Source organism: Tiliqua scincoides, chromosome 6 (assembly GCF_035046505.1).
Source record: "Tiliqua scincoides isolate rTilSci1 chromosome 6, rTilSci1.hap2, whole genome shotgun sequence".
Taxonomy (NCBI): Eukaryota; Metazoa; Chordata; class Lepidosauria; order Squamata; family Scincidae; genus Tiliqua; species Tiliqua scincoides.
In genome coordinates, this window is record NC_089826.1 from 11,001,079 (window position 1) to 11,073,167 (window position 72,089).

General features: G+C 44.7%; 6 pseudogenes; 3 read left to right on the forward strand and 3 right to left on the reverse strand.

Moving 5' to 3' along the window:
- The first annotated feature begins 18,191 nt into the window (after positions 1-18,191).
- LOC136656705 (5S ribosomal RNA) lies at positions 18,192-18,311 on the forward strand (annotated as a pseudogene).
- Positions 18,312-21,406: 3,095 nt separating this feature from the next.
- LOC136656181 (5S ribosomal RNA) lies at positions 21,407-21,525 on the reverse strand (annotated as a pseudogene).
- A 1,290-nt stretch (positions 21,526-22,815) lies between these two features.
- Positions 22,816-22,935, forward strand: LOC136656547 (5S ribosomal RNA; annotated as a pseudogene).
- Positions 22,936-22,964: 29 nt separating this feature from the next.
- Positions 22,965-23,087, forward strand: LOC136656170 (5S ribosomal RNA; annotated as a pseudogene).
- A 2,009-nt stretch (positions 23,088-25,096) lies between these two features.
- LOC136656687 (5S ribosomal RNA) lies at positions 25,097-25,216 on the reverse strand (annotated as a pseudogene).
- Positions 25,217-31,726: 6,510 nt separating this feature from the next.
- LOC136656738 (5S ribosomal RNA) lies at positions 31,727-31,846 on the reverse strand (annotated as a pseudogene).
- Between the last annotated feature and the right edge of the window lie 40,243 nt (positions 31,847-72,089).

Sequence of the window (72,089 nt, forward strand, 5' to 3'; positions counted from 1 at the left end):
CTTGGATGGGAGACTGCCTGGGAATACCGGGTACTGTAGGCTTATACCATGATCTTGGAAGCTAAGCAGGGTCAGGCCTGGTTAGTACTTGGATGGGAGACCGCCTGGGAATGCCGGGTGCTGTAGGCTTATACCATGATCTTGGAAGCTAAGCAGGGTCAGGCCTGGTTAGTACTTGGATGGGAGACCGCTTGGGAATGCCGGGTGCTGTAGGCTTATACCATGATCTCGGAAGCTAAGCAGGGTCAGTCCTGGTTAGTACTTGGATGGGAGACCGCTTGGGAATACCGGGTGCTGTAGGCTTATACCAGAGTCTTTCGAGACTGAAGGTTGCCAACCAAAGCTTAAACAAAATGTGAATGCTTGGGAAACAAAATTATATGCAAATGTGAAATAAAATTATATGCAAACGTTTTCAGAGATCCCTGGAAATTTCCAGGGGATCCCCTTTCCAGGGATCCAGGCCCCCCTTTTGACCCTGGGCACAGGTACAATGTACTGCCCCTGCAACCCCCTCTCATGGGTCTTTCTGAGATCAGAAAATGTAAGATCCCTGGAAATGTTCAGGCCCCCTCCTGTGGCTCCTGGTCCCTCTTTTTTCATCCTGGGCCCATGTACAATTTACTCCCTGAACCCCCGTCTCGTAGGTCTTGGCTGGAGAAGAAGAAAAAGACTCACGCTGATGCTGCTACTGCTGCCTCAAGCCTCCCTCCCCATTTCACATATGGCCATTTTCCTAAGCAGCTTGGTGGGTGAGGAAGTGGCAGCAGTAAGATGATGTTCTCCCCCACCCTTCTTTCTCTGGCACTACTGAAGGAAGAGGTGGCTTTAGCTGGCCAAATCCTTTTCCAGTTCACTCACTCTACAGACATGAGCTGCCGTATGGCTTCTTATGATAACAGAACCCCTGCCTGGGATGCTGTCATAGTGGATGTTCAGTGGCATCCCAGGCATAAGGACACTGGGATGTGCTGTACCGAGAGCACGTGCCACCGCCATGAAAAGCCTGATTGATTTTGCTGGGAGAGTTAAGCTAGTATGTGGGCTTTCCTCTGTCCCAGGGGTCTCCAAACTTTTTGACCAGAGGGCCGCATCAAATATCTGGCACGGTGTTGACGGCCGGAAAAGAAAATTTAAATATGAAATTTATTTAAACAAATTAGAGATGGAACTTAGATGAGTGAATAAATGAATGAATGGGCTCATTCATTCAACCTCTCTGGCCTTTGAACACCCTTCAGACGCAACCAGAGCATAGTTCCAGTCATGTTTGGCCAAGTGGGCCTGAGGCTTTCAGGGGACAAGAGGCTGGCCGTGGGCCGGATAGAGGCTTGCTGTGGGCTGCATCTGGCCCCCGGGCCGGGGTTTGGAGACCCCTGCTCTATCCCATTAAAATCAATGGGACTTACAGTGATGAACTTTGAATGGATTGGACCTATTGTTTGCAGAGGGTTAGACTACGTGGCCTGAAAATACTTGGATATTGGTGGCCAATAAAAGATGAAAGGTTTTCACTTACAACATGAAGCACCGGTTTGTCTTGCAAGCAAAGCGCAACAGTTTCAGAGTCTCTTCCTACAAAAACTAGAGTGCAAAAATATTCTGGTGAATGCTGTCATATTAACACAAGATAACATAATACTGAGCGAGTCTAAAAGTCATCTGTAAAAGACAGGAACAGGATATTAAAAGCAAGAAAGTAGGGTGAGCAATCCCATAAATCTGTTTGACTCTGATTTGGAAAACATGCCTAATGGTGTACTATCATTCTGGGCATCTTCCAAAAGAGATATGCAATGTGTTTGACTAGCAGGCAGGTTGTACATAAATGTCTGTTGAAAGTGTGTTGTAAGATCATAAGAGGTATGCTACTATCCCAGAGTCCACCTCAACCAGCTTTCCATTTTCAATACTGCTGACAAATTTCACCATAGAATCAATGCAAAGTGATTCTATCTCCATCACTATGTGATGCAGTTGTGTGATGGGGTGTGTGTCATGGTGACCAGATGTCATAACCACAAAAGAGGACAAGGCACACCAAAATGTAGGATGTCCAACAAAACACTATATTACTTATGATTAAATTTAAAACTACATTACATATAATTTATTAATTACAAGAAGCCTATGCGCTGCCTGCAGGGGCCACTTAAAAGGAGGACATTTAAGTTCTTTTCCAGGACATGAGGCAAAAAGGAGGACATGTCCTGGAAAAGGAGGATATCTAGTCACCCTGGTATGTGTGTACGCTCTACTGCCTGTGTAGTTTTACTTATTTTAAATTTAGCTGTGGAATTTATTGTACAATTGTTCTTATTGTTTATTTCACACTTTGTACAATATTTGTTAGCCCTTTCCAGAAACTTTGTTTGTCCCATGGAACTGAAACGTTTCATTTAAGCAAAAGAAGAATGAGGAAAGATTAGGCGCCTTTGATGTTGAAATCTCACTAAACCATAATTCATAGAGTTCCCTGGTTAAACTGGCTTAAAATTAACTTAGGTTTGCAAGGAAATACGCCATTAATATTTGTTTGTTTTAAAAATTTATATCCTTTGAAACCGGAAGTTGTGTCCGAAAACCAGAAGTTGATTCTGGATGCTTCCACAAGGCATTGTCGGGGCCCACAGAAGCCAATGAAGTGGGTTGTGGGCTCGGCGCAATCCAGAAGTGGCCTCCAGAGGCTCCCAAAAGTGCTTTGCAGTAGAACATGGGCCATTGGGTCACAATGCACCGTGTTGGGTTGCAACCCATCAGTGGGTCATGACCCACAGTTTGAAAAATGCTTATGTTTACAATTAGCTAAAAATACAGGTTACTATACTATGGCACCCACTTTCTGGGCTCCTAATATTGCCAGTTATGGATATAGGGGGCACTCCTTTTTTTCTTGTCCCAGGTGCTAATTTCCATATTATTTCCGTAATAATTATTATGGCACTGCCTCTCCCAGTGGTTTCATTTAGATATTAGAAAGAATAGGGGGAACTACCAAACCCTGTGGCACCCCTTGATATAATATTATTATGCAGTAGAGAAAGATTCTTTTCTCCTATTAAACTGCATGTAGGGGACAATTATCACTATCTTTTGAATTGTCAGGACATCTCTAAAGCATCATTGCTTGGATGTAACCTGACTCCATACAGAGTTATTTCCAACCTACCACCATAACATGTAAATTATGACTGAACAAAAATGCCTTCCCTCTGCTCTGCCCTCTTTGATACTTTTCAAGGTGGGGCAAAATGGAGGCAAAATACGGGGAACTTAATAGCCCTGGTGGTGCTCCTCTATGTGACTGCATCCACCATCCCCCCCCCAATGTCCACTGCATGCTATAGTATCATCTCCAGGGTACTTATGGGACATAAGAACTGCAGCTGCTCCAGGAGGGGTTCACCAACTACTATGAAACTGGTGGAAGCTATAAAAATGGGAGAGCAGGGTTGATGGTTTTGGTGCAATTTTTGTCCTTCCACTTTCAGAAATTTTGTACTGTACATTTGTCTAGCGCCGTGGTTCCCAACTGGGGGTCACAACCCCCCACTGGGGGTGCTGAACCTCAACCTCTTACAGTAGTGAAAAGAGAAGATCACTGGACTAATGTCTCAAATATCGATGTACATTTGTGAATAGCTGACAATTAAACATCTCTAACTAGTAGCTTTACCTCTCTCTCTCTCTCTCTCTCTCTCTCTCTCTCTCTCTCATTTATTTTCCATCCATTTTGTCAAATGTGGTTGTTTATGAGTACAATATATTATTTATTTCAAAAGTTTATTTTAATAAGCAACTATATCACTTCTTAATGGCATCACTTCCAGCCCTGCTGTCACAATGATATCACTTCCTGCTTAATGATATCACTTCCTATCTTAGGGTAGTCCTGATGGCTTGCCTAAAAAGTGCATCCGGTGCTAAAAAGATTGGGAACCACTTGCCTAGCAGAACCTTTGCCTTGGCTCTTCCTGCAAAAGCAAACATTGGCAGATAGGTTGTCATTTTTTTTTCTTTTTACTTTCACAGGGAAAAATTGGAGTACCTTTACATTTCATTTGCATGAATTTCACTTCCAAGAGAGAAGCAATAAAACATGTGCCAGGTTGTAAAAGCCTTTGATGGTATCCAAAGTACCTAAAAACTATTCTTATTGGTAGGAATTTGGAAGTTTAAAAAGAGCACTTTACAGAATCCCATCTGTCCCAAAACCTGTGTTTTGTTTTTTAAAAATTGTGTGTAACATTTGTGACCTGCTTTTCCATCCCAGTTATGGAACTCTTACAGTGCCTAATCACCATCAAAATTTAAACAATTTTTATCTGGGGGGGGGGCCTTGACATGCACAACATCGATGTGGTTGTCACATGATCAGTCTCCGACTTATGGTGGCAGTTCATGAGATCTGCAACTGTAAACTCCGGATAAGACTGGGCTATAAGTGATACTATCTCCTGATTGCTGCTGGGGAGCTGAAGCTGTGAGAGACTGGCTTGCCTCAGGTCACCCAGTTGGTTAATCACAGAGGCAGGTTTTGAACCAGAGAAGTCTTGATTCACAAGAATCAAGGTGCACTGGGAGGGTGCACCCCAGCCCCTGCAGCCCCGTCAGAAGGGAAAGCGGAGTGATCATGCTCCGCTTCCAGTTTTGCGGAGTGGGGCGCGATCACTCCGCTTTCGCTTTTCCTGACCTGGGGAGCCCTGCTGAAGGTTGCGCAGGGCTCCCCATAACCCCGAGAGGCTGTAGGAGCCTTGGGCAAATGCACCTGTGGATCGCTCCGCTGCCCTCCCCCTGTCTCCTGGCTGCCCCCGCCCCTTAAGGGGGCAGAGGCCAGGACCCACAGGCTGGGGCGTCGCAACGCCCCAGTTTGAATACCACCAGAAAGGGAAAATCTGTGGCATTCAATTCTATTCACTGGTGTATCAAAGTAACTTGTGCAATCACTACTGCAATGCATATTCTCCCCTCCACCCTTTATCCAGAGTTTCTCACTTCTAAATTCCCTCCTGATAACACTCCTGTGTAACCTCATAAATTCTAACATCTTGGTCCCCCCTCAAGCCAGCCCCTCCACTCTTACTAAGCTAAACAAATATAGCTGGAGAGAGGCATATACGAAGGCATCCCTCCCCAGTCCTTGACAGTATGAAAAGATGAGTCCCTTTTAGACAACAGTTGTAAATAATTGAGTGACGAATATTCAGAGCATCTCTGTTATTATTATTTTTTTAAGCAGGCTTTTAGGGAGAAAATCTGTCGGTATGAAAAATATTCCTAGCAAACTTTGCACAGATAGAAAGATGAAAGTTATTATTAGGGCTATAAATTGGCCGTCTTCTCATTTACATGCAGGCAAATGTCCTTAATTTATTAATCTCATCTGCATAGAAAATTGCCACCCTTATTCTCACAAAGAACTCTTCCTTTCTGGAGGTTTTGCCAAAACAATGTTGCGGTCCAAAAAATGGCCAGCTATTAAACCTGAGGACAGTTTGCCTTTTTTGATTGGGTTCTTTGTTCTGATAAAATAAACCTGGCTTGTAAAGAAAGTTTTTTAAATAGGCAAAGATAACGTTTGAATCATTTTGTGCCCCTTGAGCTTCCCATTTTCCATTCAATGTATAGAACTGCCTGAGACTGAGTTGGACCATTGGTCCATCTTACCAAGCACTGACTATTCTGACTGGTCCTCAGGATTTCGGACATGGTCTTTTCTCATCATCTTCTACCAGATGCTGGAGATTGCAGCTTCTACCTGAAACATGTGTACTGTAAGACCAAGCTATTTATTTACATGCAATATTTTTAGTCCACATTTCTCAATAGACTAAAGGCGGTTTACATAGGCAGGCTGAACATAAATCAATTTTTCAATGAGATTTTTACAATGAGAATAATCGCACTGTAAGATTATTCCAGGAGATAATAGAACCTCCATTGCTCCAGGTGCTTCCTTTCACAATGGAGAACTCGTGCAAGGAAAGCGCCCTACAGGTAGACCACAGCTGCGCTACAAGGACATCTGCAAGAGGGATCTGAAGGCCTTAGGAGTGGACCTCAACAGATGGGAAACCTTGGCCTCTGAGTGTCCCGCTTGGAGGCAGGCTGTGCAGCATGGCCTTTCCCAGTTTGAAGAGACACTTGGCCAACAGACTGAGGCAAAGAAGGAAGGCCCATAGCCAGGGAGACAGACCAGGGACAGACTGCACTTGCTCCCGGTGTGGAAGGGATTGTCACTCCCGAATCAGCCTTTTCAGCCACACACGCTGTTCCAGAACCACCATTCAGAGTGCCATACCATAGTCTTTCAAGACTGAAGGTTGCCAACTAACTAACAACTATCCTGGCTTCCGACTCTTGTGCTTTCCAAGCTCTCGCAGACAACTGTTGCATCTGGTCACCCTACTCCATGGGGTTTCTTTCAGGTTGGTCTGCAGCCTGACTCGGTCTATAGCATACGAAACCTAATGGTTAATCCTGGCCGGGTCCCTTTCCTAACTCTCTTTCGACAGCTGCTGTTTTTGAGGTGCCTCCGTAGCAGCCTGCAATTAAAAATCACTCCAGCTGGAACAGATGACAAACATCATGGATTATGATCCCCCCTCCCTTTTCGCTTGGGTTTGAAACATGCTTTTTTCCTTGTTTTACTTTAATCACTCTTTGGAGAGAAGGCTGCTGCAGGCATCTCTCCGTCACGGTGTCCATCTGAGAAACAGTTAGCGGGGCCTTCTAGAGCCAAAGGAAGACAGCCGCACACGCGGGCTGCAGATGTTCAGGGTCGCAACTTGGGGGAAGGAATGGCAATTAATGTGCATATGGTCAATAATAAATCCATACAGTAGTGCTGGCTCATATTAATCACAGTATTAAAAATAATAGCGCGTTCCTTGTAAGGGGCGAGCGCAACCTCCTCTTGCATTTTGCAGGCTTAAAATAGCTGGAGCCTTTCAGAAGGTGCTGGGACTGGGATGGCGGAGGATTTATGATGCAGTTTGTGACAAGGGGCTCTGATAAAAATGGCTGAGACGGGCAAGATAAAACATCAACATCTGGGAAGACATATGTCACCATCACGAACAGAATGAATCTGACTGTGAATATCTGACAGGGAACAGCAGAGTTCCCTCTCATCTTGTTAAGGTCTGAGTTGTGCCAAGTCTAGGTGAAGCCTTTAGCCACTTTTGAATGTTCTTTGGGGTAACAGTGAATGTGGGAATGTGAGATCATGCCTGTTCTCCACATGCATTCAACCTCACACATTCAACTGCAGTTGACAAAGGTAAGGTAATGAGACCCAGTGTGATGCAGTCTTTAGAATGCTGGGTTAAGATTGGAGAGACCCAGCTTAAAATGCCAACTCAGCCATTAAGTTCACTGGTTGATGCTGGGCCAATCACAGTCTCTAGGCCTTGCCTAGAGTCATGGACTCTTCGCTCACAACAGGAGAGGAAACTGAGCGCTTTCCACATGCGCTGCCTCCGACGCATCCTCGGCATCACCTGGCAGGACAAAGTTCCAAACAACACAGTCCTGGAACGTGCTGGAATCCCTAGCATGTATTCACTGCTGAAACAGAGACGCCTGCGTTGGCTTGGTCATGTCGTGAGAATGGATGATGGCCGGATCCCAAAGGATCTCCTCTATGGAGAACTCGTGCAAGGAAAGCGCCCTACAGGTAGACCACAGCTGCGATACAAGGACATCTGCAAGAGGGATCTGAAGGCCTTAGGGATGGACCTCAACAAGTGGGAAACCCTGGCCTCTGAGCGGCCCGCTTGGAGGCAGGCTGTGCAGCATGGCCTTTCCCAGTTTGAAGAGACACTTTGCCAACAGTCTGAGGCTAAGAGGCAAAGAAGGAAGGCCCATAGCCAGGGAGACAGACCAGGGACAGACTGCACTTGCTCCCGGTGTGGAAGGGATTGTCACTCCCGGATTGGCCTTTTCAGCCACACTAGACGCTGTGCCAGAACCACCTTTCAGAGCGCGATACCATAGTCTTTCGAGACTGAAGGTTGCCAATACCTAGGCCTTGCCTACCTTGCATGGTTGTTGTGAGCATAAATGGAAGGATCCATGTCTTAAACTCGGAGCTCCTTGAAGGAAGAGTGAGAGATAAATGTTAATAGTAATGTTTGCATGGGGAAAACATCTGAACAGCCAAATATACCGTATGTAGATTCTTGGAGAGGTGGTCCAGTCCCCTCCCTGTTTTGGGATACCAGATCATACATATTGGAGCTTATGCAAATTCAAATGCCCACGCACAGGCTCCATACAGAAGATATGTTTGAAACCATGGAGGTCAGGGATGGGGACACTGCCAGCAACCATGACATTATTTGTACCCAAGGAGCTTTTATGTGCAGATTTCCAGCTGATGACTTAAAATGTATAGAGCAAAATTTATAAAATGTGTTCTGGGAGGTAACATTTTATCTCCAATAGCACAGTCAACAGGAACCCAAAGTCAGACATTCAGGACCTGAGAACTCATGGCACGCACTTCGACAGGAGGAGAGGTTGCTGCTACTATGTGAGCATTTGAACACAGAAAACATCCACAACTAATTCATGTGTGGGGATTCAGCGTGTGGTGGCCAATGGCACTCTTCAGAGGTTCGGCAGGAAAGGAAGAGAGAGGCAGGTGTGAAAGGGGCTACAGAACAAATATCTCTATGAGAATAACTTGACAATAACAGGGAAGAGAATCAAAATAAAGCAATGCAAATCCTCTGGACCAGCATTTCTCAAATTGTGTGTCAGGACCCACCAGGTGGGTTAAAAGAAAATTTCAGGGGGTTTGTGTCACCCGGCTCAGCCGCCATTGAAAATACAGGCCTGAGAACACAGGGTGAGCAGCTTGTGCGCAGGGTGAGCTCCCAGTGGGAGAGAGGCCTGGTGCTTTGCCCTGAATAGGTGGAAAACTGGGACGCTGGAAAGGGGGGAGAGCTGTGTGGTTGGAGAAGTAGCCAAGTTTGCCTTCTGCTTTGACTTCCAAGCTGGAATGTTTGAATTCTGAGCTATGCAAAATGGCAGCGCAAGCGCACTGTGTAATGGGACCTTTGGCCGATTATGGCTTAAATTGATGGTGTCACTTCCAGCCATGCCATCACTTCCAGGTTGATGAGATCACTTCTAGTGCATCCTGACAGATTGTCATTCTAAAAAGTGGGTCCCAGTGCTAAAAGGTTTGAGAATCAATGTGCTGGACCATTCATTCCCTACTAGGTCCTGGGCATGAACACTTGCTGTGAAGCAAGGAGAGCAGGAAAAAGAAGAAAGGAAGACCTCAGAAAGAAAAAGTGGGGGGATAATGGCACAAGCCTACAGGGGGCAAAGAAGGAGAAAGGACATGTGGAGATCATTTGAGTTTCCCAGAGAGACTTGGAATTTGGGAAGGAGGAGTCTGAAAGTGTCAGGAAGAAAAGAGTGGAAAGTTGGTGGATTGACCAAAGAAGAATGCTCTCCAGAGTTGATGATGTGTTCTTTAAATCAATACAGTCCTTCTCATGCCATTATTCCAAAATTATCTATTCCTCCCCAACAAAATTACCATGTTTCTTGTGAATGTGATCCCTTTATATTTTTTCTTGGTTAGCTTGTTCCAGGAACCAACGGCTAGTTCAACATAACCATCCCGAACCCTGCCTCATTTTTGTGCCTGTATTGGTTTTGCTTTGAACTAATACATTTAATACATTTGCATCTAAACTACAATACACAGAAGCAGTATATTTCCTTGAGATTTCCTGCATCTGCTTTTCTGCAGCTTTTCAGGGAACCTTCCTAGAATCAACTCTGCATTTCCTGTGACTTTGATACAAACTGAGCACAAAACAAAATAATCAGAACCTCAAACTTCTCGTTTTATTTTTACTATTTTTATGGCTAACTCCTGCACTCTTGTTCCTATCTTTTTGAAATTTAGCAGGGATCTTATCCATGAGCATCTCCACATTCAGTGTGAGTTTCATACAAATTGACCGTAAAGCTTGTGACAGGAGCAGCAGAAGCCATTTAAAATGGTCAGCCTTCAGACTCTTAGAATGAAAACCCTAGCGCCGATTTCAACAAAATGTAGCTGCTGTCATTCCTTTATGGAGGGCTTTGGTCCCCCATGCATTTCATTCGGTTTTTGAAATTCAGCTTTAAAAGTTCCAGTGAATTGACGTTTGCCCATTGAAATCAATGAGAAACAAAAAATAAATCCAAATTGAAATGAAGCAACCATACAAATGAGGACAACACAAAGCAAATTGCTGTTAGCAAGCCAATGAACTGAATCAGGCCAGCAAATGAAGCAAAATCCAAATGATTTTTGTTTTGCTCATCTCCTTTGTGCCGTTAACTTCATTCCCTCCAATAATAAGAAATGAGATAATATTAATGCATTCTTTATAGGTCGGTTTGTACTGATCAGCTCCTTGTGTCTTTTATTTCTCTTCCGGCTTCTTTTGCTCTGCACTGCATGGGATCAGCAACTACCTGAGATTTACTGTTTTGCCATTTGAACAAGGCAGCAGCTGTGAATGCTGTGATGACGCAGCGATCTACAGCAGACAGATTTTTATTCCTGCCTTCTGAGAATTCTTTTAAGCAACCATGCAGATGTCTATTGGACACGTCCAGGCTTTGAGCATAGTTTGGGATCCTGGTGAAGATACTCTGATTCACACCGAACGATAACTTTGTAGTGCCTTATTCAGGCATTCGCTCTCATGGACAACCAATGGGTGACGGCTTCCAGAAGTGTATTTGCTTAGCCTTTCCCTCTGTCTCCCCTGCAATCAACTTGTGTCTGCAGACACAAGTGTTGAACAAGGGGAGAGTTTCTCCCCATGACGGGAATCCTGGAAAGTGAGCACCTGAGGGCGCAATCCTAACCAACTTTCGAGCACTGACTTAGCCGCAATGCAGCCCCAGGTTAAGGTAACGAAGATGCCCTTACCTTGAGGAGGCCCCCTTGACTGCCTCCCCACTGCGGGATGCAGTGTACGCCACATTGGCACAGCTATGGCAGTGCTAGAAATTTGGTTAGGATTGCGCACTGAATGGGATAATGTGTTGTGCTTTAGCGAACAAGATATAACCTCCTGTTTTTAAGTCTTCAATGTTTAGAGCAGGAACAAAGAAAGCAGAAAATTGCAAAGGTGTACAAGAAGTCAATTTATTCTCCCCAATGCATTTCAAGTACAAATCTTCATCTTGGGAAGTGGTGTAGCTAATGATTGTGTAGCCCAGTGCCGAGCTTAAAATGATGCCCCAGAACTGACATCATTCGTGGGCTTTTAAAAAAGGGAAAATGGGGGGAAATCCACCTCCTTCCCCCAGCAGCCCACTGCCCACTTGCTCTGCCACCTTTCCCCAGGTTCCCCTCCTCCATATTAACACCTCATTGGTTCCTTGCTGTATCATAATAACGCCAAATTGGCTCTTGGAATAATCAATCTCATTGGTCAGTTTTGATTTAAGAAGGTCCAGTTTTTGTCATATAATGAGGTAGTATTTTTTATTTTTTGGTTATGTGGCTATAACGTTTGATAGAATAATTTTGACGCAGTTTGTTTCATTGAATTCTGCATTAAATTCCCCACTGAATGATATATAACATGATGGTATTATTTGCACATACCAAGGTTTTCACAGTTTTGGCCACTAGTGTCAAGCTTAGGTTGCAGCCTGAAGCTTGTTGCCTACTGCAATTGCTACTCCCTGATCTCCCTTAGCTATTCCACTATTCTTGGGCACCAAGAACTTAAGACATTGTGTTCACCCCCAAACTGTTGCAGAGCAGTTTGTATGCTTCCTAAGAAAAGCACAATTGATTACATGAAAAGGCCCTTCACTAAATTTCAATGGCTGGTGCAATCTGTTGTTATCCAGACCAAGAGGCATCATTTCCTTGGACAGTGCCTGATATTTGAAGTATGTGTGAAAGATGCTTCTACTTATGTAAAGATCCGGAGGTTTGGTTTTAAGGAAGACATTAGAGGAAGGAATTGAAACAAGATCTGGGCTTTGTGCCAAGTGTGACAGTCAATGTCAGTATGAGAAAGACACCTTCTAAAATGTTAATATGTGACAGCGTCCAGGGTCAAGCACATGAATAAATGTGAGAAAAGCTAATGTGAAAAACTGTGGAGGATCTGGACATAATATTTTCCAAGAGGAACAGGAAGTACAGATGCTTTCCACTTCCTGTCTTCATGCTTGTGTTTAATGTTCAAAGTAAACCTACATGCCTCTCACCATAGTGGGAGTGGCAACTTGCACTTTACACCATGTAGGAAATTCATAGGTCATACTTTGGATATTGCAGATAAGAACTGGTAATTGTGGCTGATATTTGAAGTATGTGTGAAAGATACTCCTACTTAAGTAAAGATCCTTCTGCATAAGAATATCCTATTGCTGGCATTCTTCAGTCTCGGAAGACTATGGTATCGCGCTCTGAATAGTGGTTTTGGAACAGAGTGTTCTCTCCAGTGCGCGAAGCCTGGGTAATACTTGTTGTAAGAGGTGACTAAACAGCCACCGGGTAGATGGGACTTGTCAGCCTGGGAAGGCAGCTCATCTGAGAGAAGGAAAACTCTGATCCCAAACCTCCACTGCCTTGTGGCTACATCCAGTTATGGAAAAGGCTTCAGGAGTCAACCTCGAGGCAAAATCCGGAGCCGGAGTCCCTGAGGCAGTTCATGGCTGAACACAGTCATGTTCTGGCAACTCCTGCGACGCCGCTGGAACCAACTGTATTGGCTTCTGCCTTTCCATTGGACCATTCCAGCGACATGGAGAGGGGGGATTTGCTACATGGGTAACAGTCTATCCTCCATATCCAAAGCCTTCCTATTTCACCACCCAGAAACGTTCTTTTTTGTGTGGTGGAAATGACCCAAAGGGTAGAACTGTGGCACACAGTGTTCAATGAGTCATTGGTGCAGATATCCCCCCCCCCCAAATCTTCTTTTAATATTTCAGGTTCATTGTAGGTTCATTGGACTGTAACCTGGGTGCTTAAAATAACTTGTCCTCTTGTTACATAGAACTATAAAAATGGACCAGGACATCTTCAATATGAAAGCCCTGTGGAAATCTGAAATATGCTTATAATAGAAAAAGAAAAACTTTTATCAAAGTAAATATATTTAATATAAGATTTTCTTGAGATGGTTTACAAACAAATAAAACAATAAAACAAGAACTAAATATTGAAAAATATATCTGTATAAAGTGATATACTTTCTTTGCTATTTTGCTCCAATTTTTACATTTTGCTAAAGAACGCTACTTTGCAGTTAGCCAATTTGTAAATTTAGAGTCAGATCCTATGCATATCTACTCAGAAGTAAGTCCCATTAGAGTCAATGGGGCTTAGTCCCAGGAAAGTGTGGATAGGCTTGGGCCGTAAGACATCCACACTTACTAGGCTAAGAGCCTAATCCTAAGGTCCGTGGCATAGCTCCGTGCCGCGGACCTCAGTCACAAATGTGCCGTAAGGCACGTTTGCGGGGCTTACAGCTGGGCTCCCGCCAGAGCTAGCCCAGAGCTGGCCGGCACTGGGCTAGCACCCGATAGTTGCCCAGGTTCTGCAGCTCTGTGGTTCCCTGGAACGCCGGGCTGCAGAACGGGAGGTGGGGGCGTGGCCGGAGGCATGGAGGAGGCGTGTCAGGGGCGGGGGAGAGGCAGATCCATGGAGCTGAGTTCCTCAGGATCCTAGGCGCTCTTGCAGGGCTGCTCACCCTACACGAGCGCCTTTACTTTAGTGGTGACCTTTTGGTCACCGCTAAAGTGAGTAGCCCCATTGCGGGGCTGCTTCCCTTACTTGGGGGTAGGGGACGAAAGTCCCCTTCTCCCGAGGAGCCTCCTGCGGTAGTGCTGGAGGCGCAGGATCCGGCGGCAGCCCTCTTGTGGAGCTGCTGCGTCTGGGAGCTCCGGGCAGCTCAGGATTGGGCTGCCCATGAGCCAAATTATGACATGACTGTGACTGCCATTGTTTGTTCTCCTTTAAATTTTATTGTTAATGTGGAAGTATAGATGCTCATCAGTTCATCTGAATACTTTTTTATTTTTACAAAGGTATTCAGCGGTTATCCTTCTGGGTACGTGTCAGAAAATGGACTTGATGACCGCAATCCAATACAGAACTATGTGCCGCTAAGCCCACTGAAATAAATGGGCCTATGACCTGACTCTGGTGAATTATGGCCAATGGCTTTCAGCAATGTCTGGGTTTCTTGCACAAAAATAAAAATAAGGCTCCTAGATAAAGAAAATTAAAGATATATGGGTTGAAGAAGGAATGTCTACAAGCTGGCAGAGTAATTTAATTATATTGTAACTAGATCTCTTTCTGGCATGCCAGCATTTATAATACAGAGATGCCCTTTATCTGAATAGTTTTGTTCCAGAATTATTTGCATTTGAACTGAAAGGCTCTATTGTGCCGTCGCTGCAACAGTTCAGTAAATCTTCCCATCAGGAATCAATTGCAGTATTTGTCGCAGGTTTACAACCAATGAATCCACTGCACATCTTGGAGGCTTTTCTGGTGGGTCTTTTCCCCATGCTCAGTGCGTAAATGATCACTGTACTAAGGGAAGGAGTTTTCTCTCTGGTCAAAGTTGCTTATGATTCTGGAAAATTTTTGCATTTGCTGCTGAGAATTTTCCTATTTTGGATCCTGAACATCTGGAGGTTTCCTTTCCCTCTGAGAGCCTTTGCTGGATGTGCCTCTGAACACGTGCAGAGTGCTTTTCCTCTCTTTACTACTATAATGCACCTCATCCTCAGAATATGTGACTTGGGTGGTTGTGACCCATGCTTGCTACAGTAGTGGAGAGAGAGAGGTTGAATAGCATGTTGATAATGGGAAGGACAATTAACAAACATGCATTGCTTGCGCACTGCCCAGTGAACACTCGAGACAACGGACATGGGGGAAAGGGCCACTTTATTAATAGTTAAAGATAATACAGAAGGAGAGGCTAAGACCTACTGCTGCTGTGACAGCAAAGCACCTGTGGTGCAGAGGTTGGACCATTGGAAGACACCAGAATTGCATCCGGTCTCCATGCCAGGTGTGCACCAGGCTCAAAGCCTGGCTCCTTTCTCAGGCGGCACAGCTAATCCCTGTCAACCCTGTGAAGGGGTGAGGCAACCGAACCGAGTAGTGCTGCCTCGAGCCGCTGAGCCTTTGAGGCGGACCCCCCATTTCCAGCCAGGTTCCTATCCAGGACCTCGTGCCACTGGGCCCCTGATGACCGGAAGTGGGTTCCACCCTGCCTTTGCTGCCCCAAGGTGCACTCAAAGGTCATGCTCACATCTTCTAACCTACACCACCTACCAGCATAAAGTGACCACTTTATTAGTTAGTTGGACTGCCCTTGACGGTCCAGGGTAGGCAAAGAAAAAATCTGCCCACCACCAGCCAATCCTGGCAGGCAGCAAAAAATTCCTACCTGGACCCCCAACAGGCGAACAGTAAAACTGTGACTGCTTCAGCGGTGGGTGGGCAGGTGTCAGTACTGTGCCAACGTGCAAAGGAGGAACCAGGTGCTGGTGCCTTAAGAACACCCAAAGCCCAGCCCATCTACCTTCCTTCCTGTAATCTCCCGTATCAGGGGAGAAGACTCTCCTGTCCCAGACTGGGCCAAACAAACCCTGATCTTGCTGCTTGCATTGTGCGATCGGCAATCTCACCAAAAAGGAGAGATTAGGAAGGAACATATAAAGGAACATCAAAGTTTTCAGATCTTTTTTTGTAGTGCCTTCTGTATCTGCAAGATGGAAGGATGTCACTTAGGACTCACTGTAGTAAATATCAAGTGTGGTGAAATATAGGTTCATTCTGTATTCTAGGATTAGCACATAGTTAATTGTTGATTGAATTCAGTAGTGAATATTTTTCCACCAATGGATGAGGATGTGCATGATGTTTGCGATGGTCTGAAAAACAAAACCAATTTTCTTTTTTTGAACTTGCAGCATTTGTTTTGCAACTGAGATACCTGAGCTTTGTTTTCAAGGTGAATTTGAGTACCTTCCCATTCCACCAATGTGCAGACTGAAAACAAGCAAGGATGCTTATTGTGCATTCTGAACTACTACACTCACCTTATTAATATGCACAGGTACCGTTATCTGTCTGTTGTTTTATAATGCTGTTCTATTTATATAGTGGTAGTACTTGAAGGATATAACAGACTCCATTCCTCGCTAGAGAGATTCTGAAGTGAAGCCAGCAAGTTATTGCAGAAGTAATCAGACAGCTCACAGGAGTTCAGGATCAGATGTCTCACTCTATATTAGCCCAGCGCTTGAGACCCATCTCAAATGTCTCTCTGAAAGCTCTGGTTATACCAATGCCTTTTCTCGTGAGCTGACAGCTCCTTGCTCAGTTTCTACATGTGGCATAATCCCACAAGACTCTGGAAGAAGGATTGAGATGGAAAAGAAGCTGCCACCTGACACACACCTCTTCCTTCTTACATTGTTGATTTCTGGTAGTTACAGGGCTTAAGCAACTCCCAGACTGCTGTATAAAAGATAATGCTACTTCTAATAATTTTACTGGCTCAATACAGAGAAGCATTGCCATTAACTGATCATCCGGTCTTTTTAGAGACTGAGAAAAAATCATTACCTGAGAACAGATCTACACCATACAAATGGTGCTAGATTAATATAATAATACAGGATGGCAAAAACAAACAAAACAAAAAAACTGTAGCAAATCAATTTAAAAAACAAAGATTCTTTGCTCAGGTGATTTAAAAACAGCCTTGCTGACCTTTGTGAGTCATTAAGAAGACAATCAGTCATCCTCCAAGCACTTAGAAAGAGGCTTCACTCAGCCCCTCCCTTCACCAATGCAAAGTGACCACCTTTCTTTCATGTGCTCAGGGGGAAGGGAGGTGTCCACTGGAGAGAGAAGGATTGATGGATTGTCACCCAGCTGCCCTCTCTCTCTCTCTCTCTCTCTCTCTCTCTCTCTCTCTCTCTCTCTCATTAAGGAGGCTATTGTTAAGGGATTGTTCAGTTTTTTAAACTGATTTTAAAGGGATGCATTTTTCCCCTTCTCCAGGGATCAGCACATTCCTTCTCATTTGCAGCGGCCATTCGTGTTGATTCAAATCCGTGTATAAATAATCTGTGTATAAATAGGCTGGACCTGTATTCCAGGGTCCAAAATTCAGTGGGACCACAAAGCTGAAAAAGCTCTTGAAAATGAAAGAGTGAAAATTTTGTGGGATTTTCATACACACAACAGCCTAGATCTGACAACTGCTGAATAGAAACCGATCTGGATAGCAGATGTGGCCATCCCTGGCAATTCCTGGAACTGAAGAGAAAGAACAGGAAAAATATCATGAAATAGAAAAATGTGCAAATTGAGGTTGAACGCCTGTGGTAGAAAAAGGCTAAAATGGTAGCAATCATTGTTGGTGCGCTAGGCTCATTACTTGAAGAATGCCTGCGCATCCTGCGTGTAAATGAAATCCAACTACAGAAAGCAATCAGTCAGCCCAATCCTGAGCTTCCCAGCCCCCAAGGCTGCAGCGGTGCTAAAATGGCTACTGCTGGGAAGCAGTTGTGGAGCTCCCTTACCCCGTGTAACGGGCAGGTGGCCCCAATGGGTCTCCTTGGATCTGTGCCCACTATTGACCCGTGTCGGGTCTCCTGGACCTGGAGGGGGATCAGGATATGGTGGTAGGGTCCGCTGCCATCTCCACCACCTCCCACCCCATTCCCTCCCTGCATGCCTTCCCTCACCTTCTCCCCACCCAAGAATGCCTCCAGCGCACTGATCCAGCACGGGCTTCCGATGAGCCAGCTCCGGTTCTGGGCTAGCACTTATTGTCGCAGGTTTGCCTTATGGCATGTTTGCAACCGTGCGCAGCGGTGGTGGGCCGCAGGAGCCTGTCAGGATCAGGCTCTTAGTTGGATCAACGCACAAATATACAAAAATAACTGGAAATATCCCAGGTCCTTGGGAAGAACTCAATATTAACCAGGCCAAATCTGGCCCTCAGCACCTGGAAACTTGAGCACAAGAATTATCATCATAATAATTTTGTACCAGTTTAATTAGCTTCCTCCACAGAATTCTGGGAATAGAAGTGTGATGAGAATACTTAGAATTCTTTGCTAGGCAATACTAGCCCACCATTACAGACCTACAATTTCAAGGGTGCAGCAACTGTTACCCTGTACATGCCCAATCTGGTCTGATCTTGGAAGCTAAGCAGGGTCAGGCCTGGTTAGTACTTGGATGGGACACCACTTGGGAATACCGGGTGCTGTAGGCTTACACCGTAGTCTTTCGAGACTGAAGGTTGCCAACCAAGTTTCAAGGGTGCTCTAGGAAGAGGGAAAAATGACCATTAAGCCTACTGATTGGGAATTAGCTTCGCTTATTTCTGAGCTTGCTTGCTTGGCACCCTCAAACTCCGCCCCTTACCCACAAATCCCCAAACCCCTGCCCTTTTTCTTTCACTTCTTATACTGGACTGCAGTGGTGGTTTGGCTCCTGCTTTGGAAATAGCAGCAATAATGGCGAGGTGCAGCAAGAGACATGGAGAAGGATAGCACAATGTCTGTGGTCCTTGGAGGAATGATATTTCCCAAGGGCAGTTGAGGCTTTGTGTTCTAGAATGCTGCTGTGTAGAATAGCAGGCCAGAAAAAAGGAGAAAAGTGATTCTATTTCTCATGGCTGCCTTACCAGCCAGATAAGTGGAAGGAGAAGGTGTTCAGGAGGAACTGGCTGAAGAGGAATGTTCACAGTGCATTTTAGGCAGGTATTACAAGCCCCCAAGCTTCTTCCAAGCCCAGAGCCAGAAATATCAGCTCGGCAACATCTAACATAAAGATTTCATAATGCCCAGGTGGAGCGATGAGTTGAGGAGGCAGACCTGAAAGGAGTGGAGGCAAATGACAGTCAATCCCAGCTGAGTTGATGGAAGGGGACTTGTTGTCTCTCCTCTCCCTCTGAAGCAGTCAAATTAAGTCTTGGAAGGTTAAGACTGGCAGGGGGAAGAACTACAGTATGGGCTTGTAGCGATGGACAGGCACTGAGCTTTGAGATGTCTTTGCATATTTGGCAATCTGGCAGGCACACCTGCGACTGCGCACACGCTTTGTTGATATGTTGAGTGTTGAAAAGCCAGTGCTCTGGAAAATAGTAGAAGGTTATAGAAAGAGCTAGCCTTGAAGATGTTATGAAGAAATCATATCTATGGAATGTGTTTGCGGTTAAGCTAGAGAGCCGGCTGGTTACAGCCAGTATGAATCTCAGCATTCTCTTTTAATTTTCCCTATTACGTAGCCTTATATCATGTGTTTTGAGACTTAATAAAAAGCTGGGTCAGGAGCCGGGAGAGACACACTTCTCCCTTGCTTTCGTTCCTCCTCCTGCTTCCAGCCGTTCTGCACCCCTTTGAAACCTGTGTCTGTCATCTGATTCTTCGCCATGGCTTCTCTGCCACACCAAAGCAGCATCTCGAGCTGCTTCCCAAGTAGCACTAAAATGCTACATGGGCTCTTCCTGGAACATCTCAAGCACTGCAATGACTCCCGCCCAGCCAGAGCAAAATAAGAGTCCACTCTTGGTCGACAGGAAGGCAGCAGAAATATTCTGACGATCATCAGTATGAGGTTTCCCAGCATAATACATGTCAACTTCCTTTAACCTGCTCACCTGCTTTTTTTTGCTAGCTCTTGCAAGGGTTGCCGCATTCTTCCACAAACAGTGGACTGTTGAGTTGAAGAAAGTGACAAAGTGAAGTGACCACTTTATTTGTCTGATGTCTGGCATGATTGAGGTTCTGCTGGTCGCCCAATCCCATGCATATGTATAAGTTCTGTTCCATATGCTAAAGGATTTTTTTTGGGGGGGGGGGGGAAGTGGAATACATAATGGATTTTAAGGGTGAATTTTGCAATATGTTGCTAACTGTTGAGACAATGTACTAATTCATATGATGTTTACTGCCTTGAGAAAGTAAAAATATGGTGTTTAATTCTCAAGTTCCCTGAAGGCTGGCAAAGAGTTAGTGATGCGTTTTAATTACGACTAAGGAAAACATCCCAGGAGTGTTCTATAAATTTTCTACGCAGCTACTCTTTGAAGGAGAAAAATTGTACTGGGGGGGGGGAAAAAAAACCCTCTATGGCTTCAATGAACTGCAGCTAAACCAGACTTCTGCTATTAAAATGGAAAAGTGTCAAACTCAGTTATGTGTCAAGTTAAATGCTCCTGAATCTCATGAGTCAATAGAAAGCAATTCTAATCCTCAGAGTAGATATTCAAAGTCCAGGTTCCTCGAAGCTCTGCAAGGATTATCAGCTTTTTACAACACCAGACAGCGAGGGACGGAGTTCAGGAACTGCCTCCTAGGGCAATAAACAAGGCCCAGTCAAGCCGTGTATAAATATTCTCTCTTAAATGTAGGATAGAAAAGAGTAGAACAAGTGGAGAAAGTGGCACAAGGAGTATTCATAGAAGAGCAGTTCTCTTTATTGATTGATTGATTTTATTTTATTTACTACATTTATATCCTGCCTTTCTCCCCGAAAAGACCCAAGGCGGCTTACAACAATAATTCTCTTCTGATGTGGAATGATCGATCCAACCAGCAAACCAAATGTATCCAAATCTGCCAGGGAGGAGGTGTAGCTGCTGCCAACTGGGCTGGATGATACTTGGCTAGATAGATCAATGGTTGTACAGTATGAGGTCATTTCCTGTGATTAGTATAAGGGGAAGTGGTCTCTGTCCTTTCACTTTTTCAGCCTGTGAACTGATTGTCCTCCATCCCAGATGTTCAAATACTCCTCAGGCTTGGAGAAGAGACCCAGCACCAACTCTCATACTTTCTTCGTATCACCTCCCAAGCTAAGCTCTGCTAAGCTCGTGTGGTTCTACACCACATGGAGGCATTTCAACATAGAACAGCCCCATGGGTGCAGTCCTAACCCCTTATGTCAGTGCTTTCCAGCACTGGCATAGTGGTGCCAATGGGACATGTGCTGCATCTTGCAGTTGGGTGTCACTCACGGAGGCCTCCTCAAAGTAAAGGGAATGTTTGTTCTCTTGCCTTGGAGCTGCATTGCCCTTATGTCAGTGATGGAAAGCACTGACATAAGGGGTTAGGATTGCGCCCTGTGACACCTATTTATGTGCCACTTTTTCCCATTTTGAAACTGAGGACCCAATCTTATGCTTGCCACAAGATATAGCAACTCCAAAACAGGTGCCACTGTACCCTATTGCCATAGCAGCAGCTGGGGTCTTCTCGGGGTAAGGGAAGACTCCAGTGGCCCTGATGGGTCTTCTTGGTTCTGTGCTATTTAGCTGGTGCAGAAAGTGGTTGGCAACCTTCAGTCTCGAAAGACTATGGTATAAATCTACAGCACCTGGTATTCCCAGGCGGTCTCCCATCCAAGTACTAACCAGGCCTGACCCTGCTTAGCTTTTGAGATCAGACAAGATCAGGCATGTGCAGAACTGAGAAGACATAAGTAGGTCTCTGAAGCTTGGGAAAGAGGATTGGATTTATGGCAGCCTCTGCCACTGTCCCGGCCCCCTCTCAGGTCTGAACCACCCTCCAGCCCGCCCTTCCTCACCCAGTTACTTAACTATGGCTGGATTGTTCCTTAACAAAATGAGTAAAACGGGAGCATTCAAAAATAAATTAGACGACGTTTCATGAGAGCAAGGGGACACTGTTCTCCTAGAGTTCTTTGCCATTCAGGATGACTGCTATGGTGATGATTCTGTCCACTGCGAGTGCTTGTTTTCACATTGACTCTGTAGGATCCAGTAGACATTATAATATGGAAATCTGATATCAGCCATTTGCAGTACAGTATATTAAAAGAAATACAGCAATCTGAGTACCCTGAAGGGCTGCCAACAGAGATAAATATTATGGTACACTTCAAACAGTCAAATAAAACTTTGCCTGCATTGTGCCATTCTTAGCGAAATATGCTTGGTGAGGGAAAAATTATCCTTCTTTTGAAACATTGAAACTTGATCAGTTGGATATATTTTGCCTATGAGAAAAGGATTGGAAGCCAGTAGGTAGGGGATGTGATATTTAGGGAGAATTTACATGATATTTGTATCCATTGTGCGATTAGAGCTCAGCGTGAGTGCATCTGTGTTTTCTCCATAAGGCAAGCCCCTATGGAGGGTATCGTTCACGTGCCGAGAGTGAAAAATACAATAGCACAGTGCCCTGCTTGGCTCCACTGAGTATCACCACTGCCCTTCCCACATATGCTTGTAGGGGCCAGGGGGGTGCACCAGGCGTCACTCAGAACTTGAAGGTGAAAATCAATCCAATTGCAGTACAACTTGCGCAGTGTGTGGCTTGAATATGTGCAGTAATGCAGACCTTCACTAGGGTTGCCAACCCACCCTCCAGATTCGACCTGGAATCAGTATCAGTCTCCCACTAAGTAATCCTGGAGATTTTTTTTACCAGGGCCTCTTTGGCTTAATGAAATTCTGCCGTGCGTGGAGGAAAAAAACATTTTCAGGAAACATTTCAGGCAGATTTGGCACCCCTAACCCCTACCCCGCCATGAGCTGTTAGCAGAGCTGAGGAATTAAAGCAGTCCAACACACTGCAAACTGACTTTTGTTAAGAGCTTTACTGGATTGTAGAGAGAGCTGCAGCCATTAATACACAAGGAAGAAAACAAGACAGGGGAAAAAATGCCAAAAGACAAATCTAGTAGGCAAGAGCAACCCAGAAGACTTTGAAGTACAACAAACTCCCCTACTTGTGGCTGGAAACATTTACACACACAGCAACTGTTACCCTGCACATGCCTAATCTCATCTGATCTTGGAAGCTAAGCAGGGTCAGGCCTGGTTAGTACTTGGATGGGAGACCGCCTGGGAATAGCGGGTGCTGTAGGCTTCTACCATAGTCTTTCCAGACTGAAGGTTGCCAACCATCTTCCTATACTGAACACTATCTCCCGATCTTGTCTGATCTCTGAAGCTAAGCAGGGTCAGGCCTGGTTAGTACTTGGATGGGAGACCACCTGGGAATACCGGGTGCTGTAGGCTTATACCATAGTCTTTCGAGACTGGAGGTTGCCAACCATCTCCCTTTACTGAACACTATCTCCCGATCTTGTCTGATCTTGGAAGCTAAGCAGGGTCAGGCCTGGTTAGTACTTGGATGGGAGACCGCCTGGGAATACCTGGTGCTGAAGGCTTATACCATAGTCTTTGGTATGGAGACTGAAGGTTGCCAACCATTCATTTACACACCCACACTTTTATTGTGTAACTCTAGTCAGTGGCATAGCTGGGGGTGGCAACGTGGTAAGTACTGCAGGAGCCACAAGATGCCGTGTAAACGGCCCCTCCCACTTGCCATTGGAGCCATTCTAGGCAGTGATGCAATGCACAGGAGAAGGCTACCATGGCATTCCAAGGGGCTTGAAGTCTCCTCGGAGTAAAGGAGCTTACGCTCCCTCACCTCATGTAGCAAACAGGTCACCCTGATGGGTCTCCTTGGAACTGCACCCGTTACTGAGCTGCACAGATTCCAGGAAACCTGGGTCAGGTCCCCTAGGCCTGGAGGGGGGTTTGGATATGGCAGCCACCATCTCTGCTCCCTGCCATGTGTTCTCTGTGCCCTTCCCTGCCCCAGAACGCCTCCCTCCCCACCCCTACTTACCTCTCCGCCAGCCAGTACTTGTGCAGAGCTTCAGGTGCTGTTTGACTGGCCTGTGCTAGCACAGCGAGGGCTTGTGCTGTGCCAGCTCTAGTGCCCACCTGGTGCAGACTGTCACAGGCGTGCCTTACGGAACATTTGTAACAAGGCGTGCCAGAGCTGGGTCGGTGCGCAGGCCATTGGATCGGGCCCTAAGGCTGCCTGTAACTTACGGATTACAGAGAACTGTCTGAACCTCAACAGTCCTCTCTATTTTCAAAAGTTAATGACAATTATCCCAGCCGACGATATCCAGACAATAGCCTTTCCCCCCCCCCCCACATCCATCACACTCCAGGCGACTTGCCGGCTTATACTTTGTGATGGGACGGTGAGCAATATACACAAACGCATACGCCTGGGTTGCAAATCAATTCCACGGCAAAGTGGAAATAACTCTTGTACCAATAAGACCACCGGAGAAAAGAAAATACCCTTCTCTGAATTTTCAACTGGCAGATAGAAAGAGGAGCCATCAATCATGCTGGAAAACTCCCATTACAGAGAGTTGTTCTTTAAGGCAGACCAGATGAAATCGAACCAGACCAGAATATGTAAAGACCTTTTCTTTTGATTATTGGGGAATCTCCTTTCTTTTCTCTCTCTCTCTCTCTCCTACCCTTCCTGCTTTTAGATGTGAACCAGTAGCCTGGCAAAAGCGTGTGCCGATGGCTAAATTTACTGTCAAAATGACTAATTAATCACTTCACAAATGGCTATTAATCATACATTAATGAGATATTCGCTTTGCTTTGGGCAGCGCAGATTCGGTGGTGATCCTCTCTCCTTGGTACTCTGAGCAAGCTAAAAGCATGCAGGACTCCATTAATCTTAGAACAGCATGGGGGGCTTAGAAGTGCCCCTGGGCTGAAAAGAAGCAAATAGCTCAGACATTTAAACTGTCCATATTTCACTGTGTAAATCTAGAGGCATTTAATCATTCCTCCAAGCCGCTGTTTTCTTCTTTTCCTTTCACAAACTTGTGACTGGGCCTCCTCCGTACGTTGCGTGAGGGCAGGCATGGGTACATAGAGATAAAGAAGGACCTGGAATATATATATTTTCAATTTTAGCTCATTAAAAATAAGCACATAAACAGGTTGAAATCCTGTTTCTAATGGTATGCTAAGAGCAGTTTACGGAAAACGTTGACCACCATTTCTATAAAGCCACATAGAAGGTACAGCAAAACGAACATAATTCCCTTGCTGAATCAGACGGTGTAAGTTCATTTATTTCAGAACTTTGACTCCACAAACAAGGATCCCTTGGAACATCACAAGCATGGTGTGAGGAGGGTAGCCTTTCCTTGATAATTGGTTGGCAACCTTCACTCTCGAAAGACTATGGTATAAGCCTACAGCACCCGGTATTCCCAAGCGGTCTCCCATCCAAGTACTAACCGGGCCTGACCCTGCTTAGCTTCCAAGATCAGATGAGTTCAGGCACATGCAGGGTAACAGTTGCTGCTTTCAGCACTAGCATAGCTAAGAGGGGGCTGAGGGGGTACAAGCCCTTGGGTACCATGTCTGAGAGGGTGTTTAGCCATGGGTACCTTAAAAAGTCATTGCACCCCTGCCAGGCCTCAGAGAGTCCTCTGGAGGTCTCTGAAAGGCACTTCCAGTTTTCGGCAAAACTGGAAACCTTCTGAGGCTTGGCGGCGGCACAACGAATTTTTAAGGTATCCTTGGCTAGACACCTCCCATATGACACTGTTACCTTCCTGCTGGGCCTTGACTCTCAGAGGCCTCCGAAAAGCACTGCAGGTTTTTTTTTCCTGAAAACTGGAAATACCTGTCAAAGGCCCTCTAAGAGGCCTTCTGAGGTCTGGTTACGGTGCACCAGTGACCACTGTTGTATGCGGGGATTGTTAAAAAATTTTGTGCCCCCAGATGCCCTAGCTACACCACTGACTCTGAGCATATAGTAATCAGAACTCCACCTATGTAATAGCGGAAGATAAGGCAATGCAGAAAACGATGGTGGAAGATTCACCGTGTTCTCAGCTCAGTGGCGTCACTAGGGTTTGCGTCACCCAGTATGGAAGGCCAGCACGACAGTTCCATAATGGACCTCCTCCCATGCAGTGGGTGTGCCAATACCCCAGGCAGTGGGTGTGGTGATGCACCATTGGCTTGGTCGTTTTGAACTGGTTTTATCCCCAGTCAGGAGTTGTGCCTATATGTGTGTGTTTTTTTGGGGGGAGGGGGGGGATGGGAGCATGCTGGCCAGCTGTTCCCCCTATGCTGATATGCCTGTTTGCCACACCCTGGGGGTACCTGTGCCTTTAGTTTTTGTCTGCAGTCATCAACACTGAGAGCACAGGGACTTTCTCTATACACTTTCAGACAAAATCTGAAATTTCCTTGGTCTTGCCTTCATCCCGCTTCAAAGAGTGGGTTCCTCTTTTTCCATGCCTACTGTATATTTTCTCTTTGTTAGGCAAAAAGGCATTCTTGTTTTCTGCAGTGCTTTCTCTTTGCATGTCCGCAGACTGACAAAAAGGATAAATTATTCAGCGCACAATTCGGATGCTGACTCACAGCTCAGGCTTATTTTTTTAGGCCTGGTTTTCATTAACTTCTCCTTTAATAGCCAAATCTGCCGTCAAGTGAAAATGTCCCTAGAAATTGCCCCGGCTCCAGTCAGAGGCCTCTCAGCTTTTAATTCCATTTTGATAAATACGGTTCTGAGGTCAGCAGGAGTAGGATGAAAATACAGTCTGTGTTTAGTCAGAATAAAAAAATTTAAAAGGTTAATCTGTAATAATTGAGCCAGCATTGGGTAGTGGCTAGAGCAGGGGTGTCAAACTTATTTCATACAGCGGGCCGAATAGCATTCATGATGCCTGCTGAGGGCCAAAGAATGGTTGGCAGCCTTCAGTCTCGAAAGACTATGGTATAAGCCTACAGCACCCGGTATTCCCAGGCGGTCTCCCATCCAAGTACTAACCAGGCCTGACCCTGCTTAGCTTCCGAGATCAGACAAGATTGGCATCTTATACTGAGTCCCCATTGGTCCAAAAGTGATGTCATTAATCAGGATGTGATGTCATTAAGCAGGTCATGACCAGATATAAGTACTTTTTTCTGACTTAGGAACTTATTGGATTCAAACGACAGAAAAGAAAATCTTGACCATATATTCAAGATATTGGAGAGCCTTATCACAATAGATTCAAACGACAGAAAAGAAAATCTTGACCATATATTCAAGATATGGGAGAGCCTTATCACAATAGATTCAAACGACAGAAAAGAAAATCTTGACCATATATTCAAGATATGGGAGAGCCTTATCACACAGGCTGTCCTTTCATCAGAACAACTCAGCAGCTGATGGTGGTGCTGGAGCAGCCCAACTATACTGCACGCTGAATAAAGAGTTTCCATCTGGCCCATGGACCTTATGTTTTGACACCCCTGGGCTAGAGCATTGAAGTAAGACACTCAAGAGCCAGGTTCAGATCCCTACTCCTCTCCTGGTGACCTTGGACTATTCACCATCTCAGGGCCTAAGCCAGGTGTCAGCAACTTTTTGGGTGAAACGGCTGGATGTTCGGTGATGATGTCATTGCCAAACTTTCAGATTGTCGACCTCCCGGAAGCAGCTGTGTGGAGTTCAGCATGGGAGGCAAAGTCTCCCACCGGATTTCCCATGCACAGGGCAGGGCATAGGGACTCTGCAAGCCTGGGCAGTCAGCTCTTCTATGCCCTCTCCAGTGTGCAGCACATTGGGCAGGAGGCTTTGGGCACAATCCTATACATGTCTACTCAGAAGTAAGTCCTCTTGTGTTTAATGGGGTTTACTCCCAGGAAAGTGTGTATAGGATTGTAGCCTTTGCCTCCCAAGTTGAGGATAACAGTAAGGCAACCATTTTCAACTACTGTGCCATGGCACACTAGTGTGCCACGAGTGGTCCACAGGTGTGCCCCAGGAATTTGGGGGAAGATCATTTATTAGTAGGGCCAATGGGGATGTGAGCCCGCCACTGGCAGCATGGTGTGCCTTGTCAATTGTCAAAAACCTGATGGTGTGCCTTGACAATTTTAGTGCCTTGTCAGTGTGGCAAGGGATGAAAAAGGTTGAAAATCACTGCAGTAAGGGCTTGGGAGGACGGGGTTGTAGCACAAAGGCAGTGAACCCAAGGTGGTATCAGGTTGCATTGTGGGTTGTGCTACCCCTGCACCCAGCTCCTATACAAACACAATACTTTTTATGAAAACAGTCCATTTGAGAATAATCGTGTGGCGTTTAGCCAAGTGACTAGAACATGAGTGAGTGTGTGAACCAGCCCAATACTTGGAAAGCAGGGGAGACCATAGTTTTTAGCTCCTGCTCGCCTGCAAGCCTAGTATTCAGTTTATAAAGTGTGATTTACATGTCCCCAAAACTGTGCAATAGAGATTGTTTAGTGCCTGTTGGTCTTCAGTTGGGTCACAGTTTGAGCTGGGGAAGGGTCATCTACCAGCGGCACTACCACTGTACCAAATATATATGGTAACAAAATTAAATGCATAATGTATTTTGGACCACATCTGGGTCCCCCAATTCTTTAAAAAAATAAGAGGAGCAAGGAAGATACGTCAAATCCAGCTTCCTGCTTTCCGCATTGGCTAACCTGATGATTCTAAGAAGCCTACCAACAGGACAATTGCAAATAATAAATCCTTCTACGCTTTTAATTTGAGAAGATTCTGAGAAACCTGAATCGGCTTCTGCGGCGCTCAGCTCTCTTGCAGGTTCATAGTGCTTGCTGCTTTTCTGAGTCATAAGGGACAGCCAGTTCTCTGGAATGGGAATCCTATTTGAATGTCAGGTTAGTATCTCTCTGGCTGTTTGACTTCATCTGCATTCGTGTGTGTATGTGTGTTTTTTTAAAGTAAGAGAGAGAAATAAGTGTATACTCATTTGACCACGGCAGCATTGATGCACTGAAATTGCCTTCTCACTCCCCCCCTCCCAAAAATCCGGTCAGGAAAAAGAGAAGGGGGGGAGTTAGTTATAAAAAGGTCAAACACATAACTTTGCAGTTTTCAGCCGTCTCTATCCTTTTCTTTTGCAATTCTTCTCTCTGATTAAACTCCCAGATAAGTCTCGGCACAGTTTCCTGGCCCTTCACATTGAATGATTTTATGCATCACTTGCTCCTGGCATGGCTCAGAGCCCTGCCATCTCTACTGCTGCCGGCGGTCTTGTGTTTCAGTGGCTGACATCCACCAGCATTCCCCTCTGAGTTCTGGGGAAGGGAGAAAAGGGAAGCATGCCGAATGTGGCAGGGTGTGCACTTGCAACCCCGGCGGGGATTGCATGATACAAGAGCAGAACAGCCAGAGATTCATCTGGTGCATTCCAAACAACATTTGAATTTGCACCTCTTGTATTTATGATTTATAAATGGATTTTGTGCCACTGTTTGGACACCTTTTGGACCCCAAAGTGGCTCTCAAAAAGCAATCAAAATCAATGTAATACAATAAAAACCACAAATGAAAGCAATCAGTTAAAAACATTGAGAATGGTGGAAGCAGAAATTGAAGGGAGGGTGTGTAACAAACCAGGCAACCTCCTGAGAATGCCTGGCAGAACGATTATTGACTAGGTATCAAAAACTGTGAGTGCAAGAGCAAAGCAAGCAACAAGGGGTAGGGAATTACACAGCATGGGGGCTATGACCAAAAAGGCCCCGTTGAATTTCCCCACCAAATAGAAGGTTGGGGGATGTGCAGCAGGACTTCAACTGCCAAATGAGATGGATGGACAAATACCTTTGGCTTCCTGGTTGGTTGACTTCCCTGGCTCATCCTCCTCCAGCATCAAGAAACTTGCTAGCTTCAGTGGTGTAGCTACAGCGGTGTGTTCTGACATTTTGAGAGTGGTACTTAACACATGAAACTGCCTTATTCCGAGTCTGACCTCTGTTGCACCTGAGTCAGTATTGTTGACAATGACTCTCCAACGTTTCGGACGGGAATTTCTCTCGGCCCTACCTGAAGATAGAACCGGGTGCTTGGCTACTGACTGTTCCATACCGGCAAACATACCCAATACAGCAAAAGATCAAAATCTGTGTCAGAATGTGGTATCAGCAATAAGCATCCTTGTTGCCCAGCAGAGGTGACACTAGGGTTCACGTCACCTGGCATGTGAGCTCATTGCATCACCCCCATGATAGACCTCCTCCCGTATTATACAATACAGAATAAATTACTATATCATACACACAGTCTAAATACAGTGACATCACTAGGGTTGGTGATCACCCCCGTTAACTTTATTTGTTTGTTTTAATATGTAGCACTACAGGTCACTCCAAAAATCAGTAACCAACGAAAAACAGGAGGTCCGGCTCAGTTGGTAGAGCTGCCGCCTTGTATGCCTTGGATTAAAGTCTGAGGAGAAATCCGATGACCAGAGAAAGGCGGTATATAAATACCTGTATAAATAAATAAATAAATAAATAAATAAATAAAACCAGTGGCCAACTTGCTGACCCTCACACAACTGAATAAGAGTTTTAGTATTAGCTCTGATACATAGAAATGAGAGCTGACTTATACTAACACCTTATTGGTTCCCTACTGTGTCATAATCACACCTGATTTGCTCTCAGAACAATTAGTCTCATTGGTCATTTCTGATTTAGCAAAATCCACTCTTTGTTACATAAGGCACTTGTGTTTTCCTTTCCTGTTTATTTCACTATAACTGTTGATAGAATATAGATATTTCAACACGGTTTATTTCATTGCATTCTGAATGAAATTACACATCGGATGATATATAACATGATGGTATTTTCTGAAAATACCAAGATTTTGGCCAGTACTGGTGGTGTCACCCCTGCAGATGTCACCCTCTAGGGTGGTCTGCACCCCCCCCAATATCTCCTAGTGATACCACGGTTGCCTGGATGCCTGCACTCTCTCTCTCTCTCTCTCTCTCTCTCTCTCTCTCTCTCTCTCTCTCTCTCTCTCTCTCTTTTGACCCACTGCTTACTGTTCCTCACTGTTGCCATCCATTTACTTATTTCACCATTTACTTTATCTGGACAATTTGTCCTAAGTACCCACAGCCTGGAGTGCACCCTGCACATCCCAGTTTTCAAAGAAAATTACAGAAATCTTTTGCAGTCTGTTTTTTTTTTTTTTCCAGTTGAGCTGAATAAAGCTTTACAACAAAGAAAGATCTTTCTCATAGGCTGTAACATTGAAAAATCACCAGTGTGCACTCCAATATTGTTGAAATTAGGCAGGAAAACAGAGATTTTTGTCTCCATCCAGTGAAAATATTTACTGAGGAAGAAAATGTTACCCTGGCGAGACTGACAACAACTTAACACATGCAAGAAATGCTCATGAGACCATTGACTGCCACATCAAACTGGTGTCATTAAAGCTTCCGTCATGCTATTTAAGAAGATTTGAACAGGATCTTCACAGTTACATCTAAATTTTGTACTTTGATTTTCAGTGGCTGACAACCAGGTGCATGTGAGGAGCTTGGGTGCTGGAAACTGGTCAAGAAGAGCTGCTCTCAGTTGCCTGGATCTCCCTATACTGAACACTATCTCCTGATCTTGTCTGATCTCGGAAGCTAAGCAGAGTCAGGCCTGGTTAGTACTTGGATGGGAGACTGCCTGGGAATACTGGGTGCTGTAGGCTTATACCATAGTCTTTTGAGACTGAAGATTGCCAACAAGTTGCCTGGGCTGGCACCTGCCCCTGCTGACCGATTCCATCAGGAAAAATGAAGGAAGGTCTGATGCCCTCAAAAGGAGAAAAGGCATGGGGGAAAAGCAAGAATACCATATAGGCCCCTCCCCTCTTGTGCTCTTCCCAGAACATGAGTCCTTGGTCATACAGTGAGAGAAACGAACATGTTGCTCACTCACTGGAGTCCAGCGGATTGACAAAGGGCAGGAGACATTTGGTCAGCTAGAATGGTTGGTTGGCAACCTTCAGTCTCGAAAGACTATGGTATAAGCCTACAGCACCCGGTATTCCCAGGTGTTCTCCCATCCAAGTACTAACCAGGCCTGACCCTGCTTAGCTTCCGAGATCAGACAAGATCAGGCATGTGCAGGGTAACAGTTGCTGCAGTTCTTGTTTACCTGTGATCATACTATGGCAACTGAACCTTCCTCCTGCAGTACTCAGCAGTAATGACACCTCTTGGCACCACTGATTGACATAGCTGCTAATCATTAGTATTCCCAGGCCTCTGGGATTCGTTACCCACTTGGTTAACAAATATTTCCGTTCGTCTGTTCGGACTCTTGCCAGTCAACTTTAGTGAATGTCCAGTGTTGTGTGAGAGGGAATCAGTTCCATGCATAAATTTATGTGTCTGAGGCCCTAATCCAATCCTGCTGCTGCATTGCCAGAACATGTTGTAGACTACCTGGGTCTACTTGGACTTGTCCAAATTGTCCATTGGGGTTGTGAAGGCTTGCCCCAGGGCAATGGAACAAATGTTCCTTTATCTCAGGGAGGTCTTCAGGACCTGAAACTCTCCTATGGGATGCATCATACTGCTCAATCTACTGTACGTTTCATGATATTGTTTTTCAGATGCGGCGACCAGGACTGGACACAACACTCCAGATGTGGCCTTACCATTGATTTGTACACTGTCATAATAATAATATTAGGCATTTTATTCTCAATCCCCTTCAATCTGAGCATGGAATTGGCCTTCTTCACAGCTGCTGCCCACTGAGGGTCCAATCCTATCCAATTTTCCAGTGCCAGTGCAGCTCTGCCAATGGGGCATGCACTGCATCCTGTGGTGAGGAGGCAGTCACAGAGGCCTCCTCAAGGTATGGGAACATTTGTTCCCTTACCTTACATAAGAACATAAGAACAGCCCCACTGGATCAGGCCATAGGCCCATCTAGTCCAGCTTCCTGTATCTCACAGCGGCCCACCAAATGCCCCAGGGAGCACACCAGATAACAAGAGACCTCATCCTGGCGCCCTCCCTTGCATCTGGCATTCTGACATAGCCCATTTCTAAAATCAGGAGGTTGCGCATACACATCATGGCTTGTAACCCCGTAATGGATTTTTCTTCCAGAAACTTGTCCAATCCCCTTTTAAAGGCATCCAGGGCAGATGCCGTCACCACATCCTGTGGCAAGGAGTTCCACAGACCGACCACACGCTGAGTAAAGAAATATTTTCTTCTGTCTGTCCTAACCCTCCCAACACTCAATTTTAGTGGATGTCCCCTGGTTCTGGTGTTATGTGAGAGTGTAAAGAGCATCTCTCTATCCACTTTTTCCTTTCCATGCATAATTTTGTATGTCTCAATCATGTCCCCCCTCAAGCGTCTCTTTTCTAGGCTGAAGAGGCCCAAACGCCGTAGCCTTGCCTCATAAGGAAGGTGCCCCAGCCCCGTAATCGTCTTAGTCGCTCTCTTTTGCACCTTTTCCATTTCCTCTATGTCCTTTTTGAGATGTGGCAACCAGAACTGGACACAATACTCCAATACTTACCATCGATTTGTACAACAGCATTATAATATTAACCGTTTTGTTCTCAATAATAATAATAATAATAATAATAATAATAATAATAATAATAATAATAATAATAATAATAATACATGTATTTATATACCACCTTTCTTGGTCGTCAGATTTCTCCTCAGACTTTATTCAAGGCGGTTTACGTGGGCAGGCTGGTCTAAATCCCCGTAGGAATTTTTTACAATCAAAGAAAGGTTCTATCTTTCAAGAATCACAACATTTCAGATGGATCTTTTTGATCTGAAAAAGATCAAAAACATCTTGGCCTCCGATTTCTGATATCACATTCTGGCCTCCTATTTCCTCCCACATAAGCTGACAAGCAGCTCCTTCATCTCTCATGGAGGGCAGCCAAGACGCTTCTTCGCTCACACCAAAGAGCAGGTGGAATAACTCAGCTCAGCTTGTCAGCTGCTTCAAGGTCTCACCATTCACGGTGCCGGTGACCTCGAACTGGCGACCTGTGGATGTTATCTGTAGTCAAACAGAGGCTCTACCCTCTAGAACAGCCCAATACCTTTTCTAATGATCCCAAGCATAGAATTGGCCTTCTTTACTGCCTCTGCACATTGGGTCGACATTTTCATCAACTTGTCCACCACCACACCAAGATTTCTCTCCTGATCTGTCACAGACAGCTCAGAACCCATCAGCTTATATGAGAAGTTTTGATTTTTTGCCCCAATATGCATGACTTTACACTTACTGACATTGAAAGGCATCTGCCATTTTGCTGCCCATTCTGCCAGTTTGGGGAGATCCTTCTGGAGGTCCTCACAATCACTTCTGGCCTTCACCACTAAGAAAAGTTTGGTGTCATCTACAAACCTAGCCACCTCACTGCTCAACCCTGTCTCCTGGTCATTTATGAAGAAGTTGAAGAGCACCGGTCCCAGGACAGATCCTTGGGGCACACCGCTTGTCACCTCTCTCCATTGTGAAAATTGCCCATTGACACCCACTCTCTGCTTCCTGATCTTCAACCTGGTCTCAATCCAGGAGAGGACCTGCCCTCTAATTCCCTGACTGTGGAGTTTTTTCAGTAGCCTTTGGTGAGGGACCATGTCGAACACCTTCTGAAAGTCCAGATATATAATGTCCACGGGTTCTCCTTTTGACCTTTTCAAAGAATTCTGAAAGGTTTGTGAGGCAAGACTTACCCTTACAGAAGCCATGCTGATTCTCCCTCAGAAAGGCCTGTTCGTCTATGTGTTTTGAGATCCTATCTTTGATGAGGCATTCCACCATCTTACCCGGTATAGATGTTAGGCTGACCGGCCTATAGTTTCCCGGCTCCCCCCTCTTTCCCTTTTTAAAGATTGGTATGGCATTTGCTATCCTCCAATCCTCTGGCACCATGGCCGTTTTGAGGGACAAGTTGCATATTTTAGTCAAGAGATCAGCAACTTCATTCTTCAATTCCTTAAAGAATTAAATACCTTGAATACCTTGAATACCTTGGGGCTGCATTGCAGCTGCACTGGTGCTAGAAAGTTGGATAGGATTGGGCCCTGAGTCGACACTTTCATCATGCTGTCCAGTGGCACCCGGAGATCTCTCTCCTTCTCTGGCACAGACAGCTCAGAACCTTGGGATGTGCTTTCTGTAAAGAAAAAAAAAATAAACAGTTGATCAAGGAAACTTTTTAACTTAAGTTTTGAAACCAAAGGAGAAGAAAGAAATCTTGTTAATGATCACTTTCCCATTCAAAGTAGGGAAAATAACTACCAGAAAATAATATTTTTGCTCATCGATCAAGGTAAACAGTTTCCCAGGGAGAAGCCAGTGGCAGTAAGGGGTTTTACACAGACAGCCTTTTGTGGTTTTATGGATGCTCATCTATCAACTGTCAGGTTCTTTCAAAGGAACCCTGGTCATAATGTTTTCCCTCTGTACCTTTCCCATCGTGGTGGCTGAAGTTTGCCTGAGTAACCATCCGTCTTCCTGTTTGCATAGCCAAGGCACTTACAATGAGCTGGGCTGGACCATTGCTACTGCAGCTGTATAACAGTTGGAATTTGCCATGAGGATGGGGGAGGCACAAGCGTGTAACATTTGAGCAGGCTTTGATGCAGTTGGATGTTCTCATTGGAGGCTCTTCACCTCGGGACACAAAATGCATTTGAAAACCAAATGAATCCACTTCCTTCTGAGTAACTCTTCTGAAATAAATAGAATGATCTGGGGAGAAGCAGATTGGAGCTTGCAGACTTAGGACAGTTCTATATGCACTACCTGTCTGTTTGTATACTCATGATAATCCAATGTACTGCCAATGATGTTTCTGATCAAAAGCTTCAAGAAATCACACTTTTAAGGCATGCTATGATGTCCTGATGCCATCCCACAGTGCACTTCAGCACATTCCTGTTTCCAGCCTGCCTATTTCACAGGAGTTAAAAAAAAAAAAAAAAGCTGAGAACATGTTAATTTAATTTTGAAATACATTGCATAATGTGGAATTAATAGTCTAATGGTTTAATTAATCATTTATTTTGGAAATGCATTTTTAAAAATATTGTGATCATCTGATGTGATGAAGCTGCTTTTAAAGGGCATCTCTAATTTTGTAAGGAGTCTTTCAGTGGAGAACATTATTGTCACTGTTCTCACCATCCCAAGAACATAGGGCCATTTTCAAGCCCAGCAATTCCTCTGAATGTCATGTATCACATTCTCACCATCCCTGATTCTGAATATCTAAAGATGGTTGGTTTGATCTTGGAAGCTAAGCAGGGTCAAGCCTGGTTAGTTCTTGGATGGGAGACCTCCTGGGAATACCGGGTGCAGTCGGCTTATACCATAGTCTTTCGAGACTGAAGGTTGCCAACCGTATCTAAAGATGCTTGGACCTCACTGATTCACAGCCCAATCCTATTGGTGATTAGGCTGTTGTGTGAAGCCTTTTGCAACAGTGGATCATCAGCTACCTGCCAGGTAAGGCAGCGCTGGGGGTAGGGAGGGGGCAAAACGGGGCAGGAGGAGGGAGAAAAGGGGCAGGAAGGGGGAAGAATGAGGGCAGGGAAGCTTCAGAAGGGGTGGATCCAATGGCTGTGGTGCATTCTGGATCCCATTCCCCTTTTTTGTAGCCTCCCAATCACCTTTCTCTCCTCGGACTTGTGCCAGCAAAATTGCAGGCACAGGTTCAAGGAGACGCATTGAGGAGCGGAAGGCCTACAGAGGTGAAAGGGGATTTAAATCCCCTAACCCTAACCCAATTAATTCCCCCCTCCACTGAAAACAGCACACCCATTATTGGTGCCAATGCACCAGTGGGGGGGGGGGGGAGGATAGGATAGGACTGTCACTCATCCTGCTAAAACCAGCAGGATAACTTCCAAAACTGATAGAAAGTTGCAATTTGGTGCATGTGTAAAGCAGCATATCTTGATTGCAAGAGAAGTTTGGAAGTGGGATGCTTTTTAACCTCAGTCATTGCATCACTATTCAGTTCATGAAATTGATCTCATAGCAGTGAGGAAGTTAAATGCACTTAACACAAAAACAAGCCAAGGCACAATTTAAGCTGCTTTCCTCTGAGTCCAACCAAGTTCCATACAGCTTGGTTTTGTCTATATTGACCGGAAGTGGCTCTCCAGAATCTCTGCTGCAGGTTTTCCCGATCCTACCCGGAGATACCAGGGACTGAAAAAGAGACCTTCCGTGTGAAAAGTATCTGAGCTATGGCCCCATCCCACAAATGACATGAAATATTGACCTGCTGAATCCCATCTCTACCCATTGGAAGCCACCCATTGCAAGCTAACCATTGGAAGTAAAATTGAGGGAGTCACAAAAATAAAAGCTATTCATGCAAACCACACATGTATAAAACTCTCTTCCCCTCTCCCACTGTTCTTTAAGGCTACAGTCCTATCCACACTTTCCTGGAAGTAAGCCTCACTGACTATAATGAATAGCATTGGGCTCTAATCTTTGAATTGTGAGAGATTTCTAGTAGCAGCCAGGAACATGCATTAGATGACAGAATATAAGCTGTATTTACTATATGCAGTGATTCCAATTCAAAAGTCAAAAATTGTACTACTAGGCACAAAATCAATCCACTTGAAAAACTCAGTTTCCATTTTTTAAAAACACAAATAAACAAACCCAACTTTCCAGTCCTTACACTTGCATAGATATACTTGAACTTGTCTGGGCAATGCTTGGCAACATCTCAGGAGTGAGAGATGTGGCTGAATAAGATTTCCGGGGGGTCAGTGGACAGAGCTTTCATGCTTTTTATAGCTCCTTTCCACACCCCCACCCCACCCCCATGGTCAGTAGAAGTCCAGTGACACAAGATAGCAACAAATGCAGAATATATTATGCAGGGGAGAGAGAGAGAGAGAGAGAGAGAGAGAGAGAGAGAGAGAGAGAGATCAGAAGCTGTATATTTCAACTTTTCTTATAGCAGAATTTAAGTTGAAGGGGAGAAGACAAATACCTGTAACTGTATGGAAAAATTGCCCAGCGCTATAAAGCTGACTGCAATGAGCTGAATGAATAACAAGAAGCACAAGGTAAGTCCAATTCCATTCATATATTCAATCATAAAGCCACGCAAAGCCAAATATAGCATGATATATCAACAGCAGAAAAATCAAGGCAATTCGGTTCATGAATGTAATTCATTGCCTCATTCAAAACAGATTCAATAGCCCAGAGTAGACATCAAATTCCTGGCCAAGCCAACTGTGATGTTTGGATTGGGCAGGAGTGATGTGTCTAGCCAATCTGAGCAGTGGCATCACTAGGGTTCGTATCACCCGGTGCGGGAGGTCAGCACATCATCCCATGATGGACCTCCTCCCATGCAGTGGGCGGGACAACACCCTGGGCAGTGGGTGTGGTGATGCACCATTGCCCCGCCCCACTAGTTTTTTGGGCTATAACTTTTGATAGAATAGAGATATTTCAACAAGGTTTGTTTCATTGCATTCTGCATGAAATGACACATCGAATGATATAGAACATGATGGTGTTGTTCAAAAGTACCAAGATTTTCACAATTTTGGCAAGCAGCGATGTCATCCCCCTGTGCGCATCACCCTGTGAGGTCTGTACCCTTCCATACCCCTAGTGATACCACTGACTCAGGAATTTTTAAGCATGTTTTGTTGCCCCATGCAAATGGAGTGTGCACCATAATATACATTTGCTAACCCACAGAAGCGGCACATTTCAGAGGAAGGAACTTAAACAGCAGTTGGCAACAAGGTTCCACTGGGAATCTTGAAAGTATCACACAACCCACCCTGATTGAGCACTGTTGAAAGGTTTCATTGATGTCTGACTGGTGGGCATGTTGTTTCCTCCATTGGCCAATGTCTCATGTACTTTGCACTACTAGCCATGATATGAGAGAGAGAGAGAGAGAGAGAGAGAGAGAGAGAGAGAGAGAGAGAGAGAGAGAGAGAGAGGAGGAGAAGGAAAAAGAAGAAGAAGAAATACAAGGATACAGGTTATGGTTTCAGCCCATCTAATTTTGGCTATTAAAACATCATAAAATTTTATATGCATGAAATTATGTATCATCCAATTTTCTTTTCAATTAATTCATTTCCCTATTCTCATTTTTTTGCACAGAAATATATATATATATTTGAAGGCTAGGGCTATTTTTCAGTCTTATAGAACCTCCTTAGAGTTTCTGACTTTTCTTTTAAATTAAGTGGAGTTTGGGGGGTAGAGGACAGAAGCCAAATTCTTCTGATTGGGAACAGGCCTTCAACTCTAAAGATGCCCGATCCAAAACAATAGATATTAAGCAAGAAAGACTTCCAGCGCCTCCTGACAAAGAACCTCCCGGAGGACTACAATGCCGTCAATGTTGCTTTAATTAAATTTAATGCTGTGTGAAATGCACTCTGAGAAACTTTGATGAATGACTGGGGCAATGCACACAGCTCACTAAAGGGCAACGAGCCCTTGCCGGGGTGTCAAGGCACAATGAATTGGTTAGTACAGGCATGTTTATAGACTGCCTAAGAAACCTTGTATCTGTGTGGTAATGTCAGAGATAATGTTATGATTCGCTGGACCTCAGGGGGGCTTTGATGACACGGTTAATGAGATGTCCCAAGGAGTGCCCCAGCAGGTGCCTCGCAGACCTCCCACATCAAACAACCGCAGCTTGGCCCCTTCAGAGCCTGCCATCCTCCAAATCCCTCAGCTGGGCTTTTCTTTCCATTGGGCCATTTTTCCGTTTTCTTTTTTCCTGACTCTCTTTCTGCCACCCCCCCTTCTCTTAGTCAACATTAACTTTGCCAGTCTGTTGAAATCCAAAAGCTGTTAGTTCTTAATTTGGCTTCTCTTTGACCTGCCTATACAATGGGCTTTCTTGGAATTTTCTAGAAAGACAAACACAAAACTGAACTATTAAAAGGACTGGAGGGGGGGGGAGGATAAAGTGGTGAAGATTGGCAAAGAGGAACCGAAGCAGAACAAAATTTTAAGAAAGGTGATGGAGGAAAGATGAAGGGGTGGAGACGAGAATGTTCCGTCCGCATAGTCTTTTGTTGCAAAGCAATGAGCTGTGATACTAAGAGCAAATCTTTTATTTGATTTGTAAAAAAAAAAAAAATTGGGAAAAAAGAAATAAATGGTTTTATCTAGAGATACTCAAGTTTGTTTTTTAAAGTAAGGTCAAAAGGTAATAGAAAAGGTTGTTGAGAGGGGCACAGGGTGAGGTGAGATGGGGTGATGGTGTAGTTTGACTAAAGATGATGTAAACATATTTGTAACACTGAAAAACGGAACACCATTTTTCAACCTCCAACACTGAAAAAATTCCCAGGGCAGGAAATGGACGTGTAGAATTATGTCATCATAAGAGGATGTACATCAAAGTGAAACCAAGGCTTTCTTAAATGACCGTTTCCAAATATTTTTTAAAAACCATACTTTTTCCCCTTCACTTTTGATCTTCTGCAAAAAAAAAAAAAAAAATGATTTGGACTGATAATGGATTGCAGATTTTGGACAAATCTGTGAATACAATAGTGCGGGCCTACCCTGTACTACTAAGTAAGGTAGGGGAACAGGATTATTTTAAACAAACATAATGGAAAATGTATATTTATATCCACATCATCAGGTAAATCTTAAAACACATTACTGGGGTAAGTAAAATGTGCTTTTTGCTTCATTTTTGTTCATTGCTTTGCCATATGGAAATTTACATGTATAATTAAGAGGAGAACATTCTATACTGCTCTAGAGATGTATTTTATGCACACTTACTTGGGAGTATGTTTCATTGTACTTCATGGAGCTTACTTCCAAGTAAACATGTATACAATGGGACTGCACAAGACACTGGTTCCAATCCTGTGCATGCTTTCTGAATTATGCTTAGGGCTGCAATGAATATATTCCAATTCCAATTTTGAGGTCATGAGTGGGTATTTTGGATAGGTAGAAATATTTTCTGCAAAACACTTTGCTATATTGTCACAATATTTTATTCTTTCTGATGCTACTACTGGTTTACACAATTTTTCCCCTGCTCCTACTTTTCAGAAGAGTTACATGGATGAATCCAGCCAAACAGGGATTATGTAGAAAGTTAGATGACATCATGATAGTATGTGGCCCCTCAGATCTGGCTATGAAATGATGTCAGAAAGTGTCATTAAGTGTAAGGGAAAAGTTTTCTGCATTAAGGAAGAGTCCAAGCCAATCAGTGATGCTGCCATAGGGCATAAGAACATAAGAGCCTTGCTGGATCAGGCCCAGGGCCCATCTAGTCCAGCTTCCTGTATCTCACAGCAGCCCACTAGATGCCTCAAGGAGCACACACAAGACCACAAGATACTTGCATCTCACTGCCACCTCCCTGCATCTAGCATTCTATTTACGCTCACACCCTCAGCAAAGAAACTAGATTGCAATTGGGTTTAACTTGTGCTACTTTATTAAACACAGTGACCAATTTTTAATGCATGAAACCTACTGAATATACCTTCCCTCCCTCACCAGTCCGGGATAGGTGAAAACACTGCCATCCACAGCCAATTCGGAAGACACCAAAAATTTCCTACCCGGCCCTCATAATGAGCAACCAGCTAATCTTAGACTGTACATACCCATCATGGTTTATAAACTGTGATGGAGTTTCCCTCCAGAAATCTGTCTGATCCTGTTTCAAAGGCATCTAGGCTGGATACCATCACCATGAAATTTCCCATCACATTTGGCTATGTGATCATGTCACTAAGGTCAGTTGAAATCATCTGGGAGTGGAGCAAATCAAGACAGTAGATGAATTTGTCAACATTTCTCAAAGAGCACTGAAAAGCTTCCAAAAATAGGAGTTATTTTTTTTGATATTGTCAAAAATACAAAAAACATGAACAGTTTTATCTTAGTTTAGCCACGCTGTGATCAACAAAGCTTGACTGACTTTCTCTAGATTGGGGGTGTCGAACATAAGGCTCGCAAACTGGATATGGCCAATAGAAGCTCTTGATCCAGCCCACATGATAATTGGGCTCTCCCAGCACCTCACTTTCAGCGGCACTGCTTCTGCCAAAGCTTCTGCCAAAGAAGGCCAATTCTGTGCTTGGGATCATTAGAAAAGGCATTGAGAACAAAAAGGCTAATATTATAATGCCGTTGTACAAATCGATGGTAAGGCCACACCTGGAGTATTGTGTCCAGTTCTGGTCGCCACATCTCAAAAAGGACATAGTGGAAATGGAAAAGGTGCAAAAGAGAGTGACTAAGATGATTACTGAGCTGGGGCACGTTCCTTATGAGGAAAGGCTATGGCGTTTTGGCCTCTTCAGCCTAGAAAAGAGGCGCCTGAGGGGGGCATGATTGAGACATACAAAATTATGGAGGGGATGGACAGAGTGGATAGAGGGATGCTCTTTACACTCTCACATAACACCAGAACCAGGGGACATCCACTCAAATTGAGTGTTGGGAGAGTTAGGACAGACAAAAGAAAATATTTCTTTACTAAGCGTGTGGTTGGTCTGTAGAACTCCTTGCCACAGGATGTAGTGATAGCGTCTGGCCTGGACGCCTTTAAAAGGGGATTGGACAAGTTTCTGGAGGAAAAATCCATTACTGGTTACAAGCCATTATGTGTATGTGCAGCCTCCTGATTTTAGAAATGGGCTATGACAGAATGCTAGATGCAAGGGAGGGCACCAGGATGAGGTCTCTTGTTATCTGGTGTGCTCCCTGGGGCATTTGGTGGGCCGCTGTGAGATACAGGAAGCGGGACTAGATGGGCCTATGGCCTGATCCAGTGGGGCTGTTCTTATGTTCTCTTGAACCAGCCCACATGATAATTGGGCTCTCCCAGCACCTCACTTTCAGTGGCACCGCTTCTGCCAAAGCTCTGGGAGGCAGAGACACAAGGAGGCCTTAGAAGGCAAGAAACACTACCGGAAAAGAAGCAGACCAAGAGGGGTGAGAGAAGAAGACACTGCCAAGTCACTGGGATATCCCAAGGTATCATGTGGTTACATGGGTACATCCTTTGTGCCCCATTTTCAGTCCAGAGAGTGGGAGGAGCAGAGGCGTATTCATTCAAGGGGACGGCTTTTGACACACCATCTCAGGCACCAGGAATTGGCCCTTCCTGGAGGTCACAGAGATGAACCTGTGGCATTTGACACCTATTTTCAGTGGCGATACCTGAGGCAGCACCTGAGAGAGACTATGTACAGTAGTTGATTAACACGAAGGCCTTTGTGTGTGCCTCTCTGTTCTTGGGGATGAGAGAAGACAGTGGTCAAGATTATGCACCTCTAGAGCAGTATCCTTTTTTCACTACATCAGTAATCTGAAACTACCTGGGTAGATGCACTTAAAGTTAAATGCCATTTATTTAATAAGTTTCTCACTGCTGGCTAATGTTGTTATAATGAAGTTGAAAACCAGATCGCAGAAGCAGCCAATGCCGGGCTCAGTTTGGTAAATTGTCTCCGAAGAAGAGCAGGCTGGCATATTTTCTAAGGCTCTAATCTATTTTTAAATAGGTCTAAAATTGTAACAGCAGCCACAATCTCGGCTGTAGTTAATGGGCTGCCAGAGCTCCTCTTCTCTGAATGACTGTTCCCCGGATCAGAAGTTAAAGGCATCATGTCATTGTCACTGGGTCAATGGCACGAAGTCTAACAAAGGACCTTGAAGCACCCCAGGGACTAGAGCATCTGGCAGCCCTCAACAAGTTAGCAAGGTCAGTGCTGAATGCAGTACGGCGGCGGCGGCATGCTTGCCAACAGCTGAAAGGAGGGATACTCTTGTGTGCTTTAATCACCCCAGACTCTTGCTCAAGATCATTGCCTGATCAGCTTCCTCTCCCCATTACTGACTGCTGTATGTTGTATTAATTCATTGAAATAGGAACAATGTTGATCAAAATTTCAAAAAACTTAAGGTCGTTTAGTAGCATATTTCATCTCTCCAGGGATACAATTGCACTTATTACAGAATAGTAACAAACAAACCCCTGGGGGCTGGGGGATAAGAATAGGCCCTCAGTTTGGCTGTGCTTGTCGTAAGAGGTGACTAAACAGCCACCGGGTAGATGGGACTCGTCAGCCTGGGAAGGCAGCTCATCTGAGAGAAGGAAAACTCTGATCCCAAACCTCCACTGCCTTGTGGCTACATCCAGTTATGGAAAAGGCTTCAGGAGTCAACCTTGAGGCAAAATCTGGAGCCGGAGTCCCTGAGGCAGTTCATGGCTGAACACAGTCACATTCTGGCAACTCCTGCGATGCCATTGGAACCAACCGTATTGGCCTCTGCCTTTCCATTGGACCATTTCAGCAACGTGGAGAGGGGGGATTTGCTGCATGGGTAACAGTCTATCCTCCATATCTACTCTACCCAGGCTTTGCGCACTGGAGAGGACACTCTGTTCCAGAACCACCATTCAGAGCGCAATACCATAGTCTTTCAAGACTGAAGGATGCCAACATAACAAACAGCAGTGGGGTGAATCCCGGGATGGGGTTCCATACCTGGTCAGGGTTAGAACTAGACTTACACCCCAATCCTAACCAGGAAAGACCGGCTGCTCGGAAAGACCACCACTGTATCCTGTGCAGGGAGAGAGACAGAGGTCTCCTTAAGGTAAGGGAACATTTTTCTCAACCTCAGCACCTTTATCGGTCTACTTGGATCTGGATCAACTCAGAACCAAGTAACCCTGTGTAGGGCTTTCAAGCATGGGAGGGAGGGAATAGGATATGATGGCAGCCTCTGAAAGGAAATGTTCCCTAGATTGTAATATTCTCTCCATAATTTATCATTGCAAGTCATGTGTCGGAGATGTTGTGCGGCCATTGTGTACCCAAGGATCCCATGCTATTGCGCAGCAATTTGACGATGTTGCGACGAAAGATGTGGTCCAGTGTGTATAGAATCACTTTAACTATTTGCTCATCTGTGTGGTGTCTGTAATTTTGCTGTTGCCTCAGAACACCAGAAACTTATTTTTGATCATATGTCACACAATGCACAAAATACTGTTTGCGTAATAGACGTTTCACAAGATACTCCACGGAAATGGCAGCCACACATTTAACTTTCCTCCTGTAGAACGTCTAGCAAAATTCAGTTTACACTGTGATGTCACAGAATTCTATGTTTCTCTGTCCCAGGCCGCATCATTGTCAGTGTGACAGGAGCACATGATGTCACAAATTTAATTGGTGGCAACCTTCAGTCTCGAAAGACTATGGTATCGCGCTCTGAAAGGTGGTTCTGGAACAGCGTCTAGTGTGGCTGAAGAGGCCAATTCGGGAGTGACAATCCCTTCCACACTGGGAGCAAGTGCAGTCTGTCCCTGGTCTGTCTCCCTGGCTATGGGCCTTCCTTCTTTGCCTCTTTGCCTCAGACTGTTGGCCAAGTGTCTCTTCAAACTGGGAAAGGCCATGCTGCACAGCCTGCCTCCAAGCGGGCCGCTCAGAGGCCAGGGTTTCCCACTTGTTGAGGTCCACACCTAAGGCCTTCAGATCCCTCTTGCAGATGTATCGCAGCTGTGGTCTACCTGTGGGGTGCTGCATGATGTCACAACCTAAGCCAATTTCTATCAGATATTATTGCGGGGGGGGGGGTACTTTTTGGTCCAGCGGCGATTTTGGCGGTATTAATAAATTTAGCATGATGCTAAACTTCTGTGTTGACTGGGGAAGACAATGGCAAACCACCCTGCTTACAGTCTGCCATGAAATCGCCGTGGAAGTGGCGACATCCCGAGGGTAGGTAATGGCTCGGTGCTTGCGCAGGGGACCTTTCTTTCTTAAACTTCTTGTGTAAGTATCTTGTGTAGTGTCTTCAGCACGTGGGGAGGAGTGGAACTGCTGCTCCTTCTGTTCTGTGAACTTTCCTGACTCTGAAAGATTTTGGGCGTGTTTTTGTTGCACAGGGTTATTTTTGTATTCGGTTTTGTGACTTGAAATTCATTTTCAGGCTGTGATCTAATGGCAGTAATTAACTCAGAAGTGTGTACAGGACCAGCCTGGTTTGTTTTCTTTTCAGCCGAGGCAAACGATTGCAGGTCTTAGCCTCACATCAGGGATCAGCTCTTTGGAGAGAGCCAAAAACAACAACTACCTTTGCAGTCTTGCCAGGCCAGGACCAAATTACCTTAGAAGAATTCTTTGTTTAATGACACCGAGGGCAAAGAGAGCAATGGCCCTTGAGCTTGAAAATCATGACCGGCCATCTGACATGTGACTCAGGAACTAGTCACACAACTACCAAAGAAAGTAGATGACAGCCCTGGGGAAAGCACTTTGTCTGGCATTAGCCTGTGGTGAGCACATCACATCCATCCACCGCTTCCATGCCAAGATTCAACTTCTGACATGCCATCATAAACACTCCTAAATATGCTTATGTTTGGTGTGCCAAAAGATGAATGCTTTGTGTGGATGTAAATGGCAACCTTAGCACAAGCTTTCAAGGCCAACACTCCTAGGATATTATGCTGCTACCACATATCTATATGAAGGTGTGAATATTTGTTTATTGGACGTATATCCTATTTTTCCTTCCCCCAAAATCAAGGATCCGGCCAAGCTGAGGATCCATTGGGGGGGGGGGGACAACACCTGAAAGTGAAAGTGTGATCACATTTCCTCCCCATGAATTAATGTGTACCCTACCAGCTAGCTCAGTAGTTCTCAAACATTTTTGCACCGGGACCCACTTTTTAGAATGACAACCTGTCAGGATCCACTGGAAATGATGTCATTAACCTGGAAGTTATGTCATGGCCAGAAGCGACATCATCAGTCTAGGCTTCAAACCTAAGTCACGATCAGCTAAAGGTCCCATTACACCGTGTGCTCGTGCTGTTATTTTGCATAGCTTGGAATTCAAACATTCCATCTCGGACGTCAAAGCGGAAGGCGAACTTGGATCCTTCTCCAGCCACACAGCCCTCCCCCTTTCCAGTGTCCCATTTTCCCACCTACTCAGGACAAAGCACTATGCCTCTCTCCTACTGGGAGCCTACATTGCCCAGCAGCTCTGTACCCTATATTTTCAGCTCTGTATTTTCAATGGTGGCTGAGCTAGTGGGTCCTGACCCACAGTTGCAGAAACGCTGAGCTAACTGATATTTGGTATTTCATCTATATCTTGAAAACGTGCCTGTTTCAAATTGAAGTATAACTAGTATTTTAATAATGCAGAAGCACATTTTGCATCTCCGGCCAGGTATTTACCCATTAACACACAAAATTGGAATTAGGTCAGAAATTCTTCATGACATTGGCTGGTCTTTGGGGTTTTCTGTTTGTTGGAGTTTGCTTATTTGAGACTCAGCAGCCACATTTCGATCTATTCTTTTTTGGTTATTCTATCTGCACTAAATCCATGCCACCAACTTTTTAGAATGCCAGCTATGACTTCTCCTGCACAGTCTGGCCACAGCTAGCCACATACATAACCTCTAGACTAGGGCACTGCAATGTGCTCTATGTGGAATAGTCTTGGGAGACTGTTCAGAATCTGCTGTTATCTCAAAATATAGGTGCTAGGCTGCTAACTGGATTGGCTATGTGGACCACATGTCATCAGTACTTAAACAGCTCCACATGGTCTCAGTTGAAGCACAATTCAAAGTGCTTATCCTTACCTTTTAATTTCATCTGACTTGGGTGTTGGATACCTGAGAAATTGCCTACTCCAACATGATTCTGCCCGTATATGGAGGACTTCCTTATAGTCTCCTCTGCATGCCCTCACCTTCAGAGGGGAGGCAGGTGGTGACTGGAGGAGGGCCCCAGCTGTGGTCAGTAGAATCACTAAGGAGATGTGACTGGTATGGACCACCTTGTGTGCAACACTCTGGGGGGTATCATCCCTGCCACCCGAGACTCTAGCCCTTACTGCTTTGCCACTGAGCAGAGCTCCATGTTGTTTTTTGCACTGGAAGCATTCTCCCACGTGCCCTTGGCTCTGGTTGGCTCCAAATCGCCACACACTGGAAGTAATTGGTGGTCCTGTTATGATGTAACAGCGACATGATGTCACCCCTGAACTTCTGGTATGCTCTGAGGCAGGCACACCTCTGGACATGATGGCATTTGAGCAATCTTCAGGAAAGCTCACCATATAAGTTGCCTATATTGTTATCTTGTTGGCACCAGGCAAATATATATTTATTTTCCTTGGCCTTTTAAGGTGCTCTTGAAAGTTTTTTTTTTCTTTTAAAGATATTTAGCGATACTCTGAAATGGTTGCTTATCATTGTTTTGTGTTTGTTTTATTTAGTTTTTCTCTATTCAGTAAGCTCTTGGATGTTTGTTTTTAAGGAATAGCAGCCTAGAAATATTTCAGATCAATGCAATGGGGACCGTGGAGAAATTCCTTTCAGCCCTCCCCGTCCCAAGCTATGATATTGTTCATAGCCAAAAGGGTTCCCCATCGTGGTAGATCGGTTTGCCCCACTTGAAAATGCTTTTCGCCTTGTTTTGGCACCTGTCATTTGGAAAGCGACTGCCTTGATGGCGTTCTGAATTTCCACCAGTGGAAATGGTGATCAAGACCTGAGCCCATGAATGAAAAACACTCTTTTAATAATTTTGAAGTTTCTGGCTTCCTCACTTGACTTCACAATCTAATTTCTCTACTGACACCGCACTTATCGTTCACATCTACATTTAAAATTTAAAAGCAATATATATTTAAATGTAAAAACAATGTGTGTGCGATTGTGCTTATGAATTTGTATGCACCCGTGCCTAGACGTGTGAGGAGAAAATGAAACCACAAAATGGTGAAATGATATATAATTGGTTTCATTTCCAAGGAAGTTCCTCAGCCATGGTGCATAGCAGCAGTGTTCTAAAATCACAGGAAAATAACTGAATTATTTAAACTTTCACTTTTACTCTTCTCCTAGATTAGGTGTTGAAATTCACACATGCACCTTCTACAGCTTGCCTCTTTAGATCCATTTTCAAACCGGACCCAGCTGATCAAAGCTGCATTTTATTACCAAATGCGAGTTTATTTGACTTTAAGCTCTGCAGATGATCTGGGAGCACCTGAAAGTATTTCTGTATTACAAATCTATAGCCAGGTAAATTGACATGGCTTCCTAAAGAGAATTCTGGGAATTGTAGTTTGCTAAGGAGGCTGAAAAACACCTTGGGCAGCCCAATCCTATCCAGGGCTGACGCTGATGGATCTCACGAGTTGTCAGACCTAAGTCCCAGAGCAATGGCACAAGAGTTGCTCCAACATTCTGTGAATGATGGCTGCCAGAGCCGATGGCCAGAAGCTATGCAGAGGTGAAAGAGATCTGCTAAACCTCCTTTATCCCATTTGCCACTGTAAGTCAGCTGGACGAGGTGGATTATAGGAAGGTTGTGGGTAGTTTGGGGGCAAGGAAGGGGCCACGCTGGAGGTAGGTTGGATGTGGGAGGGGAGGATCAGTGGGACTCACCAAGATCCTAACCCCTTTTCCAACACATCACCCGACTCTCCTTGTACTTACACCAGCTAAATAGCTGGCATAGCTTTGAAAAGACCCACTGGGGGCCTGGGGGCCTAAGAGGAGGTAAGTAAAAAATATTTTTGCTTACCTTTCCAGGGCTAAGTGGTCTGCCTCCCCATCCTAACATGCAATGCACACTCCATCAGTAGCTCTGCGTGCTACCGGCTGGTGAAGGGTATAGGATTGGGCATTTAGAATCTATAGTGCCTCCCCATTGAATTGCAGTGAAATGCAGGTAATGACAATTAAAGCAGTTTAAGTCTATAGTGCTGTTATACTTGATGCTATAATATTGTTGAAATTAAATGAGTGGACCTGAACGGGAGACAACTGGTAGCCTTCTGTCAATGGCTCTGGGTTTTCCAAGGTGGAAATCTCCAGACCTTTCAGACCTGGGACACACAGCTGGCCCATCCATGTGGCCAAGTGATTGACAGCCTTCTACCCTGAGAGTGGTGCAAAAGTGCTTTTGCGACATTCTTCAGCCGGGGTGCTCTGGATTGTGTCCTGAGTGTCTCTGGTTGTCTCCAAGCAGCTTCCATTGTTAGTTTTGTTTATGTCTTCACCACAGCGCCTGCTTCCAATCCCTGACTAAGCCCATTCATCAGTTGGGTGTTAGTAACTCAAACGTCTGTAAGGTTGGGAACTTCTGTATTTTTATCCTCCTGGAGGATATGTTGGTAGATACCCGGCCATCCCTGCCAGGGTGGTTAGCATGTACCTCCAAGACCACCACCATAATATTGTTCCCAAAGTGCAGAGTTTTACTTTTTCTTGTAGGAATGGAATTGAATTACAGAGGAAAAGATAACAAGGTGTACTTGGAGGACACCAACAAAATTTCCTTTCTCTTCTCCTGGTGATCCTGCAAGATGTTGCTTGACTTATAGAAACTTGGTTTCCCTTGAAAAAGCTGAAATGTTTCTCTCCTGAATGACCCTGAAGTAAGCTTCAAATTTTGGTGCCAATCCTACTAGAACAGCCCTATCCTTGCTTCTACTTCTTGGTCACTCTAGAGCAGGGCCTATGAGAGGAATTTTAGCAGGGGGTACAAAGTTTCTTCTGGGCCTCTTTCCAAAGGAGAAGGGGGGCAATGGGGGCAGGCAGTACGGGGAACAAAATAAGGTCCAGGTCTACCCAACCATGCGGCATTAGCAGCTCTATTAAGTAATATGGAAAACCAAACACACTAAGAACATAAGAACAGCCCCACTGAATCAGGCCATAGGCCCATCTAGTCCAGCTTTCTGTATCTCACAGTAGCCCCACCAGATGCCCCAGGGAGCACACCAGATAACAAGAGACCTCATCCTGGTGCCCTCCCTTGCATCTGGCATTCTGACATAGCCCATTTCTAAAATCAGGAGGTTGCATGTACGCATCATGGCTTGTAACCTGTAATGGATTTTTCCTCCAGAAACTTGTCCAATCCCCTTTTAAAGGCATCCAGGGCAGATGCCATCACCACATCCTGTGGCAAGGAGTTCCACAGACCAACCACACGCTTAGTAAAGAAATATTTTCTTTTGTCTGTTCTAACTCTCCCAACACTCAATTTGAGTGGATGTCCCCTGGTTCTGGTGTTATGTGAGAGTGTAAAGAGCATTTCCCTATCCATTCTGTCCATCCCCTGCATAATTTTGTATGTCTCAATCATGCCCCCCCCCTCAGGCATCTCTTTTCTAGGCTGAAGAGGCCCAAACGCCGTAGCCCCTCTAAAATTTTTGAAATATAGAAAATCCATTGCAGAAAATTAGCATAATCATATTTTGGCTCACACTAGAATGGATCAAAATGAACTTCTGCAGCAGCTGTAGCCCCACAGCTGGGTCTCTGAGCTTCTATACACTCTTCCATGGTTATGGGATCCACAAGCCAAAGAGCTACTGTAGCAGGCCAGTTTCCTCCCAGATTTGACACTGTGTTAAGGAGCGTCATGGATGCATTCCTGGGCCTGGTGTGCATGGCTTGCAGCAGCAGTTAACACTGCATGCACATGGTTGTGCCCCAGCATTATGTGCTGGCAGCGAGTTCAGGTAAGGTAGGAAAACGTCGAGTCCCAGGAACTTTCTGGGCCCCCTCTTTTGGCTCCTGGGCGCCCTTTCTGACCCTGGGCCCGGGTTTAAATTACCCCCTATACCCCTCCTCTCCTAGGCCCTGCTCTAGAGCATGACTGAATGCTGGGAACTGGCCTTCAGGTGACATGAGATCAGTCTTCCAAGTTTTTGTCATCCACAAACAAGGTCAGACCCAGCTCTTTTATGTGGTTATGTAATCAGGAGTATTACACTTCAGACAATCAGTGCCCAGCGGTAAGCACTGTCTGTCCTTTTGAAAAGTCAACTCTTTCATGAGCGCCCATAACTTTCTTTTCCTTCCTTAAAGAATAATTAGATGTTATTTTAGCTCAGGTCCACTAGTAGCTCGTCCCTTGTTTTCAGCAAGAAAAGGATTGTGATATCAAAAGATTGACTTAATTTTCATTGCTGCACATAAAACATCTGATCGTATTTGCTGAGAAAACTCAAATGTCTCGCTTTATTTGCCCAGGCAGAGAGAAAAGTACAGTGAATCCGTCTGGGAGTGAACATCAAAGCCGAGCAAGCAGGGTGACAGATATTTGGAGAAGCGGTATGAGAGCTGGCTGGGATGGAGTCCTGGGGGTCTCTCAGCTTACCAAGATGAATCCCAATTGGAGCTGCGTCTTCTTTTTCCCCCCTGCTGTCTTTATTATCACTTCACGGTTAACATCTGTTGATGAGTAGGATTAACGGCCCTTTTTTCAATGACATTGAGCTCTTTTAACGAGCTCTTTTCAGTCAAAGGTGGTTGGCCTTGGAGAGGAAAAAAAACGAAGAGAAAAGTCATTAAGCAAACAATCCTTTGCCAGGATTTGATGCTAAACATGCTATCGCCCTGTGTAAGTGATTCACTGTAGATGAAATTTATTCCACAAGAATCTGACCTTGGTGTTGGTTAACAAGAATTCACTTCTTTTCTTGTCATTATTAAAGACTTTAGATGTCTGAAATGGCCTGTGCTCTCTTTTAAACATCCATTATGCAGGATTTTTCTTCAATGATCATTTTGTTCATAATAATGCTTGTTGGCGATGCCCCACCAGACACATATATCCCCAATACCTCCAAGAGAGTGCATGACAAAAGATTCAGGTTACCGTATTTTTCGCTCCATAAGACGCACCTCACCGTAAGACGCACCTAGTTTTTAGAGGAGGAAAACAGGAAAAAAAATATTCTGAACCAAATAGTGTAATAAAATATTTAATAAACTATAACAGAATAACATTTGAACCATGTAAAGTGAACAGCAGTCAACAGTGGCATTAAGAACCATTATCACTGTCATTAACAAATGGAGAGACTTAATTTCTCTAGTTTTCTGGAAATCCCAAGAACTCATCATCGCTAGAGTCAGAATTTATGAAGCTCATTTGCTCACAATCACTGACATCACTTTCTTCGCTGTCTTCATATAAGATTCCATCTTCACTTCCATCTAAGGCATTGCTAATGCCACATTTTTTGAATGACATTTTTTGAATGTGAGCATAAACTGGCATGAAGATCCCTCCCTTTTTAGGATGAATGGGATCATAAACTGGCATGAAGATCCCTCCCTTTATTAGGGTGAATGGGATCATAAACTGGCATGAAGATCCCCCCTTCATTAAGGTTCCCAACATGCACTCTTTTTTGCAGTATTCGCTCCATAAGACGCACACACTTTCCCCCCGCCCCCACTTTTTGGGGAGGAAAAAGTGCGTCTTATAGAGCGAAAAATACAGTAAATCTCCTTGCCTGCCTTTAGCACTTCCTCAATGGCTCTGAAGAATGGCCCTTCCCCTGCCCATTTCACCCAATGGGCAGGGGAGATATTTGCCCCCAAGTGCTGGAAGTTCAGGGAGAGTCCAGCGGAATTACATCTGCATCCTTCCATTATTGACTGTCAGAGAAAATACTGATGAACAGTCATGAAGGAAAGCAGAATTTATCCCAAAGGGTCAGAAGTAAAGATTTCGCATCAGGAATGGAAGACTTGAGCCCTCAGAGTTGGCCTTGAAGGGGGCAAGGAATCATGGACACATGATAGCAATCTGACTACAGTTGGTGTTATGGCCCCATATCCTGATCCTTCTATATCAGCAGAAGGGTTCTGAGATAAAAGGATGGAGGAATCATCTCATGAAGCAGTCCCCAAGGCAGACCCCCCAGAGATTCCCACTGAGTGAGAGGGAGACACCCAAAAGAATCTATATCCTCTATCCCAGGGTTTCTCAACCAGTGGTGCGCATACCACTGGTGGTACTTGAGATGCTGTCTGGTTGTATGCACAGGTCCCACAGACCCCTGCCGCCTGGCAGCAAGACCAGCAGTGCAATGTGACAATAAGCAGTAGGAAGCTCAGCTTGGCAGGCAGAGTTTGAGTGTGCACTTTTTGCCCTGAGTCTCTTACAGGTGTTAGTCATGTTGCGTCTGGCCTCCCAAACCAGAAGTAACTGGCAATGACATCATCACCAGTTACTTCAGTGGTACTCCCAATAGGTGGACCATGTGAAGTGATATGGTAGGGGACAAACGTTGAGAAGCGCTGCTCTATCCTCTACCTCTATCCTCAATTCCCAGGGAGATTTCTCTGCCTGCGTCCTCAGACACTGTCCTCATTTTTCACTCCGAAATGTGAAATTTCACGGTTGCATATTAAGAGGCTGAATGAGTATCAGGTGTTCACCAACTATTTTTCCAATTCCATATGTACTTATTAAGATAAAATAATCTGTCTTGGTACCCATCAGTGGCGGACCTTCCCAGCCCTGTCCCCTGGGGCAAAGGTCCTCAGTGGCACCCCCTGCAGGCTGTTGCCACCCCCTGCACAGAAATCTGCCCTGCCCCATTCAACTGAGGCTCACGGAGTCTTGTGCGACCTGAGCCTGCGTCAGCGAAGCTTCCCTGACACTATAAACTGTGCTTCCGGAAAGCCAGAAGCACAGTTTCCAACTCTGTCGGGAGCTCCCGCGGGGTCCTAGAAGCTTGCGCCTGGGGCATTTGCCCCATCAATCATAATGGGAGGTTCGCCACTGGTACCCATAACACCTACGTGAGCACAATAATTCTTTAGGTCCTGTGCATTTTGCCCCACACAATGTCTAGACTCTCCATAATCTGCCCTGTTCAAAGGTGGCAACCCTACACTTGCTGAGTCAGCACCCTGATAAATTTTGTAGGGACAGAGTTTTGTTTACAATCATTACATGGTGCTAAATTCTACAGAGACACACACTGGCTCATGCTGCCGTAACAGGGAGGTTGGTGCCTTCACCTCCCTGGCAATTTGCATGGAGGAGGTGAAGCATTAACTCATAATGCTTTGTGATTGTAACTGTTCAACTGACACCTTTGGCAGCCTGCTGGAACTCTCCCTTATTGATGGGCATCAAATTTTATTACTGCAGTTTATGAGACTGCCCCGGTATACTGAGTGTTTGTAATCAGTTCTTAATGATCGGAAATTCTCTCTTTGTGGCTGTCAACAGCCGATTCCGTATCATCTCCTGCTTGGACTTTCCAAGTCTCATTTAATTTGTACAAGAGATGGCTAGTTATTACACACGAATTTGAACGTAACCAAATGAGGTTTGAAAGAAGAAAACTATTAAGATTGCATTGAGAGGAACACTCTGAGTTCTGGCCCTCTGCATGTATTCTTTAGGCTGCAAAACATGTGCACATAATATACTTTGATAAGATCATCTGAGAGTATTTTTGGACTCATGACTCATCCAGGATGCAAGAAGGAGCACTGTCATTGCTTACATGGAACTCAAACAACCTTACACATCTTCATCTCTTTGGCAAATCAGGGAAGTAGGTTATTAGGGTCAGTTCACATGTTAAACAGAGGCAAACCCAGATTTACCTTCTGCTGTGCATGCAACAAGGCACCAACTATAATAATATCTTGTTAATAAATGTACATGCATGATACCGTTTTTTTTTTGTTTTTTTTTTTGCAAACACACCTTTATTGCATTCACAATGTGCATATTTAAGTTAAAATCCTCTTCTTAAGTATCCCCCTAAAATTATAACATGGAATTGATCCCACCGTACAAATCAAGATCTATGACAGTAACCTGCCAAAGCCTATCCACTGAAAATGCATCACAGGCAAATCACAAACAGAATGAGGTACAGCCCTTCTTGGATTGTACCATTTTAGACCACAGGTGGAAGTTAAAGTCTCTGAATGTTCAGTCAACGCAAAAAACCAATGGCTCAATCTCCATCCTGAGATCCTGAAGAGCTATGGCCAATTAGAATAGGCAATACTGGGCTAGATTGATTAATAGTCTGATTTGGGATAAGGTAGGTTTGTTTGTTCCTTGCACATAGGGTCAAACTAGATGCCATATTTAAACATATTTAAATATAGAGCTGGACTAGTATTGTACAAATAGTCATACCCAGCTGTGCAAGCAAAAGTGATGTAAACATGAGTGGAGCTAAAATCTTCACGCTCCCTTGGAATATCTTGCAAAGCATTTTTATCTTGGCTGAGAGTCACTTTCAGCAGTGAAGTCTGCCTGGAGAACAAGTGCCTGGAGAAAGGGGCTAAATAATGCCTTCACAGGGCCGGATCGGGGGTGGGGGGATGACTGTCATGCCAGCAGGGAAGGGCGCCTGCCAGAATGTGGGTGAAGTCGGGTATCAGGAACGCCCACTGGGTGGGAGAGTGAAGGTCAGATCGCACCCAGCCAATGCTCTGGCTGGCCTGTAGTCTCACAACCAGAAGCCCAGGTCTACCTGCCTGGAAGAAGCAGCTCCAAAGGGCAGTTGGAATGGGAGCCCAGGTCTACCCGGCAGGTAGATCTGGGTTTCAAGTCCAGGCAGGAGCCCAGATCAACCTGGAGCCCAGGTCTACCTGCCCGGTTGATGTGGGCTCAGGAATTAAGGTAGTACTCATGCCCACCACCCACAAACACTGGATTCCCCCCCCCCAAACCAAGAAGGATGCCATACCGGGCTGCTACCTAGGCACACTCTTGGTCTTAAAATTGGACCCCCATCTACATTTTCTAAGTGATTGGGGCAATTATGTGATCAATAGCGATGGGTAAGCCTTCTCCCTACATATGTCAGATTGGCTCAGCAATAAACTGAGCCAATTTAAACCTTGTAAATATTTTGACTGGTTTTTTTTCCAGAGCCCATCTGAATTCACCCCCAAGTCCCAAACTCCTCCTGTGTTCATGGAAAGACCTAACTATTGGGTCAGGGCAGCCATGTTAACAATACTGAGAAGAGAAACTTCCTCTCTTTAACCACAGATTGGACAGAGTGAGGCTGCTGCAAATCAAACACAAAGAAGAAAAAATAGAAGGCCAAACAGATGTATTTCTTTAATGGTATTTCTGGCATGTTTCAAATACTCTTTTTTCAAGATATTTTTTTCAAATCCAAAACAGTTCACTATATAGACTTAAAACCAAGTGCTGATGGTTTAAATCCACGTAACGAACTGTTATGGACAACTTGAAACAGATTCTTCATAACCTGCCAGGGATACCATTAAAGGATTAGTAGAGATTCAGGAAATTCAGTTCAGGCAGAAATTTCAGTTTAGGTAGTTTCCTCCTCCTCTTCCTTCCCTCCCAAAAGGGCCTGGCTGTGTTGGGAGCTGTAGTTTTTCCGAGGGCTACTGCAATGACAATAGCCCTTGAAGAGTTACAATGCCATTGACCACCACATTTTTTGTTCTTACGTGCTAGTGGCATGTTGGAGATGAAAGTGGTTGGAGAAGATGTCCCTCCTTCCATCAATTCTTGTCATTGAGCTGGTCTGGTAGTTTAAAGAGGATTTGTAAGGATTGGGAGGTGGGGAAGGAAGTCTGGTTAAGTGTGAAGGAGTTGGTTCATGAATTCTTCTTCAGTTTGGTTTTTAATCTGAACTGGAGAACAGTCAAGGATTTTGACAGCTCACCTCTTCTTTGAGGTGACCATGTATAAGCCGCTGAAGTTCATTTCCAGCACACGCTTGAAGATGTTTGGTATCTCTAGCATTGACAAGTGGCTTACTTGCCATTTGGCCAACAGAAAGCAAGCCTATCGGGGAAAGGAGGACAGTGTATTTGAATCAAAGTTTGATCATGTTACTTCCATGTGATCTCTCTTGCCTTTCTCTGGCTAGACTTAAAACATCACAAAGAGATTGTTTATGTGTGCCTTTAAGAGTCCTCCCTTATTTTACAAAATACAATGTCATTATAACATAATCAAATCTTGCAAGAAAGTCCACGTTAATAATAATACACAAGTGTAGTCATAGGATACGATTTTTCATGGTCCTTTTAACAACATTGAAAAGCACAAGAGTCACAATGGCCATTTGGAATAAAGACTCTCATCATAACCTCCTTTTTTTATTTCCACACAAGGGAAGGAGATCAGAGGGATTGTTTAACACTGCTACCAGCATGCCAGGAAAACAGAAAATGAAACTAAATCAACAGGGGAAATGATACTGGCCAAGTGGAGTCTTTGAGAGTCACAATGTCTGATCACACACGCACCAAAAATGAGACAACCATGCCAAGATGTAATGGTGCATTAAAGTGTCAAGAATGTCAAAGAAGAAAAAATTATGAGTTATACTGAAGGCAAAAAAGACTCATTTAAGCGCTCACTGCATGGAGACAGGATAATTAAAAGAACAAAAAGGACAAGAATACAAAAAGAACAGAATTCCTGTCCCTAGCAGCTATCTCGGTAGCCTTAATTCTAGACTGCCACAAGCGGAAGGTATGGTTGAAAGGAACCCACCCTCTTCCAACTGCAGAATTAAGAATACCAAGGGCAGGTTCACACATGCATGATCCTCTCTTGACTTGACCAAGAGATGCTTTGTATGTGTGTACAAGTCATTACAAATTAACTACTCCAGGCTGCCCCTCTAGCACCTGGGGCAGTGACTCTCCATGTCACACACACACACACACACACACACACACACACACACACACACACACACACCGGAAGTGCCGGACCCAGAAGTAATTGCAGTGACATGATGACTTTTGCACTTACGGGCACTTGGAGTAGCTGTTCTCTGCCTCCAGATTAGCCGTCAGGGATGTGAATTGGCACCCTCTCAAGGTATGGTACCCGGGATAATGAACCCCTTGCTCCCCCTTAGTTATGCCACTGGAAGTGTCACACCTTTGGCTGAGAGACACGAGTTTGATAATCAAGTGATGACAGCCGGAGTGATGTACCATGGATGTGTGACCCAGCCCTTGCAAGCAAATATTCTAAGATGGGCTTCAAGATGTGCGCATACTTAAGGTAAGGCAGTACTAACATAAAGTTGGTACTATCTCAGCCTTTACATGAAGAGTTAATCTGTGAATGTGGACAAACTTGAAAACTAAGCACAGCCCTAATGTGGAGTAAAAGAATGCTCCTAAGACCTGAGGCCCTCTCTGCCCATGGAGCAGACTACAAGAGCATCCCTCACATTGCATGTGTACCTGCCTGTGATCAGATAGCTAGAAAACCTCCCTGCACATTTCATCCAGAACATGAAACATGATTTCTAACTTCTTGCAAATAACTAAAATGAGATTTTCCATTTGGTAATTCATTTGCCCAGTGGGTGAAAAGTGTTATCTTCCTTGACTGCCAGAGTGAATGACTGCCTTGCTAAACTGCCTTGTAAGGTCAATTGCAAAACTACGCAAAGACGAGGAAATTCCTCGAAAGCAAGAGGGCACCCATCTCAGTGTTCTGTTTGTGTTGCTTCACATTTCCCTGGTGGCAGCGGCCTGGAAAGGGCTCCACCACATCACTCATCATTGGTTCCATTCCAGTTCGTCTGTCACCACAATGGATTGCCAGTTCTTGACACACACATTGCAGAATTGCATGGTACTAGAGTAGGGATACCTCTGGGAGCGTACCTGCCATTCATTGCCTTTGCCAAACAGCCATGCATATTGGAAATCGGCTTTTCCCCATTTACATCTGCACTAAGAAAATGTGTCTGGGAAAAGTCCTCCATGAGGGTGGTGGAAGGGAAGCAAACTCCCAAGGGAAAGGGACTTTTTCACTTCAGGCACATGTGTCTCAGCAGAGGTCCTGCCAAGGTGCTTGTCAGCACTGAGCAATAGGCAGCTGACCATATAGAGTGAGTGCTAAAGGTGCACACTGCAGCGGAACTGAACCAGAGTCAGGCTGGACCATTGGGCAGATCCTGCAACAGGTACAAAACAGAATTAAACAGGGCATATAAGTAGAGCACAGGAGGTTCATACATGCCTGATCTCATCTGATCTCGGAAGCTAAGCAGGGTCAGGCCTGGTTAGTACTTGGATGTGAGACCACATGGGAATACTGGGTGCTGTAGGCTTATACCATAGTCTTTCGAGACTGAAGGTTGCCAGCCAAATGAGAGAGAGAGAGAGAGAGAGAGAGAGAGAGAGAGAGAGAGAGAATTCCAATCTGGCAAGAACACCTGGAAGAAGCTGGGGCAAGAATACAGCAAGAGAAAGTGGTGAAGAAGCTGGGATCTTGGGAGGGAGGCCAGTGGGAAGAGTGAAAAAGAGGGAGACCAGAGTGCACCACCATGAATACACAAAAATCAGTTTGTTACCTATACAAAGTTCCAGGCTTGACCTGGAGGTAGTTATAGGCAAGCCAGGTAATAGAGCCAGGTAACAGAGTCAAGACCAACTTCCTGGGGAATGGAGGCATGCTGGGGTTTGAGAAGCCAGTGTGTCCTTCCTTCAGTGTGTGGCCACTAGTGATTCACCACGGAAGATGCTGCTGCACAGGCCAAGAGGCCTAGTTGCAATTCTGAGCTCTGGAGACATTAGGATCAGAGTTGTTTTGAGGAGTCTGCTGCCATGAGAGTCCACAGAATAGGGTTTGCTCACAGCTTCATAAAGTGTCTGAGCGAGTCTTGCACGCCAATGTGCACCTTTAGGTTTTCCAAAGAACTGCAGGCCTGTGAAAGAGGAGTAGAAATTCTCACCGCTCTCAGCAAACAAGAATCGCAAGATCCTTATTCGGGGAGGGGGTGGGTGGGAGACACACTGTGGAGTTGAGCATATAAAACTGATTTAACTATGGAGTGCATGTATAGCTACTGCTCCAGAGATTGCCACCTCAGCTTTTACGTTATCATGATCACAACTGTGAGAGGAGTGCCAGGTTCATTTAAAGAGGCTGCTAGAGGTACAGGTAGCGCCAAGTGCCATTTTCACTTCATCAGGCCTTCGTGTTAACTACTTCCCATTAACTCGAATGTTCCCACTTTCAGGATCAGCAGGCCCTTTTTAAGGGGAGCATCTGTCAGGGTTTCTATCAAGTTAATGTTCCATATAACACATTTCTCCTGAAGGCTGCAAGAGAAGTGAGTAGCATTCATGTCACTGTCTTTCTCCCTTTCTTCCAGAGGATTTGGAGAAGGAGCTGTGTATTTATGTTTTGTCTTTCTGTTCAGAGCACCTCATCATTATATAACTGCAAGACAAAATGTAAGGAGGCTTGATGAGCTGGATGTAGAACTGAAAGCCAAAAATGCTCACTTCTAGAGTTTTGCTACCTTAGACACCATACAGAAGGTAATATTGCCAGGGGAAGGCTTCAGACATTTGAAATCCCACCTTGAAAAGTGACTGCCCCATGTAGCAAGGAAGTTGGGCTTTGAAGGCTTTGAGTGAGTCAAGAAAAGGCTCAAGATCCAAGGCTGTAATCAGGCAGAGAGAGCAAATAGCTTTGGGAAGTGGTTCTCAAACTTTTTGAGGATCCACTTTTTGGAATGACAATCTATCAGTACCTACCCGAAGTGATGTCATGACCGAAAGTGACATCATCAAGCAGGAAACATTTTTTAACAATCCTAGTCTCCTATCCACACCCAGGAGTAAGCCCCATTTACCATCTTAACTATGATAGTACAGTATATACACTGTATATACATTGTAGCCTGTTAACAGTACAGATCTCCCCAAATGTAGTCACATACGATGTTGGCATCAAGTCTAATATACTCAAAATAAAATATTGAAATGAATGGGGACACACCTGAAATTGACTTGTGACCTTCCTAGTGAGTCCCAACCCATAGTCTGAAAAACAGTGGCTTAGGGAGTGTCCTAATACTCCTGCTACGAACCCCTGCTAATTGGGTAAGAGGCACTTTTTCAAGTGGATGCTCCTTTTTTTAGCAGGGGGAGAGTAACTGGCCCACCTCACCCCAGCACTCTCTGTTCTAGTGGCTGCCTGCTAGTATTCCTTGGCATCTTTTTAGATTGTGAGCCCTTTTGGGACAGGGAGCCATTTAGTTATTTGATTTTTCTCTGTAAACCGCTTTGTGAACTTTTAGTTGAAAAGCGGTATATAAATACTGGATCTGAAGGCCTTAGGAGTGGACCTCAACAAGTGGGAAACCCTGGCCTCTGAGCGGCCCGCTTGGAGGCAGGCTGTGCAACATGGCCTTTCCCAGTTTGAAGAGACACTTGGCCAACAGTCTGAGGCAAAGAGGCAAAGAAGGAAGGCCCATAGCCAGGGAGACAGACCAGGGACAGACTGCACTTGCTCCCAGTGTGGAAGGGATTGTCACTCCCGAATCGGCCTTTTCAGCCACACTAGACGCTGTTCCAGAACCACCTTTCAGAGCGCGATACCAGAGTCTTTCGAGACTGAAGGTTGCCAACTATCCTAATAAAAATAATTAATAATACTAGAGTCCCTGAGACCTGTAGCTTTATATGGCCTTGTGGAACAGGTTTTACCCTTGGAGTCACCAGGCTAAATGCTCAGTGAGCTGGAACTGCAGTCTAGAAGGTGCCTTTGAGCTATTATAGGGGTGTGCAGTAAAAAGAGCACTGATGGCATAGCTGGCACTGAATTCTGCCTGGTGGTTCAAGACTCCTCCCCCCAGAGCAGCTGCATCTTGCCAAACCAGGAGCAGAGAGGTAGACAACAGGATTTGGAAAGGAATTGGAGGGAGGCTCTGCAGCTGCGTTGGAAGATGGGCTGTGCAATCCTATTGGGGCTTCCTTCAAGTGTGCCTAGAATTGCATCCTTAAATGTTAGTGTCTGGTGGGTACAGAGTACAAGGTGCTGAACCACACAAATCGGACTGCAGGGACTGGGACTGTCAAAGGCAACCAGCACGCCAATTGTCCATCTTAGAAGATGAAGTCTTCATGAAGTTTAACATTCACGAAGAATCATGGTGGGGAACCAGAATATTTCTGCAATGCCAATAGCAGTGGGTGGATCATTTCCAAAGTAAACAAACTCTTGCATGCGGAACAGCTAAACAACCATCAACCACCAGAAAACAGAAGGAGAGGACCATCAACCAACCAGCTGCAAGCCTGAACGATGACCCTTCACTATGTTTTTAAGACGCGGAATCTGAAAGCTAAATTAAACCAATTAGAGGATTTAAATTTCAGCCTGAAGATTGCAAGCAGAGGATTCTGGCAGGTTTAGCTAATGGGTTGACTGTTACGATGATGGCATTATATTGCTGTGTACTTGAGACGTACAGCCCAAACTACTTTTTATTGGAATGGTAATGTGTTAATGATTGTAAGTTATGTTGCTATAAACCGCCAGGCAGTGAAACTGTTCATCATAAATGGGGTGATATTTAGGCTATCAAGACATTCATTATTTTCTGCTTGATGGCAGAAAGGCACATGCCTCTGTTAATAAATAGTGATTTGAGCTAGAATCCCACCCCCACCCCTTGAAGGGAGAACGAAGGATGCTTGCCCATGCAGTCTCCTGACCAGCACGGTGATGCCATGTCCTCTGACCGGTGGGCGTGGTGATGTAGCATTGCCCCGCCCCTTCTGTTTCTTGGCTATAACTTTTGATAGAATATAGATATTTCAATGTGGTTTGTTCCTCTTTTATTTAGCTGGGGGAGAGTAACTGGCCCACCTCACCCCAGCAGTGTCTTTTCTAGTGGCTGTCTGCTGGTGTTGCATCTTTTTAAATTGTGAGCCCTTTTGGGACAGGGAGCCATTAGATATTTGATTTTCTCTGTAAACCGCTTTGTGAACTTTTTGTTGAAAAGCGGTATATAAACACTGCTGTTGTTGTTGTTGTTGTTTCAGTGCATTCTGCATGAAATTGCACATTGATTGTTGTATAACATGGTGGTAATATTTGAAAATACCGAGATTTTAAACACTTTGATGAGTATTACCCCTGCTAATTGGGTAAGAGGCACTTTTTCAAGTGGGTGCTCCTCTTTGTAGCAGGGGGAGAGTAACTGGCCCACCTCACCCCAGCAGTGTCTGTTCTAGTGGCTGTCTGCTGGTGTTCTTTTTGCATCTTTTCAGATTGTGAGCCCTTTTGGGGCAGGGAGCCACTAGTTGTTTGTTTGATTTTCTCTGTAAACCGCTTTGTGAACTTTTAGTTGAAAAGCGGTATATAAATACTGTTAATAATATTGGTGTCACTCCCCTGTGCGCATCAACCACTGCAGCCTGGACTCCCCCCCCCCAGTGACACCACTAGTTCTGGGGATGCAATTTTCATCAAGTTCATGGTGTAGTGAAAAGGATTAAAAACTGCTGATAAATACAACTGTTGGTAAATACAATTGCCCGATGTCAGGGCCCCTTCCAGATGCCCTGACCCCCGACTTACCCTGGAGCAGGCATCCCGTGCCCAGGGTGGGGAGGCTTCACTGCCCTTGAAGGGGGCAAAGCAGGTTGGCTCACCTCAACCAGCCAGAGGGGGCTGGCAGGGCCAACAAGGAACACTACAGGAAACAAGCCAGGAACAGGAGAGGCCTTTTCTGCCCCACCTGGAGGAAGGGGAGGGGCCAAAGGGGGCGGGCTTGCTCCATAAAACAGGGAGGCCATGGATGAGAGGCGGTCAGTGTGAAACAGGGAGCTGTGAGGTCAACAGCTCCTGCTCCTAGGCCAGGTCTGGCAGCTCTGCTAGGGAGGAGGACAAGGGTGCTGGAACCCCCTCCAGCCAATCTGAGGCCTCCCTGGGGAGAAACAAGGCTGCTCCACAATTAGGCAAAGGCATGGCTCATGGATGTAAATTTACATGCCGTATTTTTGTTACAGGCAAAATAAAATAATTTTTTTAAAAAGTGTATTATTAACATAATACTGCAACAATTAAGCTTAAGTAGCTGTAACTGAAATATATCATCTGCAGTCTAACCAATTTCCATTTCTGCCTCCTGTCTCTGCTGGCTTTCCTGTGTTCAATTTTAGATTGTTAGCTTCTCAGGCAGTAAGACCTGGCCTCTTATGCTTTATATAGCGCCATGTGCACTGATGGTGCTATATAAGTGTGCAATAATTTTATTTCTTCCAACTGGAAAACAATACTTTATACACTGCGGCCGCACTTTTGACCATGATTTAAATGTGATAGGGCTCCCAGAAAGCTTGGGAACCGGCTCCAACCCACAGCCCACCAGCTGGCTATCCCTGGCTTTAAAAAATCAAACTGCCACTGCAATATTTCTGTCCAGCAGTTCTCCTGTTTCACCATCAGATGGCAAAATGGAGATTTTTTTTCTGAACCTGCTAGAGTTGTTCAGTAAGGCCATGCTAGCAGAATTCAGCATGGGATACACAAATGACTTGTGCTAAGTATTGGGGATTTGCAGGCCTGTTCACAAATCAGTTAAACTGGTGTTTTTAGATCACATAATAGATCATAATAGATCACATTTTAGATCAATCCATTGGTTGGCATGGGATTAAAGTGGTTAATTCTCTGGCAAAATTGCTTTATGAAGCAGTCTCTTCAGCAGCCTAAGATGTAATTCTGCTGTCTAAGTCACACATGCATGTTCAACATGTGATAATTGCAAACATCAGGGACGCACAATGCAGGGGTGGCAGGTAAGGCAGAACTGCCCTGTCGTAGTTCATGGGAAAGCAGCGCAGCCTCCCTGCCCGCTTACACCTGAGGAGGCTCTCCTTACACCCGAGAAAGCAGGTGTGGGTGCAAGTGTAAATGGGGAGTAAGTGTAAGTGGGTCAGGAGACTGTGGTGCTTTTCCAAGGACTACGACAGGGGAAGTTCCACCTCACCTGCCGCTCCTACACTGCACATGTCTGGCAAACATCAGTATGCCAGGCATACTGATCTGACAGCACTGATGCAACTATCATTATTTATTTATTTATTTATTCTATTTGCATTCCGCCTTTCTCCCCAAAGGGCACCCAGTGGAGCTCAGCACCAGCACTAGGGCTGGATAGGATTGAGCCCTCGGAAAGCAATCTAGAAACCACTTCACCTGGAACACTAGTACACATGACATGGTTTTATTCCATGTATTTGAGTGGAATTCAGCATCTGTAAGTAGCGCACATGTTCGAAGATGCTGGCAGACTTTTCCCTTCTTCCACAATAGGTTTGTCATTCACGTCCATTGACTAATTCCAACATGGAGTTGATTCTGTTTCTTTGCATGTCTGGACAGTCCCACAGTGTGGCTGAAGGATGGCTCCCAATGCCAGAGGTCTAGCTGGCACAAATCCCACTGGCTGCCTTCCATTCTACATCCCATTCCCAGGCTCCCTTGAGTAAGGAAAGGATTTTGTCCATGTTAATTATTTAGGATTGTTGATAGCTTTAAACATATCCTTACACAAAGGCTGTGTCATTCATCATTAAGGACTGGAAATGTTCCTCTTTGACAATGTTATCTGAAAAGAACAGGGAAGAGACCCATCAGCTCAAACAAGGCTGCTACACACAACATGTTTTCATGCTAAAGCTTTTCTGACACCAAAAGCCTCCCGGGAGTGAGGAAGGGGAGTGAAGTGACTCTTAGAATGAGAACCGTCACCGGCCGATATGCGGCAAATGCTTATGAATGTACTCAAACAACTGATCTTGTGTTAACAGATAACGAGAAACAGAGCTTTTTTCTCCTGTGAATTGTGAGCTCCTCGTATGCTCAAAGATACCCTTGGTCATTTGTCACTTCATATGTTCCAGGGCTGAGTCCCTCTACAGAAATGATTGAGCTATGATTTAAATTAAGCTCTGGAAAGAAGCTCTTCAGAAAGTCCATTGCACTGGGATGGGCCTTCCACCAAAGACTGTAGTTGCAATCATGTACTATCCTGGGACACATAAGTCCTAAATACACTTACCTGAGTAAATACGCATAGGGGATGAGCTGTTGGGGATGATATAAAAGAGATGTTTCCAGAGCTGTAAACACACATGTGTATCTCTTCTTCACCACCACCACCACCCCGTTCTACCCAGGCAGCCTTTTGACTAGTCGGACCTCAGCATCAATGAGCGTTCCATTCCTGGAACCTGTAGGTGCCAAAATCTGCAGATAGTAGGATCTGCAGGTGGGCCCATAGAGGACCTCCAGTCACATTGGAGGCCTCTAAGAGGCACTTAATGAGGCTGAAAAAGACTGACTTCTGAGATATGGGGAGGCTGGCCACAGCATCATCACACCTCTGAACATGACTGGAGGGCACCTCCAGTTGCATCTGGAGAGTACAGGTTAGCCCACCAGACACAGGTCAGGGACCTGCATTGAGTCTAATCTGCTGGTTCCAAATCCACAAATAATTAGGACAATAATGTCCTTTATCATTCCACATTCAGTATAAAGGTTGACTCACATTTTGTGCTAAAGCAGATCAAACAAATGCAGCTTTAAATACAGATTTGATAGGGAGGCTTCCTGTGAAGTTTACTCCCCAGAACCTAGCTAAGATGGTTATAGATACATAGACCTTCACATTTGAATATGGAAGGTGTGACACCCAATGGAGGTGAATATATATTGTGCAAAAAAGATAGAAATGTATCTTAGATAGAAATTCTTTCCTAAAATTGAACTTACTGGGTGATGGATTTTTCTCTGGGGGAGGTCTGAATATTACAACTGTCAGGTACGGCAGTGGCTGGGTAAGATTTGGGGTAGTGCAGGATTTCCCATATTTACTACTGATAGGAACCTCCCTCCCCACAAATTGTTCCATTCATATGGTTAATGTGGGGGTGATCGATGGAATCCTGATATTGTGCAGCCATGTCAATGTGTGAACATACATTGGCTTGTGGCAGGTGTGCATTCCAGTGTGTGAATAATACACTGGGGATGGAGCCTGGTGGTGTGAACATCTCAAGAGGACTATGGATTTACTGTAATCTCCCAGGAGGCAAGATGAATCAGAGTGGGACTTGAGCATGTTCAGAATTAGTTTTCTGCCTACCCAAGAATGACACTGATGTGTATCAGAGAGCTTGAGTCTCCTGAACAGGCTGGGGGCTTCACAGCAGGATTTGGTACTCCTTACCAACACTTCTCTAGCATTCTCCATGAGGTAGTGTAGAGGTCCCAGTCTCACTGCACAGGCCTCAGTCTTCTGGAGGCCCAGGATGCCTATTTACATGTGACAAATACATTTCCCCCTCATTGTGAGACAGCTGGATGTTCATAGTGGTAAGCTCCCCTCCCTGGACCCCATGGGGGCTGCTGGGATGGTAGAGAGGACCATAGCTTGCTCAGGCATGTATAGACCCAGGCATACCAAAGACATGATAAGAGTATCAAACTGCAATTGTCAGACTAGATGTTGGCGTCTGCGTTGATGATGAATCCAACATTCATTTAAATCATGAAATAATTTGCAGCGCGGAAGTTCTGCCTGAACCTTATTACTTATTACTCATGATCAAAGGCTACCAAAAAAAGTTAAGAGATGCAATGGGAGCTTCTTCATTCATCTCTGAAGGCAGAAAGGTTCATCTGATGCTCAAGAGAATGAGAAAATGACAGAGATCATCGCTGCCCAGTCAAGATGATGACTAACTGAGATGCTGCCAAGTGTACAGCATCCCTGTGATGTCTCAGTCTTCACTTCCGCTGGGGGATCAGAATGAGCAAGGCAGAAGGCGGTCATCTTGCTGGAACGCTTCAACTTCTGCATTGATTATGGACAGAGGAGGTTTATTACACAGGAAATCAGTGGACTCTTGAGAGGTGTTTTTTTTTTTTAAATGAATTTATGTTGTGCATCATCAAACAAATCCCGGCACAAAAAGGGACAGGGTGTTTCAGTACTTTTGTAATGAATAACCAAAGTCAAGGATTCTTAATAATGTGGAACTTTTATTTCAACTACTGGTTGAAATAAATACTGATATATTGAGAATAGAATAGAAAATTTATTTGTCATTGTACCCGTATACACAAGTACAACAAAATTAGGTGCTTTTGCAAGGTAAAACAAGACAGACCCACACAGAACAACAATACAACAAAGTCAGGCAGACTACATATACACTCACCACATTGCTAAAACTCTGTTCAACATATCACTGTACCCCCGCATTTAATCTAGACACTGCACTGGGATAAAAACTGTTCTTTAATCTACTCCTTGTTCTTATCACCCTATATCTTCTTCCTGATGGCAATAGTTCTTCTATTGCCTTCTTCTATTCTATAGAATAGAATAGAATAGAATAGAATAGAATATTAATACTGGAAATGAATACTGGTATAAAATGAATTATACCAATTTGAACTGGTAGAAAATGAAATTTTGTGGCAACACATTGTATCAGTTATGACTGTTTCACTGAAAACAAATGCTCTCTCTTTGAGAATACTGCTCATTGATGTAGGCCAATCCTGTAGGCCATTTATGGGAGCAGATCTCAGGGTCCGCTCCCATAAGTGACCCAGAGATGGTACAAATGTCACTCCACCATCATGCACAACACAGCCACCAGCACAAATGGCCAGAGGCTCTGTGCTCACACCAGAACCACTCTGCCACTCCACCTGTCCAGGCAAGGTGGCAGAGCAAGCGTGAATAGTACTCGATGGCTAAAACGGCATAGGAAGGGAGGATTTTCACGACAGTCACATACACTGGATCCTATCCCCATTTCCAGTCCCAGACCCACCCCCTTCCTCTCCCGCATCAGTCATCTTGCCCCAGGCCCAATGCTAGCTCTCAGCAGACCTGACCATGGTTATGATGTGAAACTCCACTCCCATGGCTTCAATTTGCCCTGGGGAAAAAGCCTCCATTGGCACCTTGGGGCAAAGAGCAGCTTCTCCTGGGTTGGGTAAGGATTAGTGCTATCTCATTTCCCCATCCGTTGCTGCTCCCCACTGCCTTGCTGTTCTGGGGCATCCTGGTAGCTTATCAGGACTTCAAGGAGAAGATCTCCTCTTGGGCCACAAATGTATGAACAGCTCCTGCTCCTGGCTCCTGCTTCTGCTTCCTCATGCAGAACTTCCACATGCAGGACTTCTTCTCTTTGAAGTCCTACCTGACAAGCTACCAGGATGCCCCAGAACACAGCATGAAAAACACTTTTATAAAGGAGGATTAAAAAGCAACAGAGAGAGTTTTAACCTGAACTTGGCATTTCATCTCTAATATTTTAAATGCTAATATGTGTAAGTATCAGAAAAGGCTTGCTCTTTGTTGCTAAGGCAATTAAAATAAAGAGCAAATGATAGAATAATAGATGAGCACATTAGTGTGTGGGTGATGGTCTGACACCCTTAAAGTGATGTGAATAACGATTTGATAGAGATGAGTGAGCGTTTTTGGAAGAATTTGGAAAATATAGTCAATCAGATGGAGCTTTGTTAAGGAATTTGCCACAGCCGGTTTTGGGCTTTGCTGGTGTTCTTGGACCAGCCTAGCCAGGACAGCAGGACAGTGATTGTAAATGGAAATCTACAAATGACTGTTGGTGCTCTTAAATAACTATACGCAAACGGTTTTATCTCAAGGACGGGTTCATTGGAGGCAGACAACAAAAGACCCCAACTCCTGATATCCTTTAGCACAGCCAATGCATGTTTACTCAGATGTAAGTCCCCCTGTGGTCAATGGGCTTTACTCCCAGGAAGGTATACATAGGATTGCAGCCTTGGAGATGAAGCTACAAACCAGAGCATCCCCAGTACATGAGGCTCTTGCTTTGAAGTTTATTTCAGATCACAGCCAATTGCTGTTCTTCATGTTATACATACCCAAAAATGTAATTGACTTTGTCAGGTAGCTGAAACAGCATCAGCAGTGAATGGTGGGTGTGCATTTAGGTCACCACCTCCTTAGCAAAATGCACAGAAGCAAAATTTCCCAGTCACTATTGTCATGCATGTTGGCGACCACACTGAATTAACACGTGTGCACCTTTCACGACTGAGTTGTGGATTGTCCAATTTCAGTTTCTGGGGTAGCAATTAATTATGTTGAGTGTTTTTTCCCAAGAAACCCCTTGGATTGTGCACACATTCACCATTTTCAAACATCATTTTTCCACATGCTGTTTCTTTCCTGCATTTTCTTTCCCACACCCCACTTTCATAAAGTAAATGGGATGATGTTGCACGACTATGCAGTTAGTCTGATTTGGTTACATGGTGGTGTCACTGAGGACACATGAGAGCAATTGAATGTGAGGGCAAATGAATGAGCAAACATTTGGACATAGTGTTCCTAGCAATCATTGGAAAAGGGAGGATTTTTCCAGCACCCCGAAAACTGCTTTCACCTTGGGTTGCCACAGTTCCACAGAGCGATGTCATGATCAGATCCACTAAGATCAAATTTATCACTAGGTCAGTTGTTCTCAGACTGGGGATTAGAACCCACGAGGTGGGTCATGAGCCAATTTTATGTTGGCCCCCATTCATTACAATGTTTATTTTGTTTTTAATATATTAAAATTGATGCTAGCTTGGTCCGTGACCGTATTTGGGGAAACGTTACAGATTTGTACTTCTAACGGACTATTAAGTATATGCTTTTAACAATGATAGTCAATGGGGCTTACTCCTGGGTAAGTGTGGATAGGATTACAGCCTTTGGGGAATTATTTATAAACAGATCAGCAACTGATTGGGAGGCCTAAGAGGGTTCTTCTTTATTTTAACTTTTTTTAAAACTTATACCATCTATAAACTTTTAATTTACTTGATTTGATTTGATTTTGTCACATGGGGGTGTTAAAAATTTTCCCCTGCTTGATGATGTCACTTCTGGCTATGACATCACTTCCAAGTCAATGACATGGCTTTTGGTGGGTGCGGACAGACTGTCATTCTAAAAAGTGGACCCCGGTGCTAAAAGGTTTGAGAACCACTGCCCTAGGTCATTTTAAAGGTGCAAACTGTTTATATCAAGGCTAGATAAGTTAAGGAGGGAGTGGGAGAGAATATGTACCAGAATCCAGAAATTGTTAATCCATCACTTTATAGTAGGCCTTTTGTTAGTATCTGTCAATTTCATACTCTCATAGTTGTTTCCTTCCAGGCAGTAGCGATTATGGCGATCATAGTGCACTGACTTGGCAGTGCCAACTGTTCTTCCTTTCCATTTCTGTGATGGAGAGACGGAGACCTCTCTGCGGGCATTGTGTCACTCCCCCTGGCACTGGTCTCCTCTCCAGTGGCATCACTAGGATTCACGTCACCTGGTGCGGGAGGCCTGTGCGTCACCCCATGTAGTGGGCAGGGCAATGCCCCAGGTGGGCGTGGTGATGTACAATCGCCCCGCCCCCACCGGTTTTTTTGGCTGTACCTTTTGTAATAACACAGATATTTCATTGTGGTTTGTTTCATTGCATTCTGTATTGATTGATATATAACATGATGGTCTTATTCCTCCCGATTCTGAATTTAGTGATTTTGCTAACACCTTATTGCAGCAGTTCTCAAACTTTTAGCACTGGGACCCACTTTTTAGAATGACAATCTGTTCAGGACCCATTGGAAGTGATGTAATGGCCAGAAGTGACATCATC